Source organism: Protopterus annectens, chromosome 2.part1, assembly GCF_019279795.1.
Source record: "Protopterus annectens isolate FY-2018-M chromosome 2.part1, PAN1.0, whole genome shotgun sequence".
In the NCBI taxonomy this organism is placed as follows: domain Eukaryota; kingdom Metazoa; phylum Chordata; order Ceratodontiformes; family Protopteridae; genus Protopterus; species Protopterus annectens.
In genome coordinates this window covers 1,730,729,167-1,730,801,255 of record NC_056729.1, presented here as the reverse complement: position 1 = coordinate 1,730,801,255, position 72,089 = coordinate 1,730,729,167, and positions in this window count along the sequence as shown.

The window sequence follows — 72,089 nt, the reverse complement described above, 5'->3', positions numbered from 1 at the left end:
GTGTGTGTGTGTGTGTGTGTGTGTGTGTGTGTGTGTGTGTGTGTAAAGAAAGGCAAGGCATAGATATAGATAGATATATTTGTGTGTGTGTGTGTGCGTGTGTGTGTTTGTGTGTGTAGAGAGAGAGAGTGAGAGAGAGAGGCATAGATATATATGTGTGTCTTGAGTCCTTACATATACACACATACACACACACTGTTTAGATACATAATTAAAACAAGGCAAAAGAATTAGAAGTGTTATCATATTTCAGTATTTTATATCTTTATCATAACTGTCTCTGGCAAAATGAGGGAAGATACTGCTTATCTGTTTCAAACAGAAGTTCACTGCAAGATATAAAGTCAAAGATAATTTTATTACAAAAAAGTGACAATTTTGGAATTATAACTTCTAAGAAGTTCACTACAAAATATTAGGTGGATGATAATTTTATTGCAGAAAGGTGAATGATTTGAAATTCTCCCCTTTAATGCAATTGAACACTCACTAAAGCTAAGCCATTTAGCATTATATTGTTGGGTTGAGTGACTTTTGGAATAATGTAGCAGTTCACTTTGGTTCAGCAAAGAAAAGTCAGAAATAATGAGAGACAAAATAATGTGTGATCAGTGGAATGGCAATTTTTCAAAATGAAAAAGAAACTCCTTTTGGATTGCAAAAAGTGTCATCTTTCATGTACAAAACAGACTGTTGCTACCCTGGTCACAAAATGTCATGAATAAATCATTTTAAGTTTTCATTGACATATAAAATTGGAAGAGTTGGAAGGCACGTTAAAGTCTATGCGGCAGCCTGTGTTTAACAGTTTTCAGTATTTTTCCACTTTTTCTTTTGCTCCCTACACAAGCTACTCACCTTTGACTATATTCTAGTACCACTTTTCAGTTTCATTATAATTCACCCCTCTCAGGAATTATCTGCGCATCCTCAAACTAGAGTCCCAATTAAATTTTACATGCATTTTTAGGGAGAAGGAATAGAGGAGATATGAGACACTGTTCTAGTATAGCTTCTATGGCAACCAGTTTGACACTGAACAGGCTTGAACCCCACCACTGCCTAGCAAATGTCATGACAGATATGTGAGGGAGAAAGGCTAAGGTCACTCTAGTCCACTGCCTGCAGACAGGCCTGATTGCCACCAAAGTGATGGTCTCCCAAGCCATACCATCACTACCTAGCAAGTACAATGTTGCACACAAACGTAATTCATTGACCAATTCACCTAATGCAATTTAGCCTCGACAGCATACAAGGAATATGCACTACTGCCCTGGGTATGGGCTTCTAAAATCCACATACCTAATGTAGGACTACACATTGACCACTTACTGAAGTGAGTTTTTGGCCCAAAATCCCACTTTCTCACCACTCTGTCCCTTTGACTGTCATTGTCTTCAGTATCTCTTTACCATGGTAACTGGGTAACTGGATTTCAATAAGTTTGCTTTCACAATACTTAAAAATGTATCACACCCTATGGGGGGGGGGTGATTGGGAGTTATTGGTTGAAATGAGAGAGTTCCACTGGCAAATACTATTAAATGCCAGTGCTCCACAAGGAATTAAAGTTTTAATTCCCATTAAGCCTGTTTTAAAAGTTAAATCTGCCTGTTTGTCTTAGTATAGTTTATAATATTTTACCTTTATTTGTATACCTATTTGTATTTTATGGGATTATTGATGTTTTTATGATTTTTCCCATGCTGGTTCATAATTTGTTTGAAGGGTGTATCTATTCAAATGGTTTATGACCTTGCCACCTTTAAGGGTTTTTAAATGAGAGGAAGTGCTTGTTACAATGTTTCTGATGAAGTTCCTTATATGGTGGAACAAAAGCACTTAAACATTGAATAAAATACCAATTTCTTTCATCCGGTGCAGAGTTTCTTATTTATTTATTTTATGTTTTACAGTATGCCCTTTGTAGTCTTTAGTTAAAATATTTTGCTAGCATTATCTCTTACAAATTTCTTATGAACTGAATTAATAAGGAAGAAAAAAGTACAGACATTAGCATTTCATTTCTGCTTCTCTGTTACATCATCACAACTCCATCATGGTAGGGTGTGACCAAGATAGAAGTTTTGCAGCAGATTTTAGCTGATCTGTACTACTAAAAAGTTTTCAACAGGATTTTACATTAAATGTGATCCAATTTACTACTTTTAAATTGCTGTGTATAACTCTACCTGTAAAATATCTATGCTGTCTCGGTCATTCCCTATTTAATGTGCAGCTGTAGGTTTAATTACTTTAAGGAAGTAATGACCTTTCACTATTAAATTTGCTGCATTTTACTATTTACAGTTTGGAAACACACTGTTTTAGCTTGACTTAGTCTGATTTTTTTTTAAAAGCTTACTAGAACACATTGCTGTTACTGCTTTTAAATTGGTATTGAGTGGTCTCATCAGTGTTCGGCCACTGTGCTGTTTCATCCTCCGTTAGATTTTACTACTTAGCTTATTTGAGCGCCTATTCTGTTACTGTTCTTTGTGGAAACGGAGTGACTTTACTATCATTTTATGTCCTGCCACCATGTTGCTCAGTTCAATTGGCATGCATTACTTGTTTGTTTGTTTGCGTCTTTCGGCTTTTCCCGGTTAGGGGTCGCCACAGCGGAACTCCGGTCAGCTAATGATTGGCAGTAGATTTTTACATACTGGCTTGCCGGGCCTAATGCACAACCTTCAACAAAGGAACGCCCATTCACGCATGTCGCTACACAGAAGACGATTTATCTGAGAATCGAATGGGCAACGTCTAACTGTGAGGCGACAACGCTACCGCAGCACCACCACCACAGTAGTTGGCATGCATTACTAAGTAGCAATAAATAGCTGGAAAAGATTTTTGGCAATGAATTACTCTGCATTCTGTGAAATTAAGGTGGTGATAAACTGAATTTCATATTACTGAATAGGGTGACTTTCTGATTAATTATCAGTGCTTGTTCCTTATTTGATTAAGTACTTCTTAGCTAAACTACTTAAATTGTGGTATTTTCTTGTGTGCTTCTTATTCCCACTTTAATCTTTTTTTTTTTTTTTTACTTCAGCTGCCCTGTTTTCTAGCTTCATATTAATATCTCTCTCTCTTTCCTTACAGTCCCTTAACCATGTTCAAAAGTCCAACAAAAAAAAAAAAAATGAAGCAACTGCCTGCATACTAGAGCAAACATAGCAGAACCCAGTACAAACCAGTAAAAAGCTACTGCAAGTCCTGCTTTTATCAACAGACTGTGAGCAGTGTAGATCTATTCTCTTTGTGATACTCCCATCGGTTCTTCTGCTGTGCACACTACTGGACCCCTCCCCTTTTCCTCCCATTTATTGTAACAAAAATATACAATTTTTCAAAGTTTTGTATTTATTTTATATTATACCACCCCGATGCTCTACTAAACCTGCTTTTGAGTTCACATAGATAAAAAGACACCTTTAGGTACTGACCTGGCCTGGCTGGTTGATTGATTTTCTCATCTCACAGCTTTCTCCAAGTCCTGGTTTAACCTGGTTTGCTTGGGATCACTCCACTCTCCTACCCTACCCCCATTCCCACACATCCCCACTTTCCTCAAACTTGTACACTCACTTTAATTAACCACATCCCCACAACCACTCAATTTCCTCCTTCCAGCCAATCCTAGCTATCCAATCACTCAAAACTACCTCCTCCACCTTATTACTCTAATTAACTCTTAACTACCCTCACTTCTTTTACTCAACATACAATATGCTACTCATCCTACTTAACTCCCTTCTTTTACTCATTCTTTTGTACTCCACTTCCTATCACTCCCACTACCACTAGTTCCACTCATCTCCTACTATCACCCTCAATCACTACAAATCACTGACCTCTATAAACTTCTCAATAGCTCACTCACTGTTTACTCACTCTCAAACTCTCTTACATAAGTTTAAAAAACTTCTCCCTCCCTCTCCCCCAGAAAAAATAAACCCAAACTTCTCTTCTACAGCCCCCTTACCACAGCATACAAACCCTCCTCTCCAAGCCTCCTGCTGGCCAGTGATATTCACCCCCAGCCCTGGCTCACCCTCCAACCCAACCAGAGGTACCCATACTCACCCCTCTAACACCTTCACTACATTACCTGACCATTTTCCTTCCTCGCCCCTATCCAAACAACTCAGCCTCACACCCCAAAACCTTGAAAATACTCTTCCTCAATATTCAAAGCATCGCTAACAAAGTTACTTCTTTCCATGCCCTTAACTCTCTCTCTACAACCCTGACCTTCTCACCCTCTCAGAAACATGATTACAACCCCATATTATAGACTCTGAAATCCTCCCCCCGGTTACATCCTCTGCCTGATCGACACAAGAAACATGGTAATGGTGTAGCTATCGTATACACTGACAAACTTTCTCTGTATCCCCTGCCTACATCTGCTCCCAATTTCCATCCAGCTGACATTGTTATTGCTAACTGTAAATTAAATAATCACAAAATCTAGCCATAGTAGCAATTTATATCCCACCTGCCAACATCACTACCCTCGAACATGTTCTCTCCTGGGCATCTCAAAGCATCTCTTATGAGACTATCATCCCAGGTGTTGTCAATATTGGGTCTATATTACAACATCGAACTCAAAGGAGTCCAAAAGTTGTAATATCAAACCCAAATGTTCGAAATACGAAAATAGCGAAGCAATAGCATACTGATTTTTTTCCCAGGAAAAAAAAAATCGGTGGGACATTTTTGGGGCTTTGCTATTTCCTCCACTGTGGTGTGATCTTGGAGTTGGTATATTTAAGAGGGGGTGGGGGCTTTTGTAAGTGTAAGTTTTTTTTTTTTTTGTACCGGAACAGTGATTTTTTTCTTGGGTTTTGAACTTCATGGTTTGATATTACATCGTTCGAACTTCTGTGAGTTCAAACGATGTAATATAGACCCGTCAGTATTAACTGGAACTCCCTTCATTCCTACTCTCCCAATACTAGCATCAATCTCTTTGGATTCTCTCAACTCATCACTTCTCCCACCCATATCAATAAACACACAAATAACAGCACTACCCATGACTGTATCCTCACCCCTAACCTAAATCTGTATCACAATGCCACCACTGTACCTGACTCCCTTAGTGACCATCTCCCTACCCACATGTTACGATACTCACCTCATCTGCTAAAATCTCACCAATACAAAGACAGCTGTAATCTCTCTAATTTCTGCCCAGATACCTTCAATACTCTTCTCTCCTCTATTAACTGGTCCTTTCTCTATGCCCTCCCTCTCAATGAGGTTGTCTCCAAATTTAATAACACCTTCCTGAATATCCTAAACTCCTTAGCCCCCACTAGAAAAATAGGAACAAAAACAAACTTTGCTCCATGGTTAACCTAATCCAGATGTAAACTATTGCTTAAACTGGACAGTACATGGTAAACTTGTAAAAAAGCAAACTCCCATTGTCATCTCTAAACCTATAGAGAACTAAGGAACCTAACCAAGAAACAAGTCGATCTGGACAAAAACAATACTATCAAAAACCACTAGATAACCCCAACTCCAACATGAAAAAGTTTTAGATTAGAATCAACAAACTCTTACATCCAGGCAACCCCTCTACCCCCAGCCCCTGTCTTAACTGCTCATCAACAGACAATGCCTCCTTTCTTAATTCCTTCTTCATCGACTGTATAAAAAAGTTAACTAAACCTGACAACACCTCCCTCTCCCCTTCTGATCCCCTTCTCTCTAGCAATTCCACCCAGGTTTGTCTTAAACCTGTCCCTACTGCATACATCAAATTTCTTCTTACCAAACTGAAAATCTGCTCCCCCTCTGCTGACAACTTACCTCCTCTGTTCATTAAACTTTCAGCTAATGCTGTTGCACATCCAGTCTCCATATTAGCAAACAGGTCAATTCAAGAAAACACAGTCCCTGACATCTGAAAAAAATCCTATGTTATAGCCCTCCACAAAGGTGGCAATTCAATTGAACCAACCAACTACAGACCTATCACCATACTATCCCCCTTTTCCAAAATTCTAGAAAAATGTATTCCTAACCAGCTTCTCAAACACATTATACAAGACAAGCTGTTAACTCCCACCCAACACAGTTTCCATCCTCACCACAGCACCTCTACAGCTCTCATTTCATTTACACGGAATATTGGAATATCACCAAAGCACGAGACAATAACAAACTAGTCTCACACCTCTTCCTTGACCTAGGTAAAGCCTTTGACACCATTTCTCATACATTACTGCTCTCAAAACTTTCTTCCCTTATCCTCTCATCTTTTACTATACTATGGTTCTCCAGTTACCTCTCCAACAGATTCCAATCCATCAAATGGATTTCTGCCTCCTCCCCCTTCGTCCCAATCCAAAAAAAGTGTCCTCCAAGGGTCAATCCTTGGACCTCTAACCTATGCACGTTCTGTCCAAACTCCACTATTATCTTGTGCTCTGACGCCCTTCCCCACCTCCATGCTCTTACTGAAGATTTCCTCCTTTCAGTCAAAAAATGGCTGACCAATAATCAGCTACTTCTCAATCCTAAAAAAAAAAAAAAAAAAAAAAAAACTTCTACTCTTCATCCCTAAGTCACTACTGCAACACAAAAATACCCTCACACTGTCTTCTTTTAATAATACACTTACCTCTGAACCACATACTTCTGGATGTAATCATAGATGACCAATTAAAGTTTGACATACATATTCAGCAAGTCATCAAAAAGGCCCACCAAAAAATTGGTCTGTTATACAAACATGAAAAATACCTCACTATTAACATAAAATGTTCTCTAGCATTGACTTTCCTTCTTTATGCAGCCCCTATTCTCACCAATATTCAAGCCAATCAATTAGCTAAACTTGAAACCACTTACAACAAAATAGCCAAATTCGCTGCCAACCTTTTCTGTCACTCTCACCACCTCATAGCTTTAAAAAGCCTACAATGGTTTGAGCTCCATAACCAACTCCTTTTTCCCTAACTCCACCTCACACACACTATCTTAAATCAATCCTCCCACTGTCCTGCCCTCACGGACCTTATCACTCCCTACTCTCTTAAACATAACCTACACCTCTTAGACATGAACAAACACAATAAAAATATTGGCAAACTTTTATACAGCCATTCCTTTGCCAATGCCTGGAACAGGCTTCTCCTTTCTCTAAGAACAAACAGCAACTTCCTTAAATTCAAAAAACTTCTAAAAGACTTATTTACTAATTCCTGGACCTGTCCTAGTCCCACTCACACCTAAACTACTCTCTCTCCTCTTCTCCTCCCCTTCTCAGCTCTCACACGTTACCACAACTACTCATTTAAGGTCTTTATGATATTCTAACAACCTTGAATTTCTCTCTGATTGTAATTGTTAGATAGAATCTAACTTTTTATATTATATTTTATATACTTAATATGTACCATGGCTGTTAAAACCCTCAGTATTACTCTTGTATTCTAACATGTTCAGTTATAAGTTATATTCTGTTTCTCCTGTGTATATACACTTGTATGTTAATGTTGTATTTGTTTTGTTTTTGTATTTACCTGTGGAGCTTTTGTCCTCGGGTCTTCACCGAAAAAGGGCTCTGCAGTCCAGTCAGACCAACCTGGTTAACAAATGTCAAATAAAATAAATAATTTCGTACTTGAAATGAAAGAAAATTTGCATTTTGTCTAATGATGAAGTTATATCGGTCAAAAATTATTCATAAATTCAAAAATTCATGTCAGAATATTTATCAGTAGACTAATTGAAGGATGCCAGCTTCCAAAACTACTAGCAGGAAACCATCTCTACAAAGAACAATTTCCAGAAGATATCATAATCCATACAAGAATTTTCATTAGAAATAGATATGGATAGCAAGAAAATGGAAGGTTTGGACATCTAAAAACTATAATACAGCAACAAAATGCTCATATAGCTAGCACAGAAATAAATTAAAATGATATCAAGGGAATACTGGATGAGCAAGAAAAGGGAGGGTGGCTTAATGGCTAATGTGTTTGCCTTACAAACACAAGGTACAGGGTTTGAATCTTACAAGGGATAATTGGCTAGGCTTAAAATGGCTTGCAAGGGCAGTTAGCTTACTACTAAATTATGACCCTATGAACCTAGGAAAACCCCTCTGAATTGTTGGGAAAACAAATTGCTGGCTGCTGGATAAGGTAAATGAGTTAGAAAGCTAGGAGAGAGAAAAAAAATGCTGTGAGAATATCTGATGTGCCTGAGAACATAGACAGAGAAATATGATTAATTTCTTCACCAGCAGGATTCCAAAAGTGTTAAAACCTCAGGAAGGCTTGCTACATGATATACCGAGTGTCCATATATCTCTCCCAAAACGTCAGCTAAGGAAGGAGTCCCTCCAAGGTCTGTAATTATCAAACTCCTTTCATATCTAGATAAAGAACTTATTAGAACTGCTTGGGAAAATTAAATCTCCCCCTGAAAATTGGTGATTCTGCCATCACATTTGGTGAAGGCTATTCACAGAATGTAAGAGGAAAAGGAAGCTATTCTTACCACTGGTAAAGTCCCTAAAGATGTGGTATTAAGTATCTTATTTAACTTCCAACAAAATTAAGAATATGTCATTCACAGGGGACAAGTACTTTCGACTCTTTTTAGATGTACTTTCCTTCTTCACGATGAAATGGACTGGAGCCATAAAAGCTTAAAGTGGCAGGCATAGAAACTTAGATGGAAAACTGTTCTTAAAAAAAAAAGACAAATGTAAATGAAACATTAATTAAGTAATTAAATTATTTATTTATTTAATATTTCTTTACCAAGAAAGTCTGACTGGGACAGAGCCCATTTTCAGTGGAGGCCCAGGAAGAAATGCTGCAGACACGTCTTTAGAATGTGGGAGGAAACTGGAGCATCTGGAGCAAACCCACTTGAACACAGGGAGGGCATGCAGACTCTGCACAAAAGGTACCCCAGCCATGAAATCAACTGGTGAACTTCTTGCTGTGAGCCAATAACACTAACCGCTGCACCACTGCATCGCCAAAATAATATTAGTAATAATTAATGCAATGAACTAGTGTGTTTATCTAAATAAAGTAAACTTTTTGTCTGTGCAGTGGAAAAAATGGTTTACTATCATTCGTTCGAACGGCAAAACATTTGCCATTTGAAACAACAAAAAGCAATACTGAAAACAAACATTCCGAACGGCCACAATGTCAACCCAAATGATCGACACATTTGAGTTGGCATTGTTATAGAAACCATCATGTGATAGCTGTATAGGAGCTGATGTAAATCAGACTCCTATATGACATATCACGTTTTTGCAGGGGGGCAGGCCCCCCTGCGCCTCCCCCCTGCTACTAATATAGCTACTAATATATTCTAACGCTGTGATCGTACTACAGTGGAGATATGGATGAATATCCAATCCCCACTGTACCGCGATCTCCATGCAGATAGTAGAATACACTTATGCGAATGCACTACTGCATTCGCATAAGTGTGTTTCACTATCCCATCCATTTAAATTTTGTGCACGGCATTCGCACAAATGATAGTAAACCAGAAAAAATATATACACACATATGTATAAACTTTAGGCAAGACTATCCCAGGGATTTATTAAAGGGCCTAGCAACTCATGCTAAAAGGCCCTTGTCCCATAAAGTGCCACTCCACAATTCAAAGACATGTTATCTTGGAGAAGGTTTGTTTGCTTGTTTGTGTCCTTCGGCTTTTCTCGGCTAGGGGTCGCCACAGCGGAACTCCAGTCCGCTAATGATTGGTAGTTGATTTTTACATGCCGAGTTACCAGCCCTGATGCACAAACTTCAACGAAGGTATGCCCATTCATGCATGTCTCCACGCAGAAGACGCTCTAGCTGAGAATCGAACCAGACAGCGTCTTACTTTGAGGCAACAACGCTACCACAGCACCACCACCGCGTTAGTTTTGAGAAGGTAAGATCTCATTATTAGCTAATTTGCATGTTCTGAATCACATTTACCACCATAATGTGTACATTATTGCTGATCTGTACATTGTGCAATAAAATGCTGCTTATGTATGCAGTGGCATTCTCTCCCACACGCACAAGTACACACAGGATGAACACACACTCACACACACTTACACACACACACACACACACTCACACAAACTCACACACATTCACACACACTAACACACACACACACACACACACACACACACACACACACACACACACACACTCACACAAACTCACACACATTCACACACACTAACACACACACAACACACATGCACACACCCACACAGACACAAACGCATGCAAACACACACACACACACACACACTAACACCCACACAGACACAAACGCATGCAACCACACACAAACTCACACACATTCACACACACTAACACCCACACAGACACAAACGCATGCAAACACACACACACACACACACACACACACACACACACACACACACACCACAGTCCCCATACCTGTCCCTAACCTGTCTACTCTGCCCCCCCAACCCATAGTAGCTGAAGTGCTGTGATGAAATATATCTGCTATGCCCTGGTGTCTAGTGTGTGTCCCATCACCCCCAATCCCATACTGCTGTTTGTGCTGTTATGGCCCTTCCGTTTAAGAACAGTCCTTTGAGTCTAGTGAAGCCCTCTCCCCAGTTCCCATAATGCAGTTGGTGCCATTACTTTACTTTCATTTAAAACTAATCCAGTGTGTCTAGTGAATCTCTCCATCCCTGATCCCCATTGTGCTTTTGGTGCTATTATGGCACCTTCATTTAAAAATAATTTCTGGTGTCACATAAATCCCCCCATCTCTGATCCCCACAGTGCTGTTGTTGGCACTGGTAAATTCCATAAAAATGTGGTCATATATTTCCTGATGGTCTAGTGTATCCCCCACCCACAATCCCAGTGTGCTGTTGGTGCCAGTATGGCTCTTGCTTGAAATATTCCCTCATATCTAGTGATTCCCCTCACTGCCAATCCCCATACCATGCTAATGAGAGGTGGGTGAACATGGCCTGTTGGTACTTTTCAATACTCAACATTGTGGGGATGGCAGTGTTGCTCTAAATGGTCAAGTGATTTCTTGAATTCTTTGGTCATGTAGATGTCTTGCTGGAGGTGGTTCTGCAGCTTATGACTAATTAACGTATGCCTATCCCCTTACAGAATGCCTCATTAGTGCTCAGTATGGTGTGAGGCCAGCCTTACGTAGTGTTGCACATTTTTGTCATACCATGCAACACAAAGTTAACGTAGTTGTTGAATTAGGAAAAGGTGCCACTATGTCTACATGAAGATATCCCTTATATATTTTTGGATTTCAGTGTAATAATATTATTATTAATTTTACGTGAGGATTTATATACAGGTCTTGAGAATAAGTATTACTCCATCAATTGTTCAGGTTATATATAATACAGGTTTTCATTCAGTGTTAGAACAAGGACTGTACACAGCGCATATTATTTGATAAAAAGCTATGCCCTTGGCAACCATTCTGCTCTGTGTTAACATATTTTATTAACAAGCATAAGTTTAGTCTACAGGTATATGTCACTTAATATATTTAATTGGCATTTTCATCATATTTTAGCATAGTAAAGTACCATTTCACAGTAATTTGCAGTGTTTTTTTTTCAAAAATACATTACTGCTGTCACAAAACTGTTGTTTTAAGCGAGTTGTCTGTTTATTTATTTTATTTTAAATTCTTTTACCAGGAAATTCTGACTGGGCATAGATTGCCTATTTTCAGCAGAAGTCTGGGAAGAAAAGCTTCACATAGTACATCACTCTACAATAATTTTCATGAACATTCAATACAGAAAGACAACATAACATAATCACAGTACAAGTAATTTTCAAAAACTCTATACAAAAAATATACAACATAGTCCTTTTGAAAAAAAATTAAGAATACAGTGAAAGTGCTATACCAATGGTTAACCTGAGAAAGTGAAACACTTTGAAGTATCATGCAAACTTTATCATTTAAACTATCATTTGCAGTTAATAATTCGAAAAAATCTTGGTATTTATTAGGTTAGTGTGGGTCTTGACAGTTACATATTCAGGAATTGGATAGATAGGACTTAAATTTAACTTCAAAAGTCAGCTTATTTTGCATTCTGATTTTGTTGGGGAGGGAGTTCCAGACTTTGACAACTGCTCTTGAGTAAAGGGAGTCACCAGGCATATATTTGCTTTTAGATATTTCTTCTAGCATTTTGTTTGTGGATCTTAGGTGGCAGTTGTTGTCGACATTGAGTAACCCTGTTAGAGCTGGTACTTTACTGGGGTGGTAGATTATTTGGTGCACCATGGTAAGTTGGTTAAAGTTTAATAAGGTAGGTAATTCTAGCCAGCCTGATTGCTTAAGGGCTTGACAGTGATGGGATCAGTAGGAGGAGATGGTAGCAAATTTTACTATTTTGTTCTAGCAAGTGGTTAATTTGTTTAAGTTACCTTTGTTTAGGTTGGTTAGAACAGGGTAAATTTAGTAATTTGGAGAGTAGGTGAATTCTAGCTATGATGGCTTCACTGTCAGTGGTCAGGTAGTTTTTGCATCGATAAATTTATTTATTTATTTTTTTATTTTACATTTGTTGACCGGGATAATCTGAGTGGATATATGTCCATTTTCAGTGGAGGCCCGGGGAGAAAAGCTCCACATACCAAAAAAGAGACAGTACATACATCACTGAGTGTTAAACTCAGTCAGAAATGTTTAGAAAAATATAGACAAAGAATACAGGCAGATACCAATATACACAATGTGCAGACTTACATCTGATTGGCAGAGACATATCAGAAAATGTGAACACAGGGGGACGTGGACAAGATGTACACTGACTAGCAGCTGCTTCTTCAAGTGCTGCCAACTTGTTATATTTCTGACAGGATTTATACTTCAAAAATAATCCATCTGGACTTAGTTCAACAATTTTAATATCTTCAAACCTACTTGTGGATTATTATAAAAAATATCTTTAATTCTGCTGAAACTTTCCTGTCAAAATCTTAAGGCAACACTTCATAGCACTTCTGCCTGAAGGATGTTATTCCAATAACAATTCATCAGATTCCTCTCTGAAGAAAGAACTTTTATCCCTGACAACAACCTTGCATGAGATGTCTTTGAAACTAGACAAAATGGATACAAAAATAGTTGTCTTTAAACAGAAATGTTCAAAACAGAAGGGTCTTATACACAAGGAACTGCAGCTTCAAAAATCTCAAATCTCTGACAGAACAATCCCTCAGTGATGGAGATGGAAAGCTTCAGGAAGGAGAAAACAACACTGAATTTCTCTTAAAACAGAATACTGTTCTAAAAAAATAAGTTGGAATATCTGGAAAACAGGTCAAGAAGAAATAATTTACGAATCTTCGGTCTTCCAGTCAACATAGACGGAAATAATATGGTGAGTTTTTTAACTACTTGGTTACCTACTGTTCTCAATCTCCCTGAAGCCCTTTCATTCGGAATCGAAAGGGATCATAGATCCAGTTTCATCTCCTAATAAAAATACTCCTAAATCTGCTATTGTTAAATTTATTTCAACACAAGATAAGGAACTGGTACTGAAAACTGCATGGTCCAAGTCCCCTATAAAAATAAATGACAGTACCATCCGTTTTGACAATGATTATTCTTCTACAGTTATACCTAAAAGAAAGCTTGTTTTACCCATTATTAATGAACTAAACAATAATCAAATAAAAGTGCACCTTTTGTTTCCAGCTAGACTAAAACAATTTCTGATAGATGGAATAAAATTTTTTGATGATTTAGTCTCTGCTGTTAACTATATTAAAGCAAGTAAAATAATTGACAAAATGGAAGCTATGGAATGGACAAATCCTACATTAAAAACAAATACAGAGAATAGCTCCTGGTAATCTATGGGGGAAAAAAAGAAGAAGCTGAAAGACAAATACCAGTTTGCTCTATACTACGTTTTCTTTATTTGTTTCACTCTTTTAATAACATCTTGAAATCTACCATATATTTACTGTGGTCCTTGAAATTTACAGGTTTGTACCATCGCATTTATAACATGTTCCAGTTGAAAAAATGCATTTGTAAATGTCTATGTATGTGTGTATATATGTATGTATGTATGTATATGCATATACATGTATGTAGGTAAGTGTATGTGTATGTATGTATGTACATATCTTTATATATTATATATGTATATATATATATATATATATATATATATATATATATATATATATATATATATGCATATATACATATATATAATATATGATAGTTTATATATTCTTGATAAAAGTTTGAAGCTATTAATAAATATGTACTTGTGGGTGGGGGAAACTTGGCAGTATAAACTTATTGGAAAGTCAAACATATGTATAGTATAGCAGAGATCCGATTTCTATATTGTGATGCAGTCATACGGGGTGAAAAGGAAAGTATGATACCAGCATGTTTTCAATGCTTTCCCTATTGTGCTTTGTTGCTTCGTTTTCCTTCACTGTGCTTTCCTGGCGTTAGTTTTTTTTTTTTAGATTGCAGATGATAGAGACACTTATGCAGCAAGTGGTTTGGTTTTGGTGCATACGAGGTGACGGAAAACTGATTTTAATGTATAAATGGTTCTTAATGTGAATGCGAGCTGTTTGAAGGCTCGGATAAATTTGTTTTGTTTAAATTTGCAATTCCCGCTAAAATGGCAAAGAAAGAAGCAATTCACAATTCAAAAAGCTTCAGTTGATTGTCAGAACTCTTTCATGAGCCTTAAGCTCTTAAGCAGATAGTCTTTGTTAAATCATCTGTTCGTAAAGCCGTGGATCCGAAATGAAAGAGATGAACTTTGAACTCTTTAAACAGGAAGTAGATATAATGCTAGAACAATAAATATGGCACCAGATTAAACAACTATGAATCTTCAGAAATGAAGAGAAAAGGAAAAGACTTACAAATCCAAAATATATATTAATTTAGTTATCTAACTGTAATATGAAATAACTTCATTTCTGATAATGCAGTTCAGGAATACTTTCTCCATTAACATGTTTATGAAAGAAATAGAACCTTTGTATAGTGAAAAAAACAGTGTCGACTCAGTGAATTATTTAATATTCGATGTAATTATCAAAAAATTAAAATGTTTAATGGTCCTTTCTCCTTTCATTAACAAAAGTCAACAATATTAGGCATTTATTTAATGTTTCTGTCCCTGTAACAGTAAAAATGTTGCTCTAATGTTCTGATTATATCTATATGCTGAGTTAAGAATATGTAGTATTACAGCATAAGGACTGTTACTTTCAAATTGAAAATAATAATACTGAAAAGGTTTGTTTATTTCTCATTACAATATATTACTACAAGGATACAGACCATTATAATAACAAAAGATCTTAGTTGATTACCATAAACTGAGTTAGTGGTTAATTTAAGAATTGATAATGAAGGGATGTTAATAGATGTTTGTTCTCATTACCAAGCTATTCACTTAATATAGAGTGATGTAGATTATTACTAATTAATGCCAGTATGCTTGATGTCGATATAAATATCTTATGAGATACTGAAGAGTTCCGTTTCTATACTTTTATTACTGCTACACATTATCATTTTCTTTGAATTGGCTAATCAGAAAGTCGATGCCATTCTAAACTATTGCAAAATTGTATGAATTCAGATGCTCTTAGTTTATTACAGACAATGTTAGACTATGAACATGTTATTCAATGTTTACTCATGTTCTGATTTTAAGTATTGAGGCTATTCAAATCTATGCTTCTCACTTTAAGAATGTTATAAATTATTCGATTAAGATACATTAATAAGTCTTATGCCTTGAATGAAAATAACAATGGCAATAAGCGACAAGTTGTCTGTTGATACTACAAGTTTAGAACCTGAATTATTACTATGTTTTTATTTATAGGAATATCCTTTTCTTATTTAGTACATAACAAATATGCTTAATACTATAGCATACATTTAATTGGTTAATTGTAAATAACACACATCTTTAAATTTACATCAGACATATAAAAAAGTATGTATCATAGATCAAAATAAATATTTATTTTGGTAATATATCAATAAATTCATTAATAATTTGATTCACCTATACTACATCTAAACAAATTCCAACACAAAACACTTAATATCAGTATACTTAACAAGAAGCAGACATACATTTTGAATCTCAAATATTAATACATCAATTTTGAATTACATATAAAACATCAGTATTTACACATTTTGTCATAAATCAATGCTGTGTTAAATCACAGATTTGGTGGAGGGAAGTTATCTGTTGCTAGTAAGAGGATGGCTGATTCAAACAGTCTTTGTTTGAATCAGAAGTCTTTGAACTCCATGAAGTGGGTAAGGATGTATATAAAACTTGATTATTTGTACATAATTATCATTTATTTTACAGTGTCTAAATCAGCTAGAAATTTAATTTACATATTAACACTTTTTTTCATTTGGATCACAATTTTTACACAAATACAGTAATAATAAACAGATGCATGAATATTGCTGGTTATTTAGGAATTATAATTCTAATGTTAGTTACAGCACTTATTACTATAAATGCCAACATTAAAATGTATCTCCAGTAATGTTAATGGATTAAATAATAGCTGCAAAAGAGGAAATCTATATAAATACCTAAATCTTTTTAATCCATGTATAGTCCTTTTACAAGAAACACATCTATGAAAATAAGATATAAATAGACTTATTAATAAAAAATATACAGTACTTTCAAGTTCACATCATCAACAAAAAAAGAGAGGTGTTGCTATTCTGTGGAATAATTCACTTCCAATCTCTAAAATACTAAATACTTATAATGATGATAAAGGTATGTTAAGTGCTATCACACTAGAACTTAATAAAAAAATATATAAGTTCATTAATGTATATTGGATACCCAGAATAGGTACACATACAGTTAAACAACAACTAGATCAAATAGTACACTTTTCTAAAGGAAACATCATACTTACAAGAGACTTTAATTGTATAATAAATGAAAAAGATTGTACTGCAGTAAGAAAAAGAATGATTACATCATCAGCATAAAAGTTGATTGAATTTGTTGAATCATATAATATGAGAGATATTAATGATTTTGAAGAACCTAACTCACTTTTTTATACATATTACTCTCCAAGACATGGAACCTAATCTAGAAATGACAGAATTTATATATTGAATCAATTCATTAATAATCTAAAGGGGGTTAGAGTTCAAACATGCCCATTAACTGATCATAAAGCAATAACATTTGAGTTGCTTATGCATTCTGATTGTTACCCTCAAATTAAAAGAATACCAGCATATCTAACCACTCTATCTGACATTAAAGATTTAGTTAACTCTGAAACCAAAACATTTATTGAAATTAACTGTACCAAAAGTACTTCAGTCATTTATATATGGGACATTTTAAAAGCTTACCTATATGGGAGAATAATTAATTGGTATTTTAACAAAAATAAAAATCTGGGATAAAGAACTAAAATCTCTTCAAGAAAAAATTGACTAAGCTAAATTACAAAACCAAACATCTAAATTCAATAAGACTCTGGAAATCAATACCTTAAATAATAAATACTTAGAAATCCTAAATCATAAGACTAAGTTTAATTTAGAAAATTTTAAGTTCATAAATTTTTCTCCCAATCCTAAATCATTAATGAAACTAGCTATTAAAACTAAGAAGTTAAATAAAATGTATCATATCAAAGAGATTTATTCTGAAAAAAAGAAGATGGTAACAAACCTAGGAGATATACTTATGGAATTTAAAAATTACTTCATTAAGATTAATCAAAATTTAGACATTCTAGATTCAAAAATTAAAATAAGCTCCTTTATTAAGAAATACACTAAAAATAAACTAAATGAACAACAAATTATTGCATTAGATAAACCAATTTCATTATCGGAAATTAAAAATCAAATTAACAAGTTAAAACAGAATAAAGCACCAGGCAATGATGGGATAATTTCTGAAATATATAACTTATTCTCCAATGAACCACTTGTACTATGACATCATGTTTTTTCTAAATGTCAAGAATCCTTTAATATTCTTCCCTCTTGGAAATATACCCTTATCTCACCTATCCTGAAAACTGATAAAGAACCCTCTAAATGTTCTTCATATAGGCCAATATCATTTTTAAATGTTGACTATAAATAGTCTATGTACATTTATACCAACTGACTTAAAAATTCCTTCCTGGCCTAATTAATGAGGATCAGACAGGTTTTATTTTAAATAGAAACACATTTGATAGCATTAAAAGCCTATTAACTATTATTGATCATGCTAATGAATCTAGGAAGAATTTAACTTTATTAAGCTTAGACATAAACTGTGCTTTTGATTCGGTTAATTGGGATTATTTATTTCTTACCTTAGAAGCATATAATTTTCTGACAAATTCATCAATTTAATATCTCAGTTAAATAAAGGCAGTCATGCATATATAAAAATGCATTCATATCTATCTGTTAATATAACGATACATAAAGGAACCAAACAGGGTTGTCCCCTTTCACCTTTATTGTTCACTATTATAATGGAACCCCTGGCCAATTACATAAGAATGAATAAAAATATTGGTGGGATTAATCTGAATGCAGAGACAACATCCAAAATACAATTATTCGCTGATGATATTCTGCTAACAGTTGATGGAATGAATAAAACTTTTGAGGCTATATTTGATTTTATAGAAAATTATAAGAAGATCTCAGGCTTAGTTTTTAATGATAATAAAATGAGATTATTCTCCATCACGTCAAACACTAACTTTTGGAACCAGAACTATACAAGATATTTAGTTAATGTGGAAGGATTAAAATACTTGGGCATTAAGTTAACAGATAATATAGAAGATATATCTAAATTAAACTACACTGATTGTATCTCTTCTATCAATAATTTAATAAATAATTTCAAATCCATTACATTTACAATGGATCAAAAATGATCAATTATTAAAATGATAATTTTGCCTAAGATTCTTCACATTATTCACTCTACTTCATTAACTCATTCAAAAAAAACAAATCAAAGAATGTAATACATTAATCTTGAAATTTCTGTGGCAACCTAATAAACCTATGATAACAATTACAAATCACATGAGAGACTGGTCCCTTTGTGGTATAAACCTTCCAGATTTGGAACTATATTATATTTCTTCAGTGATTAAGACCCTATAATTATTATTATTAAATGAAAATTATACAGCTAGATGGAAGAAGTTTCTAGAAGTTCTTTGTTTTGACATAAATGAAAACACTAATTCCAATGCATTTCTAATTTGAAATAATCCTTTTAGCTGGATTATGGGGAGCTATATATCTTTTAAAAAAATTCCCAATAAAATAACTCATTATATGAAACATTTACTAAAGGATTTTCGAAACTATATATATAAAAAAATAAATTATAAAAATTGGATATTCATCTTGTTTCCTATTGTATACACTAAAAATGTTATAACCTCTTCTAATTTGAATAGTATCCTCTCAATAAAAGAAAAAAGCATCTTATTTTCTGGTTCCAGTTTATTCAAGAAGACAAGCTAATTACATTAGAGCAACTGATAATAACATATGGGTTAGATAGAACTATGTGGCTTCAACTTCAGTCCTATATAAAATTTATGTCTGACAAAACTTATCTAATTCCACAAAATGAAAGATCATCAATACCTAACTTAATAAAATTCTTTACTTCTTTTAAACATCAAAATTCAACTATAGAATGTAAGATATCAACTTTTTACATAATAATTAATAAAGAAGCAAAAAATAGATCAGAAAACTACTGGAATTACTTTACCTCGATAAATAATATGACACCCACTGAATTAGATAAAAAAAAATTTTGGAATCACCTAAACACACTACATCATCTCTTAGATGGAGAATTTATACATGGATATTTATAAATAGAGTATTTTACACACCTCATAAATTAGAATTGATTAGTAAAGATAAAGTCTTATGTTGGAGATGTAAAACAGATTCTAAGCCTGATTAGTCACACATGTTTTATGACTGTATAGTCTTAAAGAATTATTGGGGAAATATCAATAATCTTCCCCAAACACTTTTCACAGACAGATTTGAATTGACTAAATCCTTAATTCTGTTTAATACTCCATTTCCCAGATATATCAGGAAAAGCAAATACCCTCTTTTATGGTCTGTTTTGGCAGCAGCTAGAAAGACAATAACCAGGAAATGGAAGTCTGAATATGCTCCCACATATCATGAATTCTTACTGAAATGTGTTTGATGGAAATGATGACTATTAAGCCAAGATCAGGTAGAATACCCTTTTCCTTTAATATGTGGTCCAATTAAAACATATTCTAGATAAAGATACTAGTATGGCTCAATGACATTTTTATAATGTTCTATTATATTGTTCTAACTAGACACTGTTGTAAATACTTTAGTTGACATTTCTGTTGTTCATTTTGTTTTGAATTGCAAGTAATTTCTTTTATGAATATTTGTAAACAACTCTTATTATTACATACATTTTAATAACAATTATGTCTGGGATAAAAGTTCTTTCTTCAGAGAGGAATCTGATGAATTGTTATTGGAATAACATCCTTCAGGCTACCCAACCTGCTGTTTAGCCAAGTATCTATGCCTCATAGCATTTGAATGTCTAAGCATTGTGAATTATGAAATCTGATTGTATTCTGTGTTCACATTTTCTTTTTTTTTAATTTATTTCAACACAAGATGAAGAACTGGTACTGAAAACTGCATGTTCCAAGTCCCCTATAAAAATAAATGACTGCACCATCTGTTTTGACAATGATTATTCTTCTACAGTTATACCTAAAAGAAAGCTCTTTTTACCCATTATTAATGATCAAAAAAATAATCAAATAAAAGTGCACCTTTTGTTTCCAGCTAGACTAAAACAATTTCTGATAGATTGAATACAGTTTTTTTTGATGATTTAGACTCTGCTGTTAACTATATTCAAGCAAGTAAAATAACTGACAAAATGGAAGCTATGGAATGGACAAATCCTACATTAAAAAGAAATACAGATAATAGCTCCTGGAAATCTATGGAAAAAAAAGAAGAAGCTGAAAGACAAATAACAGTTTGCTCTATACTACATGTTTTCTTTATTTTTTTTCACTTTTTTAATAACATCTTGAAATCTACCATATATTTACAGTGGTCCTTGAAATTTACAGGTTTTTACCATCGCATTTATAACATGTTCCAGTTGAAAAAATGTATATGTAAATGTCTATGTATGTGTGTGTATATATGTATGTAAATGTATGTATTTAAGTGTATGAATGTATGTATGCACATATCTATATATCTATATATCTATATATATATATATATATATATATATATATATATATATATATACATATATATAATATATGATTGTTTATATATTCTTGATAAAAGTTTGAAGCTATTAACAAATATGTACTTGTGGGTGGAGGAAACTTGGCAGTATAAACTTATTGAAAAGTCAAACATATGTATAGTATAGCAGAGATCCGATTTTTATACCGTGATGCAGTCACATGAGGTGGAAAGCAAAGTATGATGCCAGGCATATTTTCACTGCTTTCCCCTATTGTGCTTTGTTGCTTCGTTTTCCTTCACTGTGCTGTCCTGGCATTAGTTTTTTTTATAGATTGCACATGATAGAGACACCTATGCAGCAAGTGGTTTTGTTCTGGCGCATACAAGGTGACAGAAAACTGATTTTAATGTATAAATGGTTCTTAATGTGAATGCGAGCTGTTTGAAGGCTCAGATATATTCGTTTTGTTTAAATTTGCGATTCCTGCTAAAATGGCAAAGAAAGAAGCAATTCACAATTCAAAAAGCTTCAGTTGATTGTCAGAACTCTTTCATGAGCCTTAAGCTCTTAAGCAGATAGTCTTCATTAAATCATCTGTTTTCAAAGCCGTGGATCCGAAATGAAAGAGATGACCTTTGAACTCTTTAAACAGGAAGTAGATAGAATGTTAGAATGATAAATATGGCACCAGATTAAACAACTATGAATCTTCAGAAATGAAGAGAAAAGGAAAAGACTTACAAATCCAAAATATATATTCATTTAGTTACCTAACTGTAATATGAAATAACTTTATTTCTGATAATTCAGTTCAGGAATACTTTCTCCATTAACATGTTTATGAAAGAAATGGAACGTTAGTATAGTGAAGAAAATAGTGTCTACTCAGTGAATTATTTAATATTCGAAGTAATAATCAAAAAATTAAAATGTTTAATGGTCCTTTCTCCTTTCATTAACAAAAGTCAACAATATTAGGAATTTATTTAATGTCTCTGTCCCTGTAACAGTAAAAATGTTGCTCTAATATTCTGATTATATCTATATGCTGAGTTAAGAATATATAGTATTACAGCATAAAGACTGTTACTTTCAAATTGAAAATAATAATACTGAAAAGGTTTGTTTATTTCTCATTACAATATATTACTACAAGGATACAGACCACTATAATAACAAAAGATCTTATCAGTTGATTACCATAAACTCAGTTAGTGGTTAATTTAAGAATTGATAATGAAGGGATGTTAATAGATGTTTGTTCTCATTACCAAGCTATTCATTTAATATAGAGTGATGTAGATTATTTCTAATTAATGCCAGTATGCTTGTTGGTGATTTAAATATCTTATGAGATACTTAAGAGTTCCGTTTCTATACTTTTATTACTGCTATACATTATCATTTTCTTTGAATTGGCTAATCAGAAAGTTGATGCCATTCTAAACTATTGTAAAATTGTATGAATTCAGATGCTCTTAGTTTATTACAGACAATGTTAGACTATGAAAATGTTATTCAATGTTTACTCATGTTCTGTTTTTAAGTACTGAGGCCATTCAAACCTATGCTTCTCACTTTAAGAATGTTATAAATTATTCGATTAAGATACATTAATAAGTCTTATGCCTTGAATGAAAATAACAATGGCAATAAGCGACAAGTTGTCTGTTGATACTACAAGTTTAGAACCTGAATTATTACTATGTTTTTATTTATAGGAATATCCTTTTCTTATTTAGTACATAGCAAATATGCTTAATACTATAGCATACATTTAATTGGTTAATTGTAAATAACACACAGCTTTAAACTTACATCAGACATATAAAAAGTATGTATCATAGATCAAAATAAATATCTATTTTGGTAATATATCCATAAATTCATTAATAATTTGATTTGCCTATACTACATCTAAATAAATTCTAACACAAAACACTTAATATCAGTATTCTTAACAAGAAGCAGACATACATTTTGAATCTGAAATGTTAATACTTCAATTTTGAATTACATATAAAGCATCAGTATTTACACATTTTGTAAATCAATGTTGTTAAATCTCAGATTTGGTGGAGGGAAGTTATCTGTTGTTAGTAAGAGGGTGGCTGATTTCAAATGGTCTTTGTTTGAATCAGGAGTCTTTGAACTCCATGAAGTGGGTAAGGATGTATATAAAACTTGATTATTTGTACATAATTATCATTTATTTTACAGTGTCTAAATCAGCTAGAAATTTAATTTACATATTAACACTTTTTTCAATTGGATCACAATTTTTACACAAATACAGTAAGAATAAACAGATGCATGAATATTGCTGGTTATTTAGGAATTCTAATTCTAATTCCAGTTCCAGCACTTATTACTATAAATGCCAACATTAAAATGTATCTCCAGTAATGTTAATGGATTAAACAATAGCTGCAAAAGAGGAAATCTATATAAATATCTAAATCTTTTTAATCCACGTATAGTCCTTTTACAAGAAACACATCTATTAAAAGAAGATATAAATAGACTTAATAATAAAAAATATACATTACTTTCAAGTTCACATCATCAACAAAAAAGAGAGGTGTTGCTATTCTATGGAATAATTCACTTCCAATCTCTAAAATACTAAATACTTATAATGATGATAAAGGTGTGTTAAGTGCTATCACATTAGAACATAATAAAAAAATATATAAGTTCATTAATGTATATTGGATACCCAGAATAGGTACACATACAGTTAAACAACAACTAGATCAAATAGTACACTTTTCTAAAGGAAACATCATACTTACAGGAGACTTTAATTGTATAATAAATGAAAAAGATTCTACTGCAGTACGGAAAAGAATGATTACATCATCAGCAAAAAATGTGATTATTTGATTGAATTTGTTGAATCATATAATATGAGAGATATTAATGATTTTGAAGAACCTAACTCACCTTTTTATACATATCACTCTCCAAGACATGGAACCTAATCTAGAATTGGCAGAATTTATATATTGAATCAATTAATTAATAATCTAAATGGGGTTAGAGTTCAAACACGCCCATTAACTGATCATAATGCAATAACATTCAAATTGATTATGCATTCTGATTGTTACCCTCAAATTAAAAGAATACCAGCATATCTAACCACTTTATCTGACTTTAAAGATTTTGTTAACTCTAAAACAAAAACATTTATTGAAATTAACTGTACCAAAAGTACTTCAGCCATTTATATATGGGACGTTTTAAAAGCTTACCTATATGGGAGAATAATTATTTGGTATTTTAACAAAAAAAATTCTGGGATAAAGAACTAAAATCTCTTCAAGAAAAAATTGACAAAGCTAAATTACAAAACCAAACATCTAAATTCAATAAGACTCTGGAAATCAATACCTTAAATAATAAATACTTAGAAATCCTAAATCATAAGACTAAGATTAATTTAGAAAATTTTAAGTTCATAAATGTTTCTACCAATCCTAAATCATTAAAGAAACTAGCTATTAAAACTAAGAAGTTAAATAAAATGTATCATATCAAAGAGAGTTATTCTGAAAAAAAGAAGATGGTAACAAACTTAGGAGATATACTAATGGAATTTAAAAATTACTTCATTAAGATTAATCAAAATTTAGACATTCTAGACTCAAACATTAAATAAGCACCTTTATTAAGAAATCCACTAAAAACAAACTAAATGAACAACAAATTATTGCATTAGATAAACCAATTTCATTATCAGAAATTAAAAATCAAATTAACAAGTTAAAACAGAATAAAGCACCAGGCAATGATGGGATCATTTCTGAAATATATAACTTATTCTCCAATGAACCACGTGTACTATTACATCATGTTTTTCTAAATGTCAAGAATCCTTTAATATTCCTCCCTCTTGGAAATATACCCTTATCTCACCTATCCTGAAAACTGATAAAGAACCCTCTAAATGTTCTTCATATAGACCAATATCACTTTTAAATGTTGACTATAAATTGTTTATGTCCATTTATACAAACAGACTTAAAAAATCCTTTCTGGACTAATTAGTGAGGATTAAACAGGTTTTATTTTAAATAGAAACACATTTGATAGTATTAAAAGGATATTAACTATTATTGATCATGCTAATGAATCTAGGAAGAATTTAACTTTATTAAGCTTAGACATAAACTGTGCTTTTGATTCGGTTAATTGGGATTATTTATTTCATACCTTAGAAGCATATAATTTCTCTGACAAATTCATCAATTTAATATCTCAGTTATATAAAGGCAGTCATGCATATATATAAATTGGTTCATATCTATCTGATAATATACCAGTACATAAAGGAACCAAACAGGGTTGTCCCCTTTCACCTTTATTGTTCACTATTATAATGGAACCGCTGGCCAATTACATAAGAATGAATAAAAATATTGGGGGGGATTAATCTGAATGCAGAGACAACATCCAAAATACAATTATTCACTGATGATATTCTGCTAACAGTTGATGGAAAGAATAAAACTTTTGAGGCTATATTTGATTTTGTAGAACATTTTAAGAAGATCTCAGGCTTAGTTTTTATTGATAATAAAATGAGATTACTCCCCATCATGTCAAACACTAACTTTTGGAACCAGAAATATACAAGATATTTAGTTAATGTGAAAGGATTAAAATACTTAGGCATTAAGTTAACAGATAATAAAGAAGATATATCTAAATTAAACTACACTGATTGTATCTCTTCTATCAATAATTTAATAAATAATTTGAAATTTGTTACATTTACGATGGATCAAAAATGATCAAATATTAAAATAATCATTTTCCCTAAGATTCTTTACATTATTCACTCTACTTCATTAACTCATTCAAAAAACTAATGAAATAATGTAATACATTAATCTTGAAATTTCTGTGGCAACATAATAAACCTAGGATATCAATTACAAATCACATGAGAGACTTGTCCCTTGGTGGTATAAATCTTCCAGATTTAGAACTATATTATATTTCCTCAGTGATTAAGACCTTGTTATTATTATTAAATGAAAATTATACCGCTAGATGGAAGAAGTTTCTAGAAGTTCTTTGTTTTAACATAAATGAAAACACTAATTCCAGTGCATTTCTAATTTTAAATAATCCTTTTAGCTGGATTATGTGGAGCAATATATCTTTAAACAAATTTCCCAATAAAATAACACATTATATGAAACATTTACTAAAGGATTTTCGAAACTATATATATAAAAATTGGATATTCATCTTGTTTCCTATTGTATACACTAAAAATGTTATAACCTCTTCTAATTTGAATAGTATCCTCTCAATAAAAGAAAAACAATCTTATTTTCTGGTTCCAATTTATTCAAGAAGACAAGCTAATTACATTAGAGCAACTGATAATAACATATGGGTTAGATAGAACTATGTGGCTTCAACTTCAGTCTTATATAAAATTTATGTCTGACAAAATTTATCTAATTCCACAAAATGAAAGATCATCAATACCTAACTTAATAAAATTCTTTACTTCTTTTATACATCAAAATTCAACTATAGAATGTAAGATATCAACTATTTACATAATAATTAATAAATAAGCAAAAAATATATCAGAAAACTACTGGAATTACTTTGTCTTGATAAATAATATGACACCCACTGAATTAGATAAAAAAAATATTTTGGAATCACCTAAACACACTACATCATCTCTTAGATGGAGAATTTATACATGGATATTTATAAATAGAGTATTTTACACACCTCACAAATTAGAATTGATTAGTAAAGATAAAGTCTTATGTTGGAGATGTAAAACAAATTCTAAGCCTGATTGGTCACACATGTTTTATGACTGTATAGTCTTAAAGAATTATTGGGGAAATATCAATAATCTTCTCCAAACACTTTTCACAGACAGATTTGAATTGACTAAATCCTTAATTCTGTTTAATACTCCATTTCCCAGATATATCAGGAAAAGCAAATACCCTCTTTTATGGTCTGTTTTGGCAGCAGCTAGAAAGACAATAACCAGGAAATGGAAGTCTGACTATGCTCCTACATATGATGAATTCAAAAGCATTCTTACTGAAATGTGTTTGATGGAAATGATGACTATTAAGTCAAGATCACATAAAATACCCTTTTCTTTTAATATGTGGTCCAATTAAAAACATATTCTAGATAAAGATACTAGTATGGCTCAATGAAATGTTTATAATTTTTATAATGTTCTATTATATTGTTCTAACTAGACACTGATGTAAATACTTTAGTTGACATTTCTGTTGTTCATTTTGTTTTGAATTGCAAGTAATTTCTTTTATGTATATTTGTAAACAACTCTTATTATTACATACATTTTAATAAAAATTATTTGAAAAAAGAAAATGTGAACACAGAATACAATCAGATTTCATAATTCACAGTGCTTAGATATTCAAATGCTATGAGGCATAGATACTTGGCTAAACAGCAGGTTGGGTAGAAGGACATGTATTAGTGAAGATGTTAGTCAGGTTTAGAACAAGAGCACAGCCAATGAGATGTGAGGTATTTTTGAGTTTTCTTTTAAATAGGGGTAATGAGGTTTTCTTTGTAATGGTAGTATGGTGTAAATTCCAGATTTTACTGGTTGAGTTGGCAAATATAGCATTGCCTGCAGAGTTATTGTATTTTTGGGTCAGTATCAATAGTTTATCAGCTGAGCATAATGGCCTGGGGGCACTATGAGGGGTGAGAATATTTTTGAGGGGCAGGGGTTTTATCAGGTTGATGGACTAGTTTATGCACTACTATAAGCTGGTTGAACTGTAGAAGGGTAGGATACTCTAGCCATCCCAGTGCTTTGAGGTTCTGACAATGGTAGGTCCTAAAAGCCATGCCAGTAGCGAATCTGGCTATATGATTGTAACATCCTGATAATGTGTTGAGATCAGTTTTGGATAGGTTAGTGAGTACAGGGGAGGCATACATAAGGGTAGAGTGGAGGTGTGATCTTGCAATAGCTACCCTAGCTAGGGGGTGAGGAAAGGTTTGGCTCTGTACAGGAAGCCAGGTTTTTTGTTGATGGGACTTAATAGTGTGATTTACATGTTTATCAAATTTAAGGTTGTTGTCTATTATTACACCTAGAAGCTTTGTATGGTCATCAGGGGAGATAATGGTGTCATTGCTAGATTTGATGTTGAAGGAAGGAGGAGAAATTCGACAGTTAGGGGAGAAAAGTAGTAGCTTGGTTTTGTTAGGATTTAGAAGCAGGCGGTGATTAGCTAGCCATGTTTATACCATGCTGAAAGTGGTCTGGGTGAGGGTTAGAAGTTGTGTAGGAGAGGAGGTGGAGCATATTAGCATTGAATCCTCTGCATATTGGATGCAGGTGGCTCCTGGGATGGTGGTGTGCAGATCATTGATAAAGATAAAGAAAAGAAGGGGACCTAGTATGGATCCTTGTGGGACACCTAGGGTTAGAGGAAGTTGGGATGACAGCTTGCTCTGCCATAAGACAGCCTGCTGTCTACCATTTAGGTAGGAGTGAAACCATTGTATTGCGTGTTGGTCTAAACCGATGGTTTGTAGGGTACTGAGCAGTAGATAAAATAAATAAATAAATAAAAGTCAATTTTGAATATCTTAAAGGTTGAAGATGTAAAAAAAAAACACAGTAAGTTGTGGAATCCCTCTTTGACTTTTGACTGCACAATAGGAGGAACTTCCAGGTTTGAGTTTCTTGTTTGGTGGATATTCAAGCAGTGACTTTACTTGCTTTATATAATTTTTATTTAAGTGAAGCTCATAAAATAACATATAATATTTCTATAATTACTTATTTACTTCTAGAGATTAGTTCCTCACTAGAACAGTGAACAGAGCACAGAGTGAGGTGAAAGAAAGGCGTGCAGATATATACAACAAAATATTGAAGACATTATCTGCTTATTTTTTCTTTATGAAGCAAAATCTGCACACTGATAGTCTTGTATGAATTGCAGAATACTCTGATTGGATTATAATGACTAAAGAAGTATCTAAGTGATCTTTTAAGGTATAGTTTTTTAAATATATGTATGTGCAGCTGTTTGTGCTGATGCATACGTTCATAGGTTGTTACGAGGCTAACAAACACTAAGGCCCTTGCAAGCCTAGCTGCACACCTCAAACCCATTTGCATCCCGGTATCATGGGTGTCTATTTGTAAGGGGGCATGTTCATAGGTTAATAAGTACGTACTAGACTTAAAAATGGAGTCCTATGCCCTCTAACCAATAAACAACCATAATTTGAGACTCAGAGAGACCATGTAAGCACCTTCAGCCACAAGATGGATGACCTTGGAATTTTGTAATGTAAAACATCAAATGTAGCTCTCAAGTACAGATTAAACAACAGACATCTGAGTCCCTGGCTAAGTCACACTTCTGTAAGGCTATCTGGGGACAAAGAGAAGTAGAAAAGGCCAACAAACTGAGAAATGATTATTTTTGCCACAAAATTCGATAAATACTTCAAAATGCTCTAAAACAGTCGCGATCGCTGTATAAACAAGTACAAGTGCAATAAATCAAGAAAATGTTCTTGTCATAGGCTGGATGGTTCTGGATGCAGGTGAAAAGCACTGCAGAGCAATGTGGAAGTGAGCACAGGCCATTTATATTCACTTCTCTTTTCTCTCCCTCTTTCACAAAGTTAAATTCTGTATTTCAAACTGATTTTACTAAGAGTGTATATACATATATAAATATATAGATATAGATATAAATATAGATATATTTGCCAGTTGTCAAACTGTTTTCTTGTCAGCCTTATTTGCACTTTAATTGTGATGTCACTATAGTTTTTTTGTTTGCTTAAACTGACAACCTGGGTGGTTTGAAATGTGACCATTAGTAGACACTTAGGATGATCAAGAATATTATCCAGTTTCTGCTGGTTCACATGGCAGCAACCCTAATATTTTAACTCCAGATTACTTATTTAGACTTTACATTTTACTAATATGTTTTGAAGGGGAGATTGTACAATATTGGTAGTACGTAGTCAATGCAAGACCTTATACGTTTTAAGCATTCAGATGTGGTTATTAATATAATGTGATTGAAATCTCTCATTATTCTAATAGATTTTCTATGGCTATTTTCTATGCATTCAGGAATTGATAGGGTATATATTTCAAATGAATTGTATTCTAAAGTAGAAAAGGTAAATGTGATAGCATGTCCTTTATCAGGTCACAATGCAATTACCTATACAGTAATTATAAATCCAAGAAAACTGGCTTTTTTAAAAAATATTTCAAATATTGTTTTTAACAGAAATACAACACTTCTTAGACTTCAGTAATAATGTTTCTGATGTGATCCTATGGGACTTAATGAATGCATATTTGTATGCCAAAGCCTGCACTTGATATAGCAACAAGAGAAAGCAATGAAAGAAAGACATTTGAAACTACAGTGAAAGGTAAGCAAGCTAAAGTTACAAATACAAAACGGTGAAATGGTCCTATTATAAGAAAGGGAAAAAATTAACTCAGAGCGTCAGAAGATCCTACAGCATAAAGTATACATTAGTTTAGAAAAAAAGTCAAATTGCAGTCTTATTGTTGTAATTCCTAAAGACTTACATAAGCAAGTTCTTTAACACAAAATGATAGCAAAAACTAATCACTTCAAAGGTATATCCTCCCCTGGTAGTAATAGGAAATACACTGATATGGAAGAAATCCTGGACTTTTAATAAAAGCATTATCAGAAAATTAATGCATCGAATATTAATGCAAAAAATGAAAAAGTAATCAATTCATTTCAACTAAGAATATTCAAAAATTATTTTAAGAGCAAATAAGAAAATCAGAGAAAAAAAAACTGTTTCTATAGCAGAAATAAAGGAGCAAACTGAAAGGTTGATGGAAAATAAAGCTCCAGGTAAATGATTGCATCATTACTGAAATACAGTATATTATATCAGAATAATATATCTCATTTACAGAGGAAGTACAGGTGAGTATACAGAGAAAGAGGGTGGCGAAGAAGAAGTGGGATTGTCAGAAAGATGAAGAAGGAGATGAGCTGTACGGCAAAGAGGGAGGTGACAATGGCTAAGGATAAGGCACATGGAGAGTTATACAAAAGGTTGGCCACTAAAGAGGGAGAAAAACACCTGTGCCGAATGGCTAGACAGAGTGACCGAGCTGGGAAAGATGTGCAGCAGGAAAGGGTGATAAAGGATAATGAGGGAAACATACTCAGAAGTAAGGATAGTGTGTTGAGCAGATGAAAAGAGTACTTTGAGGGGCAGATGAATGAAGAGAATGAGAGGGAGAGAAGGTTGGATGATGTGGGGATAGTGAATCATGAAGTGGAATGAATTAGCAAGGAGGATATAAGGACAGCTATGAAGAGGATGAAGAATGAAAAGGCTGTTGGTCCAGATGACATACCTGTGGAAGCACGGAGGTGTTTAGGAAAGGTGGCAGTAGGGTTTTTACCAGATTGTTTAATGAAATCTTGGAAAGTGAGAGGATGCCTGAGGAGTGGAGAAGAAGTGTTTTGGTACCAATTTTTAAGAATAAGGGTGATGTGCAGAGTTGTAGTAAATACAGAGGGATAAAACTGATCAGTCACAGCATGAAGTTATGGGAAATGGTAGTGGAAGCTAGGTTAAGAAGGGACGTGATGATTAGTGAGCAGCAGTAGGGTTTCATGTTGGAAATGAGCACTACAGATGCGATGATTGCTCTGAGAGTGTTGATGGAGAAGTTTAGAGAAGGTCAGAAGTGTCTTTGTAGACTTAGAGAAAGCATATGACAGGGTGTCTAGAGATGAGTTGTGGTATTGTATGAGGAAGTTGGGAGTGGCAGAGAAGTATGTAAGAGTGGTACAGTATATGTACAAGGGTAGTGTGACAGTGGTGAGGTCTGCAGTAGGAATGACAGATGCATTTATGTTGGAGGTGGGATTACATTAAGGATCAGCTCTGAGCCCTTTCTTTTTGCAATAGTGATGGACAGGTTGACAGATGAGATTAGACAGGAGTCCCGTGTGGACCATGATGTTTGCGGATGACATTGTGATCTGTAGTGAGAGTAGGGAACAGGTTGAGGAGACCCTGGAGAGGTGGAGATATACTCTAGAGAGGAGAGGAATGAAGGTCAGCAGGACTAAGACAGAATATATGTGTGTGAGTGAGAGGGAGGATAGAGGAGTGGTGAGGATGCAGGGAGTAGAGTTGGTGAATGTGGATGAGTTTAAATACTTGGGATCAATAATTCAGAGTAACGGTGAGTGTGGAAGAGAGGTGAAGAAGAGAGTACAAGCAGGGTGGAGTGGGTGGAGAAGAGTGTCAGGAGTGATTTGTGACAGACGGATAAGAGTAAGAGTGAAAGGGAAGGTCTACAAGAGGGTAGTGAGACCAGCTGTGTTATATGGGTTGGAGACACTGACATTGACAAAAAGGCAGGAGTCAGAGCTGGAGGTGGCAAAATTAAAGCTGTTAAGATTTGCATTGGGTGTGACGAGGATGAACAGGATTAGGAATCAGCATATCAGAGGGTCAGCTCAGGTTGGACAGTTTGGAGACAAAGCCAAAGAGGCGAGATTGTATTGGCTTGGACATGTGCTGAGGAGGCATGTTGGGTATATTGGGAAAGATGCTAAGGATGGAGCTCCCAGGCAAGAGGAAAAGAGGAAGGCCTATGATAAGGTTTATGGATGTGGTGAGAGAGGACATGCACGTTGTTGGTGTGACATAGCAAGATGCAGAGGACAGGAAGAAATGGAAACAGATGATCCACTGTGGCAACCCATAATGGGAGAAGCCAAAATAAAAAGAAGAAGAAGAAGAGGAGGAGTTACAGAAAATATTCAGAGAAATTATAACTACATTTGATATACCTCCATCATGGAAATGTACAGTAAATTCTCTTTTACTAAAACAGGAAAAAGATCCATCTCTATGTTCTTATTGTAGACCTATTTCATTACTAAAGTTGATTGCAATCCTAGATAGTAGATTAAAATGTATACCACTTACATTATTTATTTATTTAACATTTGTTTACCAGGAAAGTCCGACTTGAAATGAGCCAATTTTCAGCAGATGCCCGGAGAAAAATGCTCCAAACACGTCTTTGTAATGTGGGTGGAAAGCAGAGCACCCAGAGGAACCCACACGAAAACAGGTAGGACATGCAGACTCCACACAAAAAGCACCTCAGCCAAGAATCAAACCAGAGAACCTCCTGCTGTGAGGTGACAATGCAAACCACTGGACCACTGCGCCATCCAAATTCAAAAAGAAGATCAAAATGTTTTATTTATTATTCAGTGTATTTTATTTTTTTTTAATGCGGTTTGTCCAACTGGGTTTAGTGAAAACTCCATTTTCACCAGAGGACCGGGGAGAAAATTTCTATTATATCACAAACATTTTTAAACAGACATTCAGTAGTAAAAATGAACAGATATTAAGTAATATACACTAACAATTACACAAACATATGATAATTAGAACACATTCACATTTTATATTAAATAAGCAAACAAGGGATAACACGAAAAGAATGTAATATAAATATATATATATATATATATATATATATATATATATATATATATATTTATCATTATTCTACATCTAGATAAAGCCTTCAGTTCAGTAAACTGACCTATTTAGACAAAGTATTAGAAATGTACAGACTTCCAAATAATTCTATATTACTTATTAATCATCTGTATCAAAATGTTAAATCACGTATTAAACTAGGATCTTTCATTTATCAATCAATAAAGATAAGAATGGGCTCAAAACAATGTTGCCCCTATCTTCTTTATTATTTTCTTGGACTGTTCATAAGGTTTATCTTACCGGTTAGAAGTCTGATACAACAGGATTTAAAAGAAATAATCACTATGCTTCCAAAATTCATTTTATTTTTTTTTTTTGCTGACGTATACTGTTAATAATAGGTAATATTAATTTTACACCGATACATATAAAACAAATCACTGAGATAGAGGACAGGAAGAAATGGAAACAGATGATCCGCTGTGGTGACCCCAAACGGGAACAGCGGAAAGAAGAAGAGGATCAGGTCTAGAATTTAATTATAATAAAACTGACACCTTATTAATTAAGAAAGAGATGACTGTTTGATGGAAACATACTGAATTTAAATGGGATAGAAAAGAGATTACAATTTAATGTAAGAATAACCACTAAATATTTAAAGAAATAATAAATTATATTTTTTTAGACAATATTAAAACAGTGATGAATAAATGGAATGTTATTCTTTTCTATGGACAATAGGTTGCTTTTGATTAACTTGTTTATTTTACCCAAAACACCATACATTATGCAGATAATGTATTTAGTTCCTTCTGAAGAACACATTAAAAATGTAATAATATTCTTTTGCTGTTCTTTCAGCATCCCATCAAACTTAGAATAGCTTTGAGACATTGTATAAGAGAATGGAACAGTGGAACAGGATTTCCTGGAGTCTAAACATTTGATATAGCCTCAGTTATTAAAACAAATGCTTTATTGTTAAATTCTGATTATTCAGCCAGCTGGAAAACTGCATGAAACCATTTGGTTAAATAAAGGAAAAATACTTTTATATAACATATAAGGATCATCATCAGAAATGCATAATTGTACCTTTTGAGAAGTCAACCATCCCCACTAATTACCATGCTGATAGTACGCCCCTAAGAATTAACCCAGTGGCCAGGGATGTGGGTAAACACGTAGACAGTAGCCTTACATTTGACCACCAGTGGTGAGGAAATTATTTTATGTTGCACAACTTATAAGTAAGGACATGGCATCTAGGTCCATAGTGGTCATTATTCCACTGTACTTCAACCTTTATGGACCAGTCATAGAGTACAGTGATCCCTTTCGGTATGTACCTGACCAGGAGTACACAGCAACTAAAGTGACCTCAGAAGTTCCTTACAAAAAAATACAAAGCATAATAAATATGCCTTATGCACAGCACTTTAAAGCCCTTTATCTACTCAGCCTGCTATAGATTGCTGATGAGTGATCTATACTTGATTTATAAGGCATCCAAAACATGCACACTTATGAATCTACTGCATATTCATAAGATAAACCATACCAGAAATACAAAGCCTTGGACCTAACTTTTGTATATGACTTAAACAGAACATGCTGGAGAGACAGATATGTGTCACAGAGACTGCATCTCCTAAGGAACAGGCTTCCTATCCATGTGAAGCTGATTTTGGCTAGTATCCAATTTAAAAGCAACCTAGACCAGTGGATGGGGAATAGGAAATTTACACTGGGCCTGGCACCCATGTCCCTTATGGACAGAGATAGCTTATAAATGCCTGGTCCTCAATGTCCTATTTGGATGCAGGGCATCATTATTCTTTTGGGAAAACTTGGATAGGCTTAGAAAGGTCCCCTGGGTAATTAGCCTAGTAACAATCTATAAATATTCATCAGCCCCCCGTTTTCCCATTCTTTAAATGGGGTCAGGGCGTCATGTCACGTCACCATCTCTCCCTATTCAGTCCTACTCTCCTACCTTCAGCAACACTCATATCTGACATTTACATGTCTTCTCTCAAACAATCTATCTCTTTGCCAGACACCCTTGTTTCTTCTTGCCTTCTTCCTGTTTGTCCCAAGTCTTCTTCGCCAGATTGTCTTCTGCTTTTCTACACATGTGCCTAAACCACTGTAATCTGTTCTCTTTGACCTTTTCTGCAATGGGAGCTACGTTGGCTTTGGTTCTTATGCCCTCAGTTCTTCATCTGTCCCACAGTCTGCACCCTACCACCTATCTCAAGCACTTCATCTCCATCACCTCTAGCTTTCTCAATGGCTCTTCCTTTACTGCCCAGGTTTCCATACCATACAGTAGTACTGGTCATACCACTGTTTTGTACACCTTACTTTTCAGCTTCTTTGACACTCTTTTGTCATACACTACCCCTGCCAGTTGGCTGCAGTCCCTTTGATTCAAGCTTTGACCTTCTCATTCAGACTTACCTTCTCATCTACCACCCCACCAGATACTTGAAAGTTGTTAACCTGTTCCACTATCTTCACTTCTACGTCAGTTTTCAGTTTCTTCTGATTTCCCCATTTATTATTATTCCACAATATAAAAAGCAGCAACGCTAGGTAGGCAAAGTTCCAACGGCAATAAAGGCCCATCCAAAATCCAATGATAAAAATACAAATTAATTAACTGGATTTTATAAAAAAGATTTTTTATAAGATGGATTTAGCGCTTTCGTCCACAACCCGTGGACTTCCTCAGAATCATTTAAGTGCACCGTTAATCCCATTTTAATAAGCACAACCTACCAATCACAGTATTCTAATAATTAATTCAAAAACAATAACAATGATAACATCGCTTAAACGGATATACATCTTTCAATAGCCTTAAAGCAACATGTAGAATATTATAAAAATTAAAATATTAAAAGGTAAGCAAACATGCAAAAATGTAAAACCACACTAAAAAGAAAACACATACATACAAAAAAAGATAAAAGGATTTGCTGTTAACATCTTTGAGCATGAAATACAATCCTAGAGTGTAACAAACCAGAACAGGAGTAGTCCAGTAATAAATACCAATAACCAAAGAAGATAACCAGACAAAAGGAAGGGCACCACGCTAGGGATTGACACTTTACTATATCACCAAGGAAAATCAAGTAATTGCAATATTAACACCACACACTCAATAAAAAAGTGTTTTCATCCAGGAAACACCTATGACTTCATCAGATACAAAGTTAAGACCAAGAACACACCTTTTATACATTCTAAATCAGTTAGACTTCATCTTCTTTCATCTATTCCCATTAGGGGTCGCCACAGTGGATCATCTGTTTCCATTTCTTCCTGTCCTCTGCATCTTGCTCTGTCACACCAACCATCTGCATGTCCTCTCTCACCACATCCATAATCCTTATTTTAGGTCTTCCTCTTTTCCTGTTACCTGGTAGCTTCATCCTTAGCATCTTTTTCCAAATGTACTCAGCATCCCTCCTCAGCACATTTCCAAACCAGCGTAATCTTGCCTCTCTGGCTTTGTCTCCATATCTTCCAACCTGGGCTGACACTCTAATATACTTATTCCTAATCCTGTCCACCCTCATCACACCCAGTGAAAATCTTAACATCTTTAACTCTGCCACGTCAAGCTCTGACTCCTGCCTTTTTATCAGTGCCACTGTCTCCAACCCATATAATATAGCTGGTCTTACTACCCTCTTTTAGACCTTCCTTTTCACTCTTACTGGTACCCGTCTGTCACAAATCACGCCTGACACTCTTCTCCACCCACTCCATCCTGCCTGTACTCTCTTCTTCACCTCTCTTCCACACTCACCATTACTCTGAACTATTGATCCCAAGTATTTAAACTCATCCACCTTTGCCACCTCTACTCCTTGCATCCTCCATTCCTCTATCCTCCCATTCATTCACACACATATATTCTGTCTTAGTCCTGCTGACCTTCATTCCTCTTCTCTCGAGCATATCTCCATCTCTCCAGGGTCTCCTCCACCTGTTCCCTACTCTCACTACAGATCACAATGTCATCTGCAAACATCATAGTCCACCCGGGACTCCTGTCTGATCTCATCTGTCAACCTGTCCATCACCATTGCAAATAAGAAAGGGCTCAGAGCTGATCCTTGATGTAATTCCACCTCCACCTTAAACGCATCCTTCACTCCCACCGCAGACCTCACCGCTGTCACACTACCCTCGTACATATCTTGTACCACTCTTACATACTTCTCTGACACTCCCGACTTCCTCATATAATACCACAACTCCTCTCTAGGCACCCCATCATATGCTTTCTCTAAGTCTACAAAAACACAATGCAACTCCTTCTGACCTTCTCTGTACTTCTCCATCAACACTCTCAGAGCAAACATCGCATCTGTAGTGCTCTTTCCCAGCATGAAACCATACTGCTGATCACTAATCATCACCTCCCGTCTTAACCTAGCTTCCACTACTCTTTCCCATAACTTCATGCTGTGACTGATCAATTTAATCTCTCTGTCATTACTACAGCTCTGCACATCACCCTTATTCTTAAAAATCGGTACCAGAACACGTTTTCTCCATTCCTCAGGCATCCTCTCACTTTCCAAGATTTCATTAAACAATCTGGTTAAAAACTCCACTGCCATTTCACCTAAACACCTCCATGCTTTCACAGGTATGTCATCTGGGCCAACAGCCTTTCCATTCTTCATTCTCTTCATAGCTATCCTTACTTCCTCCTTGCTAATCTGCTTCGCTTCCTGATTCACTATCCCCACATCATCCAACCTTCTCTCCCTCTCATTCTCTTCATTCATCAACCCCTCAAAGTACTCTTTCCATCTGCTCAACACACTCTCCTCACTTAATTAAGATAATTAGATTATTTTTAAAGAAACATGCTCATAAAATATCTCTAGGACATAAAAACAAATATAAATTAGGACATAAAACCAAATATAAATAAGTAAACACTAACAGGCTTGACTCAAATAAAGCCCAAGTGGAAAAATGTATAAAAAGATAATATAGATGTACATGCATACCTCACTGTTTGTAATTTTAAAATGTTATAAAAATGTATTTAAAGCTTACCAGATCTAAGCTTCAGAAGAGGCAGTAAGGAAATATTATCATTTAGTCCAGGGGGGTTATTGGCCCCCAGCACTACTTGCCAAAAGGTCTCCATGTATTCTAGTCTTGTTTCCCAGGGACCCCCCCTCTGACATCCTTAAAAACTGTTTCTATAACATAAAACGAAAAGCTAGCATGAACACAATCTAAAGTATGCATGTATAGTGCATTACTGTTGTTCTTCTTAATATCATTAAGGTGTTCATAAGGTGCTCTAGGGACCAAAATCTTGTCATCACAATAAACAGAACATGCTGGAGGGGTAGATTCCTGTCCCAGAGACGTCCCATACTCTGGAACAAGCTACCCATCTATGTCAAGCAAAGTTCCTCATTAACACTCTTCAAGAAAAGTCTTGATGATTGGATGGGAGATAGGAAATTCACCCCTTCGCATGGCAGATACCAGATACTTAGCGTGTGTGATTTGGAAATGGATATTAATTTCTTTACTGTATTTGTTGGGACATGGCTTTAGTTTGGTAGCTGATCAGCCGTGCATCCCTGCAGAAGTTGTGCAAGCGAGAAGATATAAACACCAAACTGTGTCCATAGAGCTTGTTGCTACAGTCTTTTCATTTCACCGTTATACACAGGTTAATCAACAACCACTTGGATGCAGAGGTTATCCTGGTCCTATAACCCATCCCACTCAGTGCTGAGCAAGGAGTTCTCTGCTGGGAAGAGGGTCATTGTCACGCAGTATATTTGATATGTCAGAAATGCTGTTTTGATGTGCTATAAGCTATATATATATATATATATATATATATATATATATATATATATATATATATATAGGGTGTGTGTGTGTGTGTGTATGTGTGTATATATATATATATATATATATATATATATATATATATATATATATAATGTTTCTAAACTTCGAATGACAGTTTTTTCTCAAATTCATTCATTCATTCTATAAATTTATATATATATATATATATATATATATATATATATATATAAATATAACTATATAGATATATATAGTGGTACAAACCTTGAAAAACATAGCCTAATGCGAATCACCTAAGAATGGTTCTTAAAAGAAAGGCTGGAAATCCACAATATTAGAAATTTTGCCTCTCACAGAGAGAGATTTCAAGTTCAAGAGTAAAGACTACTGGGGATTCTGTCTGAGCAGAGGAATATGTGGAAAATACCAATGGAAGCCATGTGAATCTAATCAAGGAATACCGGGAACCTAAATATGGATTTACCGGGGAAGTGCTAGTATTCAGGATTGCAAGACAACTCAATCAGTGATGCAGTACCTGTGAACCGAAAGGAATAGCGCATTTCAGTAAGAGGCTTTAAAAGCCTAAGAAGCATCTAACTGAACTGTAATAACCGGAATTCTGTAAAGTAAAAGTGTGATTGCTTTTTTTAAGTTGAAAATAAACTCTAATTTGAGCTTTTCCCTGAAATAAACTGTACCTAACCTAGAGAGACTCTCTCCAATATTATATCTGCTAACAGTGTGTGTGTGTGTGTGTGTGTGTGTGTGTGTGTGTGTGTGTGTGTGTGTGTGTGTGTGTGTGTGTGTGTGTCTGACAGATGCCCCAGTTAAGGATGGCAGGTTAGTTAACTTATTCAAGCTCAAACCCTGTAACTTGCTTACAGAGTACTAGAGTCTGACTCAAGGACTATTGAGTTTCAGTACTTTTTCAAAAAAACTTGAGTTTCTGTGCACTTTCAAGGAATGGTGAGTTTCAATGGAAGAGAAGTTTACTGCTGCTTATGCTAAGTCTGCTTACAATATGCAATTATTTTGTTTAGCAATTGGCCATCATCAGTTTGTATGCTATTAAATTTGAAAGCAGTGGTACAACAGGTAGCATACTTGCCTTTAGTATGGAAGGCTGTGGGTTCTACTCCCATACCCTGTAGATGGAGTGCTGATATTACCTTACCTTTCTAACCTCTCTCATAGACCTAGACTATTAATTGGAACCTATATCTGCACCCAGTCTCATACTCTATGTCTCTCATCCTGCCTGGATAATTTTTCTTTAATATCTTAGTTACTTAGTGAATGATGCCTATTCATCTGCTATTCTACCTGCTGTGTTTTGTAAGAATACACATCGACTATAATGCAAATTATTTTTCTTTGTTATTTTAATATGTAATGTAACTTTGTATTGTGGTAATTCAATATGTGATGTAACTTTATAGAGCTTTTCTCCCTGGGCCTCCACTGAAAACGGGCTCTCAAGCCCAGTGGACCTCCCTGGTCACCAAACTGGAATAAATAAATACATAATAAATATTGCAGTTCCCTTTAAGGGGAATAGGGGCGCTGCACCATACCTCTCAACCTCTTAGAGCAAGAAATCTGTACAAGGCCATAAATAAAAGTGGTCCAAAGACCCAAAAATAGGGACAATTTTTAAATATTGCTCTTGTAAACTTAGAAAATTGATAGAATAATAGGTTTTGCATTAGCATGAATTTTCTGAAGAGTATGAAGTCTGGAACTCAAATGTCTGTCATTATTTTCTAAGTTCAGTCTTTAATGATTTGCCACTAATTTGCCAGAAAACCACAATTTTATGAAAAATGGACCAAAAATGTGAGGCAAAAATCTGGACATTCTGCAAAAATCTGTACAGATGAGAGGTATGTGCTGCACTCCTGGATGTGTTCTCCTTTAGATAAGATGCCTATTAACTATGAATCTATTGCCATTTTGACAGCCATTCCCTACTGCAATATTATAGCTTACCAATTTTTTTTTAAATATAACGTGGATATTCTTTCAGAGCAGCAGGCACTGAATTTGTACATGAAACACTGAAATGTAAAGTTGCTTGCCAGCAGCAACCTCTTCGTTAGTTGTAGATCTCTTTTAATGTGAAATTATTCAGATGATTTTACTTCTGCAGAGCTTGTGTATATTCACTGATATTGGTGGATTATAATGACAGAAGTTTGAGTGATCATCTGTGATTGAAATGTTCTCTAATGGGTAGTTTTGTCATTATTGGTTCATACGTTTTGTTTCATTGCTTACTGGAAAAATGTTCAAACCTACAAATTTAAAACACGCTGAAACAAATGGTGCTGTATTATACAAGGAATATAATTTAACACAATCAGGATGGTGCACCAAAGAACACATGCATGTATGCATGGACCGAAAAAGGTGGACAAGTAGCCTAAAGGTAAATTTAATCGGCCACTGGGTAGATGCATGTTCTTTGTGGGTTTCACTGCTGTTTCAGTGAATGTGGGTTTCAAGGGCAAAGAAGCTTACTGCTCATTCTAAATCTGTTTTCATTGTGAGACTACATTGTTTAGTTTAGCAACTGTTCGCCAGTATTTGTGCTATAAAATTTGAAATTAAAGTTTTAAATTAAATTAAATCCAAATATCTGTAATCATTGTAGAAGTATGGAAGAAAATAGTATGTACAGGTATGGACCGTGTTTATGGTAACTGGGGAGAAATAGCCAGGTAATGGGACAGTGTTTCAGCTAAATGGCAGTTCTGAATGTCCAAGACTTTGTCTTTTACTTTAATTTTCAAGCCTATTTATGGACAATTTCAGGCCAATAAAGCCAAACCCTCTAGGTGTGGCAAATGTTGCCATTTAGCTGAAACACTTGATATCTTTAAAGGGTAATTTTCATATATCCCATGTTGCCTCTGATATAAGAGGCTTAAGGTATCATGCGGTGGAAAGTCTAGCTTTGCTAATTTTTTCTTTTTGTGTTTTTATCAGTTGGTTTTCCTGTGTGATCACCAGGGGTCTTTACAAGCCTAGCCTTGCAACCCAACCTGGTTTTGTCCCTGAGTACCTTGGACAGTTATATGGTGGGGTGTATATTAGTAAACTAGTAGCTAAGGGCTATGTGGGAAGATTTGTTAGTTGGGGACTAATTTTCTTATTGTTAACCTCTGCCCATCAGAGACATGATGGCCAGCCCAGAAGTGAATTTGCAATTTCCCATCTAAGGCTTCTTTTGAATAGGGTCATGGATGAACTCTGCTTCACATAGATGGTGAGCTTATTCAATATCAGGGGGATCCTTTGAGACACCTATCAGTCTCTCCAACATGTTCTATTTATGTCACAGACAAAGTTCAGTTCTTCAATCTAGTGTTTCTGTTTATCTTGCAGATATGCAAGAGATCCATCAGAGCTGAATATGAGTGTGCCTTATCTGCTAGGCATAGATCACCTCTCAGTAACCTGTAGGAGACTGAGTACACAGATAGGGCCTTAAGGCACTTTGTGCAGGACAGGATATTCCTAGCCTGGATTCTCCTGGTAAGTAACCTTTGAGGCGTTCCAACTGTTGCAGTTCCCTGGTCATGTACATGCCAAAGGGGGCATTGTACACAATGATGGGTCTGATAAGGGCTGAGTAGAGTGGTACTATAACTTCCTTGGACCTGGATGCACAACCACCTACCTTTTTCATATGTCCTCCATGTCCTTCACAACATTTCTTACCTCATTATACTTTTTGCTGACCACTCAGGTTTATCCTTGTATCTTTGCATAATGCAACACATGGCAAAATTAATTATGCCATAGTATTTATAGGTTAATAGGTGTGAACTAGGCTAATGACCACAAGGGCCTTGTTAAGCCTAGATATGTATCCCAAATCTTTCACAAGTTCTGGTCCCCTTAATAACTGTAAACAGGGGCTTGAGAAGTGAAACATTTAGAAGCAGGAATCTGAGTGATGAACCATTTACAGGCTTCCTGGGGAGGAACTCTGCATTACATAGATGGGGAACCTGTTCCAGGGAAGTGGTACTCTGTAGGGTACATACCATTCATAATAATTAAGGCCTTTATTAAGTTAAATCTGTGTATCTGGGATGTGCTGAGGATGTAGGATGAAAGTATCCTGTTTGACAGTATCTTTCTTTACAAAACCAGTGGCTCAACAAACATCTGCACTGGAGACTTAAATCTACACAAATGAATAAACAAGATTTGCTGGAGGGATAGGTTCCTACCTGAATATATTTCCAGCCTCTGGAATATGTTACTACTACTACAGCTCATAGAAATCACTACTTCCACTACCTTTCAGGATAGTCTTGATGTTTGGATGGATAGAAAAAATTCTACATCAGGATTGCCATGTACAGCCCTGCTCAGTTTGTGGATGGGTAGACATGTGCAGCCCTGCTCAGTTTGTGGATGGGTAGACATGTACACCCCTGCTCAGTTTGTGGATGGGTAGACATGTGGAGCCCTACTCAATTTGTGGATGGGTAGACATGTATAGCCATGCTCAGTTTGTGGATGGGTAGACATGTACAGCCCTGCTCAGTTTGTGGATGGGTAGACATGTACAGCCCTGCTCAGTTTGTGGATGGGTAGACATGTGGAGCCCTACTCAGTTTGTGGATGGGTAGACATGTGCAGCCCTGCTCAGTTTGTGGATGGGTAGACATGTACAGCCCTGCTCAGTTTGTGGATGGGTAGACATGTGCAGCCCTGCTCAGTTTGTGGATGGGTAGACATGTACACCCCTGCTCAGTTTGTGGATGGGTAGACATGTGGAGCCCTACTCAATTTGTGGATGGGTAGACATGTATAGCCATGCTCAGTTTGTGGATGGGTAGACATGTACAGCCCTGCTCAGTTTGTGGATGGGTAGACATGTACAGCCCTGCTCAGTTTGTGGATGGGTAGACATGTGGAGCCCTACTCAGTTTGTGGATGGGTAGACATGTGCAGCCCTGCTCAGTTTGTGGATGGGTAGACATGTACAGCCCTGCTCAGTTTGTGGATGGGTAGACATGTGCAGCCCTGCTCAGTTTGTGGATGGGTAGACATGTGGAGCCCTGCTCAGTTTGTGGATGGGTAGACATGTACAGCCCTGCTCAGTTTGTGGATGGGTAGACATGTGCAGCCCTGCTCAGTTTGTGGATGGGTAGACATGTACAACCTTGCTCAGTTTGTGGATGGGTAGACATGTACAGCCCTGCTCAGTTTGTGGATGGGTAGACATGTACACGCCTGCTCAGTTTGTAGATGGGTAGACATGTACAGCCCTGCTCAGTTTCTAGATGGGTAGACATGTACTGCCCTGCTCAGTCTGTGGATGGGTAGACATGTACAGCCCTGCTCAGTTTGTGGATGGGTAGACATGTACACCCCTGCTCAGTTTGTGGATGGGTAGACATGTATAGCCATGCTCAGTTTGTGGATGGGTAGACATGTACAGCCCTGCTCAGTTTGTGGATGGGTAGACATGTACAGCCCTGCTCAGTTTGTGGATGGGTAGACATGTGGAGCCCTACTCAGTTTGTGGATGGGTAGACATGTGCAGCCCTGCTCAGTTTGTGGATGGGTAGACATGTACAGCCCTGCTCAGTTTGTGGATGGGTAGACATGTGCAGCCCTGCTCAGTTTGTGGATGGGTAGACATGTGGAGCCCTGCTCAGTTTGTGGATGGGTAGACATGTACAGCACTGCTCAGTTTGTGGATGGGTAGACATGTGCAGCCCTGCTCAGTTTGTGGATGGGTAGACATGTACAACCTTGCTCAGTTTGTGGATGGGTAGACATGTAGAGCCCTGCTCAGTTTGTGTATGAGTAGACATGTAGAGCCCTGCTCAGTTTGTGGATGGGTAGACATGTACACCCCTGCTCAGTTTGTGGATGGGTAGACATGTACACCCCTGCTCAGTTTGTGGAGGGGTAGACATGTGCAGCCCTGATCAGTTTGTGGATGGGTAGACATGTACAGCCCTGCTCAGTTTGTGGACGGGTAGACATGTACAGCCCTACTCAGTTTGTGGATGGGTAGACGTGCAGCCCTGCTCAGTTTGTGGATGCGTAGACATGTACAGCCCTGCTCAGTTTGTGGATGGGTAGACATGTGCACCCCTGCTCAGTTTGTGGATGGGTAGACATGTATAGCCATGCTCAGTTTGTGGATGGGTAGACATGTACAGCCCTGCTCAGTTTGTGGATGGGTAGACATGTACAGCCTGCTCAGTTTGTGGATGAGTAGACATGTGGAGCCCTACTCAGTTTGTGGATGGGTAGACATGTGCAGCCCTGCTCAGTTTGTGGATGGGTAGACATGTACAGCCCTGCTCAGTTTGTGGATGGGTAGACATGTGCAGCCCTGCTCAGTTTGTGGATGGGTAGACATGTGCAACCCTGCTCAGTTTGTGGATGGGTAGACATGTACAGCCCTGCTCAGTTTGTGGATGGGTAGACATGTGCAGCCCTGCTCAGTTTGTGGATGGGTAGACATGTACAACCTTGCTCAGTTTGTGGATGGGTAGACATGTACAGCCCTGCTCAGTTTGTGGATGGGTAGACATGTACACCCCTGCTCAGTTTGTGGATGGGTAGACATGTACACCCCTGCTCAGTTTGTGGAGGGGTAGACATGTGCAGCCCTGATCAGTTTGTGGATGGGTAGACATGTACAGCCCTGCTCAGTTTGTGGACGGGTAGACATGTACAGCCCTACTCAGTTTGTGGATGGGTAGACGTGCAGCCCTGCTCAGTTTGTGGATGCGTAGACATGTACAGCCCTGCTCAGTTTGTGGATGGGTAGACATGTGGAGCCCTGCTCAGTTTGCATGGGTAGACATGTACAGCCCTGCTCAGTTTGTAGATGGGTAGACATGTACAACCCTGCTCAGTTTGTGGATGGGTAGACATGTACTGCCCTGCTCCATTTGTGGATGGGTAAACATGTGCAGCCGTGCTCAGTTTGTGGATGGGTAGATATGTACAGCCCTACTCAGTTTGTGGATGGGTAGACATGTACAGCCCTGCTCAGTTTGTGGATGGGTAGACATGAGGAGCCCTGCTCAGTTTGTGGATGGGTAGACATGTACAGCCCTGCTCAGTTTGTGGATGGGTAGACATGTACAGCCCTGATGAGTTTGTGGATTGGTAGACATGTACACCCCTGCTCAGTTTGTGGATGGGTAGACATGTACAGCCCTGCTCAGTTTGTGCATGGGTAGACATGTAGAGCCCTGCTCAGTTTGTGGATTGGTAGACATGTACACCCCTGCTCAGTTTGTGGATGGGTAGACATGTACAGCCCTGCTCAGTTTGTGCATGGGTAGACATGTACAGCCCTGCTCAGCTTGTGGATTGGTAGACATGTACACCCATGCTCAGTTTGTGGATGGGTAGACATGTACAGCCCTGCTCAGTTTGTGGATGGGTAGACATGTGCAGCCCTGCTCAGTTTGTGGATGGTTAGACATGTGCAGCCCTGCTCAGTTTGTGGATGGGTAGACATGTAGAGCCCTGCTCCATTTGTGGATGGGTAGACAAGTGCAGCCCTGCTCAGTTTGTGGATGGGTAGACATGTAGAGCCCTTCTCAATTTGTTGATGGGTAGACATGTAGAGCCTTGCTCAGTTTGTGGATGGGTAGACATATACACCCCTGTTCAGTTTGTGGATGGGTAGACATGTACACCCCTGCTCAGTTTGTGGATGGGTAGACATGTACACCCCTGCTCAGTTTGTGGATGGGTAGACATGTGCAGCCCTGATCAGTTTGTGGATGGGTAGACATGTACAGCCCTGCTCAGTCTGTGGACGGGTAGACATGTACAGCCCTACTCAGTTTGTGGATGGTTAGACATGTGCAGCCCTGCTCAGTTTGTGGATGCGTAGACATGTACAGCCCTTCTCAGTTTGTGGATGGGTAGACATGTACAGCCCTGCTCAGTTTGTGCATTGGTAGACATGTACAGCCCTGCTCAGTTTGTGGATTGGTAGACATGTACACCCCTGCTCAGTTTGTGGATGGGTAGACATGTACAGCCCTGCTCAGGTTGTGGATGGGTAGACATGTGCAGCCCTGCTCAGTTTGTGGATGGTTAGACATGTGCAGCCCTGCTCAGTTTGTGGATGGGTAGAAATGTAGAGCCCTGCTCCATTTGTGGATGGGTAGACATGTGCAGCCCTGCTCAGTTTGTGGATGGGTAGACATGTAGAGCCCTGCTCAATTTGTTGATGGGTAGACATGTAGAGACCTGCTCAGTTTGTGGATGGGTAGACATGTACACCCTTGCTCAGTTTGTGGATGGGTATACATGTACACACCTGCTCAGTTTGTGGATGGGTAGACATGTACACCCCTGCTCAGTTTGTGGATGGGTAGACATGTGCAGCCCTGATCATTTTGTGGATGGGTAGACATGTACAGCCCTGCTCAGTTTGTGGATTTGTAGACATGTATAGCCCTACTCAGTTTGTGGATGTGTAGACATGTACAGCCCTGCTCAGTTTGTGGATTGGTAGACATGTGCAGCCCTGCTCAGTTTGTGGATGGGTAGACATGTGGAGCTCTGCTCAGTTTGCATAAGTAGACATGTACAGCCCTGCTCAGTTTGTGGATGGGTAGACATGTGCAGCCCTGCTCAGTTTGTGGATGGGTAGACATGTGGATCCCTGCTCAGTTTGCATGGGTAGACATATGCAGCCCTGCTCAGTTTGTGGATGGGTAGACATGTGGAGCCCTGCTCAGTTTGCATGGGTAGACATGTACAGCCCTGCTCAGTTTGTGGATGGGTAGACATGTACTGCCCTGCTCAGTTTGTGAATGGGTAGACATGTACAGCCCTACTCAGTTTGTGGATGGGTAGACATGTACACCCCTGCTCAGTTTGTGGATGGGTAGACATGTGGAGCCCTAATCAGTTTGGGAGGAAAGCACTATTAAGTGATTGAAAATAGAGCACAGAATTTAAGTGTGTCTCCTTAAAGGTGCATATGGCTCGGAATCTTATCACCCTCATTATCACCTGCTTATTATTTTAATTTTGTTCCAATGGGTTGAGCAAATAAATGCTCGTTCCACCTAATAAGTTCAAGTTTGAGTAGATTGTAAAAAGAAAGATTATTTGTTTTAATCCTCTGTTGCAATTAACTGAGCAGCCAGTACAAGTCCATGCCACAGCTGTCATTCACTCAGTCACAATGAAGGCTTTAATCTAAATTGTTGATTGTCTTGCACATGTTCAGTAACATCTAAGGGGTTGCATTTAGCATTTGTGGAGGATTCACATTCATTTATTGAGTGACAAAGGCTGAAAGCCTGAAAATAGACTTGTTCCCCAGGGAATATAATGAGAATACATGCCCGCGTGGCCATGTTCCCCAACGTTCTCACCTTGGAAAGGTCAGTTAGGTAATGCCTTGTCATTCCTCTTCCTCCCTTCCTTCCTTTCTGGCTCCTCCACTGTCTGAGTTGATAATCACACTAGGTCATCTGGGAGGTAGTCAAGGGTTCTTCTGTCTATGATGAAGAGATGAATAAACCAGAGATGTAACTGATAAGTCAGAGACTCTGATAATGGTTGGTTTTGCACAGAATGGTTTCATTTAAATGCACATGGGGAAATGCAGTTAGCAGCAATATAAATAGTTAATGATTCTGGAAGTTAGCACAGGGGATTGAGGCTATTTACTGTTAATAAGCCATTTTATGTGGCAGAAGTTTTGAAGCTTTGGAGAGGATTTGTTTACTTTTGTTGAATATCCTATTTATCAACAGTAAAGATAAAACACTGCAGAGGGAAGCAAAATGCAGGCAAAAATTCATTTTTATTGAGCAAGGATTGAGTGCTTTCATACGTTTGTATCAAAACTTGATCAGAATTTGGATTCTGATGAAGTTTTGATACAAACTTACGAAAGCACTCAATCCTTGCTCAATAAAAGTGGATTTTTGCTTGCATTTTTCTTCTCTTTGCAGTCTTTTGTCTTTACTGTTGGTTACTTGTTCATGGTTTCTGGTTTGGAATATCCTAGTTATACTGAGGGTCCACAAGGGTGCTATATTAGTGCTAGTAATCCTAGGTTTTACTTGGGCAGGTACTGCCTCCTATTTGCAGCTATGAATGTGGTTGTACAGCTCAGAGTGGGCTTTAGTGTTATCTGGCATTGGAGGGGCTAGGAAGTTTAATAAGCTGTCGCTTAGTTTGGGGTAACTGGCCTTAGCAAAGCTCTTAGGTTTGGACCTTGATAGGTTTGTTTTAATACTAAAGGAGATCATTTTGTGGTCAGTTAATGCACAGCAGGGAGCCGCATCCCCTCATATTCATGAATACTAGGTCTAAGATATTTGTACCTCTAGATGGGGAGATAAATAGATGCTACAGGATGTTTGCCTTGACGAGGTCCATAAATTCTAAGCAAGTGAATTATGAGTCATAAAAATCTCCCAGTTTATGGAGGGGTAGTTGAAGTCACCCATAAGTATTGTGTTAGGCTGAATGTTAAGAGATTCCAGTAGGTTTAGGTGTGAGGTGTGGTTTTCAGACTCATGTTAGGGGATCTGTAGCTAGCAAGGATATGATAGGGGGTTGCACCTATGATTAGTTGGACATGGAGTAGCTTAAGTGAGTCATGTTGTTGGACCAGTCTAGCAGTGTACTTGTCATTTAGGAATACTGAGACACCGCCTCCCTTTCCATTATCCTGATCAGAGGGGATCAAAATGTATGAAAGGCACTGTAGCCTTTGATAGCCAGGGTGCTTTCCATGGGTCTAAACCATGTTTCCATGACTGCACATATATCTGCATTCTCCACGGTGAAAAGTGCTTCCAGGGAGTGCAGTTTTTTTTAGCAACAATACCTTTAGGTAGTTGTGAGGGATTTTTGTTATGGTGGAGGGTTTAACAACTTGGCATGATCTAAAAAGCCACTATGGGGATATATTAAGTTTTGCCCATATCTGGAAGCCAGTGGTGACAAGTGCAAACCATCTCTAGCAAAGCATCATGGTTTGTCAATCATCGCTCCCCAGACTGGCAGATATTAAATCCCTTTAATGTAACACCAGAAACTAAGCCAATTGTTGAAGTCAATCATTCTTGCTGGTATTGTGGCATCATCATAGGTGAAAGTAGGATGCTACTCAAGGCTAGATTCATACCCACCTGGGACACGTATTCAGAGAGCTTCATCATGTCTCTTCATATAATTCACTGAAGTATGTCTTAGGTTGTTTAGGCCCACATGGACTCTGACTGTCATTTTATTTATTTGATTTATTTTTTGTTATCTGGGTTAGTCCCACTAGGCTATTTATACTTTTGATTTATTTTTAAGATGTCTGGAATTTCAGAAAGGTACTTTCACTTCTATTTTTATCTAGTAAGCTCTGGGAAAAGTTAGCCGGTAGAACAGTGCATCTCTCTGGGGAATTAATTAATTCATTGACAGATTCTTTTTTCTTTTTCTATAAAGAACACCAGCGGAGTCAGAGCTTAGCCTAAGAATGTACAAGAGTAAGGCAGTGAGTACACAACGCATGAGATGCCAGCTTGTGAAATATCTGTTGACATATAATCATTTATTTCTTGAGCTAAAATGTTATCCAAAGGATCCTAATGCCGTTTTACTTTTGTGTGTTCACTGTTCCCCAAGATTTGATCGTAGCTGTATTTATGTGAACAACAATGGTAGCACCTCAAAACAGCATGTGTGAAGACTACAGAACAGATATGCGGCCAAGCCAGGTATGGAAATAACGTACATAAGGAAAGCTTCTTGTGGAATGCACAAGTCCAGGAAGTCATCAAAAGAAAGGAGTGCAGGAAAAAAGGAGAGATAAAAAAGATGGACCAGGCTATAAAGAAATATGGTTGGCTAACAAAGAAGCTAAGAAAGGAGCTGCAATAGTAAAAAACAAGACATTGGAGGCACTCTGCCAGCTTCGAGAAAGCAAGTCAGTAGACAGCACACAAAGAAACTATATCAGGTTGCAAGGCAAAGACAGAAAAACAAAATAGATAGACACCTTTCATAAGACATGTCAGTAACACCCTGCTCACCAGTCCAAAGGACATCAAAGACAGATGGAAGGAATGCTTCCAGCAGCTTCTAAATGAAGAAAACCCCATAGAAGCTGTACTGCCCCAGACACAACCTACAATGAAAGAAGAGGAGGAGCCCACCATAGAAGAAGTGCGAACAGCACTAAAGAAAATGAAGTCAGGGAAAGCAGCAGGGTCAGATGGGGTCACAGCAGATATGATAAAGATGATGGGTGAAACAGGGAAGAAATGTCTTCTAAGGGTACTCACAGCAGTATAGAGAGAAAGGTGTATCCTAGGTAACTGGAAACTAAGCATATTAGTGCCATTGATCAATATCAAAAGGGACATTCACAACTGTGGGCAGTACAGACTCCTGTCACATTGCATGAAAGTTCTAGAAAGTTCTGGAAGGAGTAGTAGAAAGTAAGATAGGAGATGAGCAGTTCAGATTCAGATCAGGATGTAGCACAAATGGCCCAATGTTTGCAGTGAGACAGACAGTTGAGAAGAAGCTAGAGATGAGGAAAGAGTTCAACTGAGCATTCCTAGACTTAGAGAAAGCATATGGCAGTGTCCCAAGAAAGCTGGTTTGGACAGTCCTGCGGTGGTTCAAAGTCCCAGAAGCATTGGTAGAATTAGTGTAGACTATGTAAAAGGTCCCAATGACTCAAATGCAGAATTTGGTCTCACACAGGAGTTCCCAGTGGGAGTGGATGTGCACCAGAGTTCTTCTCTGAACCCACTGTTGTTCATACTTGTGATGGGCTATATTAGCAAACTGGTTGCAGGTGATAGAGCAACAATGTTGCCGTATGCAGAAGATGTGACATTACAGGCAAACTCTGAGCAAGATCTTCAAAAAAGGTATGGGAATGGTATGCAGTATTGAGGGCACATGGTTCATAGGTTCATAGGTGTTTACCAGGCTAACAGCCACAAGGGCCTTTTTAAAACTAGCCACGCATCCCAAATCTCTGACAAGTTCTGATACCCTTGATAAGTGTAAGCAAGGGCCTGGGAGATGAACTATTTACAGGTTACCTGTGTCCATTAGAGACATAGTTCCAAACCAGGAATAAATTTATGGTTTCCCTCCCAATTGTTCAAGTTGCACTTGAATTGGGATAGGGAGGAATTCTGCTTCACGTGGATGAGGAGCCTGTTTCATTGATGGGGTAGTCTCTGAGATACATAACTATCTCTCCAGCAGGTCCCATTTGTATCACAGACAAGGTTTAAGACTTTAGAGTGGGTAATTATGGTGCTGTTTGTTTTATGGATATACAGGAGGTCCATCAGAGTGGGGACTGACAATAACCTGTATGACAGGCATAGATCTCCCCTCAAAAGCCTTTAAGAGACAGAATACAGGGATAGGACCTTGATGCGGTCTGCATAGGACATTTTACTTATGCCCTGTATTCTTTTATTGAGGAACCCCTGTGGACATTCCAGTTGCTGGATATGCCTGGTTAGGTGCATATCAATGGGGGCATTGTACTCTATGATAGCTCTGATGAATGCCAAATACAGTGGAACAATGACTTCCTTGGCCTTAGATGCCATACCTTTGTTTAAAAGTTGCGCAACATAAAATGATTTCCTCACCACTGTAGACACGTGAAGATCAAAGGCTAGATTACTGTCCATGTGTGTCCCTAACTCCCTGACTACTCTAACTCTAAGAGGTGTGTTGTCAATATGATAGTTACCAGGGAAGGATAACTTCCTGGTTGATAAATTCAGCTCCAACTTTACCCCTCTCTCCCCCTCAACCTTCATGCATGGGATGAAACTGAGTACAGATAAGACAGTTTTAATGGCAGCAAATGGTGGAGTCAGACCTCTCAACCAATCAGAGACAAATTTGAACAGAATCAGGGAAAAGTCAAGAAAAAATCTGGGACAGTCAGGGACAATTTTAAAATATTAGTGCTATTAAGTTGAAACATTGAGAGAATCAGAGCATATGAATGAGCATTTTTCTGAAGTAAAAGAAGTGTATAACTCTTAATTATTGTCATTATATATTAAGTGTAATTCACCACCTTTCTGTCCAAAGTCACTAGTTTTAGAAGGGATTCAGAGGGACAGAGCTAAAATTTGAGTCAAAATCAGGGACGTCCCTGAAAACTAGGGACAGTTGAGAGGTATGGGTGGAGTTCAAAAGAAGCTGAGAATTGTGATACAAAGGAAAACAGTAGAACAGGTTAACAACTTCAAATATCTGGGAGGGATGAATGAGGAGAAGGGAAGTCTGAATGAGGTGGTCAAAGCTAGAATCAGAGGGGCTGCAGCCAACTGGCACAGAGTGTCAGGGGTAGTATATGGCAGTAGAATGACAAAGGAGCTGAAATGTAAAGTGCATAAAATAGTGGTGCCACCACTATAACTGTATGGTACTGAAACCTGGGCAGTAAAGGCAGAGTAGATGAGGAAGCTAGAGGTAATGGAGATGAAGTGCCTGAGATGGGTGCTAGGGTGCACACTGTGGGACAGACAAAGAAATGAGGACATAGGAGCAGAAGCCAAAATAGCTGCAATTGCAGAAAAGGTAAAGGAGAAGAGGTTACGGTGGTTTGGGTACATGTGCAGAAAAGCAGAAGACAATCTGGTGAAGAAGATTTGGGATAAACAAGAAGAAGTTAAGAGGAAACAAGGACATCCAGCAAAGAGGTGGATGGACTGTATGAGAGAAAACCTGCAACAATCAGACATGAGTGGCAAAGAAGGCAGGAGAGTGGCACTGAATAGAGTGAGATGGCAACAGTAGAAACAACACCCCAACACCATATAGAAAATAGGAAAAGGGGGGTTGAAGAAGATGCTGAATCATTTATTGTTCAGTCTTCCTTCCATGAGGTTTTTTTTATATATATTATCCAGGATAGTCAGAAAGCAGGAATGCAGATTCACTCCAGTTGACTGTGACAGAAAGATGAATGGGCATATTCACTATTCCGTCAAGGGGTATTTGTATTTATGAAGTGCAGGAATCTCTGTCCCTGTAGATTTTAGGCTCTGTAGGATTCCCAGTCTATAGAGTGCCAATTAAAGTCTCCCACAATTAGTGTGCTAGGTTGTATAGTAAGTGTCTCAAGTAGGTCAGATTTTTCATTGTGACCTTCTTGGGACATGGAGGGTGACCTACAGCTGGGTAGGATATGGTACAGGATTTTGTCTATGGTGATCTGCACATAGAAGAACTCCAGCACATCATCCTGTTTGAGATTCACAAGTGTGAGGAGTCTTGGAGAGAGAGTGTAATCTTTGATCATGATCCTGGAATTGAGCAGTGACCCCCTGAGGTTCAGTTGAGTTGATTTCACTATGTTGGTAGGCTTGTCCATTTGGTATTGCCTAAAAATGGCAGTAAGAGATGGATGAAGTTTTAGCCTGTATTCAAAAGCATAGAGGGGACAGGTGCGGATCATCTTTGGCAAAGCAACGTGGTCTGTTAACCAGGTCCTCCCAAGCTGACAAGTATTGGATCCCTTTAGAAAGACACCAGAAAGGCAACCATTTGTTGAAATCAATCATTTTTTGCTCATATTGTGGCATAATTGTCAGTGATGGTGATCTGCTGCTCAGTGCTAAGCTGATACCAACGTGAGACGCATAGTCTGAGAGCTCCATAATGTCTCTTTTCATATAGTCCAGGGAGTTTTATTTTATTTTATATATTTTATTTGGCATTTGATTACCGGTGGGAAAGTCCAACTGGGCATGAATCTTGTTTTCAGCAGGAGCCTGGGGAGAAAAGCTCTAACATACATAGTTCAATTAGTAAACTACATAATATTATCACATGATGTGCAGTAACAAATAATAGAATCGACATACAGGATAAATAAAGTCAGATCAGTAAATCATACAATGAATATTAAACAACAATCATAGGATAGTGAAAAGCAGATCCCAGCAGCCAGCAGAAGCAAGTCTTGTGGAGAGAATTATGTACTTGGAAGTCCACAAAAGTTAAAAAATACAATTTATTCTGACAGAAAATACGTAAGCGCTTTCACGGTTCTAAAAAGACCACTTCATCAGACAGTTACATTGTTTCAAACAAAGCCCTTTTGAATTCTACACAATACATCACATGACCTTCTGTGCGCTTGCACCTTAAAGGGATATGTCCCTTAACATATCACTCATGATGTTAAAACAGTATTTAGTATTGTATAAAAAACATTTTTTTAATAAATACATCACCCCTATAAAAATGACTCAAATAATAAAATTAATACATCAATGCTGACAATAATAAGTATAGTATAATAAAAAATAATAAAAAATTAGAATAAAAAATTAAATCAAATTAAACATATTAGCAGCAGCCTGTGATGTTCATAAAGCAGCATCTGCAGTTGCAGTAATTCTATAACTAAGAAATATATACATAAAGTATATCAAAGTGCTGCGCCACTCAGCAGGTTTTGATAAAATATATAGATATATATATTGATAAAATATATAGATAAATATATTGATAAAATATATAGAGCATATATTTAAAGCATATATTTAAAGAACATATATTTAGTGGACCCCTAATGCCTCAGTCTGCGTGCCTTCAGCACAGGTTTAAGGGGTACATTATCATTGAGACCCATAGCCTGATGGGCACCCAACCTTAAAATCCACTCTAATTCAGCCACCTCAGTACGGTTTGCAATATCACCACCACGCCTATCGTCATGTATAACATGTAAGACTTCAAACAAAAAAGTGTGATTTTCATCTGTCTGTAAAGTGTGTTTGGCCAAAGCACTATATTCATAGCCTTTGCGAGTGCAATACATAATATTCCCTAATCCTTTCTTTAAGACTTCTGTTAGTTTTCCCTACATAAAATTTAAAACACCTACAACAGTGAGCCAAATAGACAACGTTCGTCATGGAGCAACTGGCACTAGCCCTGATGCTCCATAAGTGACATGTTTCAGGGTGCCGAAAATATCTGGATTCATCAATAAATTGACAAAAATTACAATGATTACACCTTGTTGTCCCACTAGTTCCCAAAATAGATGGAACCTTTACACTCTGATGACACAATCTTTGTTTTAAATTCCTCATATTGCTGTACACAAATCTTGGACCTCTTTCCAAGAATTCTGTGAACCTAGTGTCTGTCTCCAAAATATGCCAGTTGTAATTGTTATTGGCAGAGATCAGGTGTAGCTATGGGCACAAGTTGTGCCAATTCATATGAGAATCTGGTCAAGTCTGAATGGGAACATTTGAATATGATTGGGAAATGGAATGAAAACATCATCATATATCGACATTTTGTCGATGACTTGTTTATGGCATAGAAGGGTGACAAGAAAAGCCTTGAGGATGCTGTTTGTCATCTCAATAATAGTACATTTTTGAAATTTTCCATGACATTTTCCCCATTAGAAATTTGCTATTTGGATGTGAACATCAGAAAGGTTGAAGGAAGTATCAGTACCAGCATGCACAGAAAGAAATGTTATAGACCATCTTACTTACATAGGGATAGTATGCATCCCAAACACATTTTTGGTAACATAGTCACTGGACAAGCACTTAGAACATCAAGGTTGACAAGTGAAGATCATAATTTAGATAGGGGTTTATATGAGCTTAAAGTTGAATTTATTTCTAGGGGCTATAATGAAGTATAACTAGAAGCGGCCTGTCGCAAGGTCCGTAGTGAAAGGGAGGGGAGGGGAGGGGTAGACACTATTTTTCAGAAAATATTTCCACAAACAAAAAACATGTAGATCAAAGAAATATGTGTCCACCCATAGTGTTACCATATGCTAAAGGGGTGAATGATATGAGAAATGTTATCATCAACAACTGGCATATTTTGGTGACAGACACTAGGTTCTCAGAATTCTTGGAAAGAGGTCCAAGATTTTTGTACAGCAATATGATGAATTTAAAACAAAGATTGTGTCATCAGAGTGTAAAGTTCCATCTATTTTGGGAACTAGTGGGACAACAAGGTGTAATCATTGTAATTTTTGTCAATTTATTGATCCAGATATTTTTGGCACCCTGTAACGTGTCAGTTATGAAGCATCAGGGCTAGTGCCAGTTGCTCCATGAGGAACGTTGTCTATTTTGCTCACTGTTGTAGGTGTTTTAAATTTTATCCAGGGAAAACTAATAGAAGTCTTAAAGAAAGGATTAAGGATCCTATTTATTGCACTCGCAAAGGCTATGAATATAGTGCTTTGGCCAAACACACTTTACAGACAGATGAAAATCACACTTATTTGTTTCAAGTCTTACATGTTATACATGATGATAGGCGTGGTGGCGATATTACAAACCGTACTGAGGTGGCTGAATTAGAGTGGATTTTAAGGTTGGGTGCCCATCAGGCTATGGGTCTCAATGAAGTCAGTTGTCAATCTCCCCTCCGGTCCAGCTGGTGAATCTGGGAATCTTGAGGCAATGTTACAACTGCCTCATGTACACAGACAACCCTCTCCTCCTCCCAACAAATTCCAACACATGTGAGAGATGCAACCATATAGCCAAACTAGAGGCTAAGCTCTCTCAACTCAGTACTGGCGTAACCAGTCAGGAGGAGAAGGAAACCACACTCACTACAATTCCAGTCTCACATAGACCTACCACGACAGCAAACCAAACACATAAACACACAAAAACATACTCGGAGGCTCTAAATAAAAATCTGCCTAAGCAGCAGAGACCTCCAAAGCAGACACCCAAGCAACCGCTACCCTAAAATAAAACACGTGCAACACATAGCTCATAAAGCCAGTGTGCCAAACAGTCACAGCCCTTAAGGCTAAACAACACACCTGATACACTTGTAATAGGTGACTCTATCGTCAGGCACACTGACGTCCCACTCACCAGGCTGAACAAGGAGAAGGTCACGGTGAGCTGCCTGTCGGGCGCTAGGATCCGCCACATAATGCAAGCACTCAGGTCACTACAAGGCAAGTACAAATATGACTCAGTCATTGTCCATGCTGGTGTGAATGACCTGAGATGTACCTCCCCAGACTACATGAAAAGAGACATAGAGGAGCTCTCTGAGCATGTAGCCCAGGCCGGTATGACCCTGACCTTGAGTAGCATCTTACCCTCACCAAGAATGATGCCACAATATGAAGACAAGATGATCAATTTCAACAATTGGCTTAAGTATTGGTGTCATTCAAAGGGGATCCAATGCCTGTCAGCCTGGGATGACATGCTCGACAAGCCACGATGCTTCGCTAGGGACGGCTTGCACCTGTCACCCCTGGGCTTTCGGATATTGGCAAAGGCTCTTGCTACCCCCATAGTGGCTTTTTTAGGCAAGGCTCAAAAGACAAACCCACCTCCATAGGTATCACAAGGGATAAGAAACTAAGAGTAATGCTACTCAATGCCAGAAGTCTAAACCTCAAGATGCATGCACTCGAAACTCTCCTTAGCATGGACAACATCGATATCTGTGCAGTAACAGAAACTTGGTTCAAGGCTCCTGAGAGCACCCCAGCACTACCAGGTTATACCTCATACCATGCTTTTCGGCCCCAAAAATTAGACCGAACCACAAAAGAAGGGGGAGTATCATTATTCGTCAAAGATACCCACACCTCCAGGTTGGTGGCACAGCACAAAGCATCAGAGACTATCCATGTGCAACTAACAGTGGGTAAAACTGCCTTCCCGTTTATAGCCTGCTACAGACCACCCTCCCAAACCCAGGAACCCCACTCGGCCTTCCTGAGAACACTGGAAAATATGAAGGTCTCTCCAAACACCATTATATTGGGCGACTTCAACTACTCAAACATAGATTGGGAGCATTACTCTAGCTCCAACACCCTAGCCCAAAGGTTCCTAGAATTTATAAACTCAAATGCTATGGAACAACTTGTTACCACTCCCACAAGAGGGGAAAACATACTGGACCTGATCATCACCAACATGGGGACTCTATGCTCCAGACCAGAAGTGTATCCTTCACTGGTAAGATCAGACCATAAACTAATCTCACTGGATATTCACATCCCGACCCCACCCCCTGCCACAGAAAACCACAGTGAAAAACTTCTCTAAAGCAAATTTCACACTCCTCAAAACCGAGTTGGAATCCTTCAAAGCCCCCGGGCCTGTGGAAAATACGGCCCAGACCGCAGAATCCTTTATAAACGCATTCTATGAACACCTTCAGGAATGCATGGATCATGCAATCCCAAATAAAACCAAGACCCAATACTCCAAAGGCAAACGTCCTGTCTGGTGGACCCCAGCCATAAACAAACTATACAATAGAAGGAGGAATCTACTACATGATAGAGCAAAATCCCAAAAAGGGAAGGCATCTCTGATCAGTATTAGCAAAAAACTATGGGCACTCATAAAATCGTCTAAGGCCAGCTTCGAGAGAAAAATTGCACAGGACACTAAGGATAATCACAGGGCTTTCTTTAGTTGTGTTAGGAACCTGGGTGGGAATTCCCAGATATGCTCAGAATTAGTCCAAAATGACAAAAAATACACTGAACCCACAGACATTGCCAACATCCTAGCTGACAGGTTCAGCGCAAACTTCTCCCCTCCTCCCCACCAAAAGGGCAAATATCTATCCCAGCAGAGTGCTGCCCCCTTGACATCTCAGATGCTCAGGTAAGAGCTGCCTTCTCCAAAGCAAAAAACACAGCATCAATGGGACCAGACGGTGTCCCGGGCTGCGTCCTACATGAACTCCAAGAAGAGCTAAACCCAAACATAAAACTACTATTCAATCTCAGCCTTACTACAGGATATGTACCCAAAGAGTGGTGTACAGCAACAGTGGTCCCTCTCCACAAAGGTGGTGCCTCAATGGATCCTGGAAACTATCGCCCCATAAGCCTGACTAGCTTGGTCTGCAAAGCTATGGAAAGGATCATCATGGACCTCATAAATAAAGATATTGGGGACCTACAGACACTGGATCCTACCCAGTTCGGCTTTGTTAAGGGCAGATCCTGCCTCTTAAACCTGGTTGATTTCTTTTAAACAGTCACCAAGGCCATTGATGAGGGGAAGGTGGTCCACACAGCCTACCTGGACCTCACAAAAGCCTTCGATAGAATACCCCACTCGGGCATTATAGATAAGCTCACCAGCTTAAATATAAACTCCTATGTCACTAGATGGGTTGCAAACTGGCTCAAGGACAGAACCCACATGGTTAGAATTGCTGGAACCATGTCAGACTCCAAACCAGTTACAAGTGGCGTCCCACAGGGCTCAGTCCTGGGACCTCTCTTGTTCGGTATATATTTCTCGGAGGTAAAGGCCAACACGGAAGGACTGTGGCTGACCAAGTTTGCAGATGACTGCAAACTGGACGCCACAATCAACTCTTCAGCTGACACAAGCATCCTCCAAAAGGGCCTCATAGAAACAGACAACTGGTGCCAGAGCCATGGCCTCAAGCTAAACACCAAAAAGTGTATAGTCATCCCCTTTGGCAAAAACAAAGTGCCCACAAATTACCACATAGGTGGTAATCCATTAAGTACAGAAGAAGTAATTAGGGACCTGGGGACCCAAGTTGATAGCAATCTCTCATTTGACAACCACGTGGCCAAAGTGGTTAGAAACACATTTTATATAGCCCACCTAATCATGAAAGGATTCACATCTAGATCAGGGGAGGTCATTGGGCCTCTTTACTCATCCCTCATCAGGCCCATAATTGAATACAATGCCCCTTTTGGGATGTACCTTACCAGACACCTGCAGCAACTGGAAAGACCCCAAAAGTACCTCACCAAGAGGATCAAAGGGCTCAAACAGATGCCATATGCTGCCCGGTTAAAGAAACTCCAGCTCTACTCAGTGGCATACCGCCTGCTCAGAGGCGATCTGTGCCTGACGTATAAAGCCACGTCCAACCCGGAATTAATGGACATGCTGCACCTCAGAAAATCCAAATCCCATCGAGCTACGCGGTCGAGAGACTTGAACCTCAGCACTGAAATAAATAGGACATGCTGGAGGGACAGATTCATAACCCAGAGGCTCCCTTCACTCTGGAATAAAATCCCAGTCCAGGTTAGGCAGAGTCTCTCATTGACTCTCTTCAAGAGGAATCTTGATGAGTGGATGGGGGATCATAGGTTTACCCCGGGTAGCACTTCTCTGTCACTGTTAGACAGAGGCACAGTATACTAACCTCGAAAAAGGGCATAGCAAAATTAATTTAAAATGGGTGGCGAAAGCCAAACACACTCTGGCTAGGCTTATAAATGCCCTAGGGCAGATAGCCTAGTATGAACCTATGAACCTATGAACCTAATGATAATGTACCCCTTAAACCTGTGCTGAAGGCACGGAGACTGAGGCACTAGGAGTCCACTAAATATATGTTTTTTAAATATATGCTTTAAATATATGCTCTATATATTTTATCAAAACCTTCTGAGTGGCGCAGCACTTTGATATAGTTTATGTATATATTTCTTAGTTATAGAATTACTGCAACTGCAGATGCTGCTTTATGAACATCACAGGCTGCTGCTAATATGTTTATTTTGAAGCAGTTGTTTATTTTGATTTAATTTTTTATTCTAATTTTTTATTATTTTTTATTATACTATACTTATTATTGTCAGCATTGATGTATTAATTTTATTATTTGAGTCATTTTTATAGGGGTGATGTATTTATTAAGAAATTTTTTTTTTATACAATACTAAATACTGTTTTAACACCATGAGTGATATGTTAAGGGACATATTCCTTTAAGGTGCAAGCGCACAGAAGGTCATGTGATGTATTGTGTAGAATTCAAAAAGGCTTTGTTTGAAACAATGTAACTTTCTGATGAAGCGGTCTTTTTAGAACCGTGAAAGCGCTTATGTATTTTCTGTCAGAATAAATTGTATTTTTTAACTTTTGTGGACTTCCACGTACTTAATTCTCTCTGCAGGACTTGCTTCTGCTGGCTGCTGGGATCTGGTTTCACTATTACATAGTTGGACTGGTTTTTGTTTTAACAATCATAGGATATTGAACACCTAGTAAAGTACAATCAGTAGTGATAACCAAAGGTAAAGATGGTAAACATCTTAAATATGGGCAAATGACTAAAAGAAAGGAAAGAGATTTTGCAGCTGCTGGAGATTAGGAAATGGAGTTAAAGTAGGGAGCTGTCAGGGAAGTAACTGGTGCTTTGGCTAATAAGAGAAGGGAAGAAACGGGATAAATAAGAGCAAGAGAAATAGAAGGCAGAGAGGGGAGAGAGAGGAAGAGAAGGAAGGAGTAACGGGTAGTGTCAGCCTGGAGTGAGACATGTACAGAGCCAGGAGTAAGAGAAGGAAGAGAGGGGAGAGTGAGGAAGAGAAGGAAGGAGTAACGGGTAGTGTCAGCCTGGTGTAAGGCATGTACAGAGCCAGGAGTAAGGGAAGGAAGAGAGGGGAGAGAAAGGAAAAGCAGGAAGGAGTAACGGATGGTGTCAGCCTGGTGTAAGATGTACAGAGCCAGGAGTAAGAGAAGGAAGAGAGGGGAGAGAAAGGAAGAGAAGGAAGGAGTAATGGGTAGTGTCAGCCTGGTGTAAGATGTACAGAGCCAGGAGTAAGAGAAGGAAGAGAGGAGAGAGAAAGGAAGAGAAGGAAGGAGGAACGGGTAGTGTCAGCCTGGGGTAAGATGTACAGAGCCAGGAGTAAGAGAAGGAAGAGAGGAGAGAGAAAGGAAGAGAAGGAAGGAGGAACGGGTAGTGTCAGCCTGGGGTAAGACATGTAGAGCACCAGGAGTAAGAGAAGGAAGAGGGGAGAGAAATGAAGAGAAGGAAGGATTAACAGATACTGTCAGCCTGGTGTAAGACATGTACAGAGCCAGGCGTAAGAGAAGGAAGAGAGGAGAGAGAAAGGAAGAGAAGGAAGGAGTAACGGATGGTGTCAGCCTGGTGTGAGACATGTACAGAGCCAGGAGTAAGAGAAGAAAGAGAGGGGAGAGAAAGGAAGAGAAGGAAGGAGTAACGGATAGTTTCAGCCTGGTGTGAGACATGTACAGAGCCAGGAGTAAGAGAAGGGAAGAGAAGGAAGGTGTAACAGGTAGTGTCAGCCTGGTGTAAGGCATGTACAGAGCCAGGAGTAAGAGAAGGAAGAGAGGGGAGAGAAAGGAAGAGAAGGAAGGAGTAACGGATAGTGTCAGCCTGGTGTGAGACATGTACAGAGCCAGGAGTAAGAGAAGGAAGAGAGGGGAGAGAAAGGAAGAGAAGGAAGGAGTAATGGGTAGTGTCAGCCTGGTGTAAGACGTGTACATAGCCAGGAGTAAGTGAAGGAAGAGAGGGGAGAGAAAGGAAAGAGTAACAGGTAGTGTTAGCCTGGAGTAAGGCATGTACAGAGCCAGGAGTAAGAGAAGGCAGAGAGGGGAGAGAGAGGAAGAGAAGGAAGGAGTAGCAGGTAGTATCAGCCTGGTGTGAGGCATGTACAGAGCCAGGAGTAAGGGAAGGAAGAGAGAGGAGAGAAAGAAAGAGAGGAAGGAGTAACAGGTAGTGTCAGCCTGGGGTAAGACATGTAGAGCACCAGGAGTAAGAGAAGGAAGAGGGGAGAGAAAGGAAGAGAAGGAAGGAGTAATGGGTAGTGTCAGCCTGTTGTAAGATGTACAGAGCCAGGAGTAAGTGAAGGAAGAGAGGGGAGAGAAAGGAAGAGAAGGAAGGAGTAACGGGTAGTGTCAGCCTGGGGTAAGATGTACAGAGCCAGGAGTAAGGGAAAGAAGGGAGGGGAGAGAAAGGAAGAGAATGAAGGAGTAACGGGTAGTGTCAGTCTGGTGTAAGACGTGTACAGAGCCAGGAGTAAGGGAAAGAAGGGAGGGGAGAGAAAGGAAGAGAAGGAAGGAGTAACGGGTAGTTTCAGCCTGGTGTAAGACATGTACAGAGCCTGAAGTTAAGGAGAAATCCCCTTAGAGATTGTTTGAACATATGACTACATGACATTGCTCTAGGTTAGGTTCATAGGCTGGTACTAGGATATCGGCCCTAGAGCCTATGCAAGCCTAGCCATAACAATGCCTTTGATATTTCTTCTCACAATATTTACTTCTCTGGGCCCCTGTCTAGCAGGGCGACTGACATGATCTCCGGGGTGAAGGTTCCTTTTGAAGAGGGCCAATGAGGCACTCTGCTTGACATGTATGAGCAGTTAATTCCAGAGTATGGGGAGTCTCTGGGTCAGGAACCTATCCCTCCAGCATGTTTTGTTCATTGTGATGACAAGGTTTAGATCCCTGGAGCGTGTGGCTCTGAGGGATTGGGATTTCTTTAAGTGGAGCATGTCCAACAGCTCAGGGTTTAATATGGCCTTGTATGTTAAGCAGAGATCGCCTCTGAGAAGACGATATGCCACAGAGTATAGCTGGAGTTTTTTTAGACAATCAGCATATGGCATCTGCTTTAGGCCTGTGATTCTTTTAATGAGGTATTTCTGTGGCCTTTCCAGCTGTTGCAGATGTCTTGTGAGGTACATACCAAACGGGGCATTATATGCTATAATGGGTCTAATGAGGGATGAGTACAGTGGGACAATGACTTCCTTTTTTCTGGATGAAAAGCCCTTAGTGATGAGGTGTACCACATAGAAGGATTTCCTGACTGTTGTGGTGATGTGGTTATCGAAAATGAGACCACTGCCCACCTGTGTCTCTAAGTTTCTCATCACACTTTCAATCTGTAGGAATACTGTTCCAGACCTTAGGCAGTGATGGATAGATTTTTCCAGGTTATGGATTTCAAGAATGGTTCTCAGATGAATGAAGAGGGCGATCAGGGAGGTGATGATTAAGAACAGTGCTGGTTGCTGGGCAGGATGAATTACTGCTATTTATTATTTTTATATGTGTTTTATATTTGTTATGTCCTTTGTATATATTATTTTAACTTAATATGTCTTTAAATTTGTATGCAAGATTACGTGTTAATTAGTATAAACAGAGATGTTAATACCTTATGTCAGTACACCTGAAGAAGCCTAGATGGTGAAAGCGCTTGTGTTCTGTGTTTTTTGTTCAATAAACGTCTTTAAAGCCTGGAGCCTTACCTCTGTTTTACTTCTGCTATTTTCACAAGTTTTATCATTGTTCTGAGGTACCTGGTTATTGTTGGAACCCTTTTGTTTTTTATCTATTGGTGTTTCTGTTATTCCAACGGAGCCAGGATTATGGCAACAGGAATTAATATTAACACGGAGAATATAGAGTTGGACTACAATCCTAAAGTGATACATGGACAAATAATACTGTGAGCCAGTTTATATTGAAGGTGAGCAAAAGAAATAATCCCTTGTTATGTGGCAGTATATCTCTAGACAATGAAGATACTATTAACGTTGACTTTGTGGCACTGAAAAGTGAGTTATTTGCACTAGAGAAAGTTCTTTTAAAGTTAAAAAGAGCTCACTTTGAAAAGTACCACCTGCAAACCTGCTTAGCAGAAGGCATTATTCCTAGGGGTTTAAGAATCCTTAAAATGCCTGCACAGATGGACTGTGACCCTTCTTTGCTTTCCGCCTGGCAGAAACGTAATATACAAACCAGTCTCGGGTATATGAAGTTATTAATTGAATCAGCTGAGAAATAAGAGCTCAAACTGCTGTCCACAGTTAAATCTAAGTATATAGACATCTGCGTTAAGTATGAATCGCATGTGTTAACTAAACCTATCAATGGCATGTTGGACAATGTGTTTGCCTACAGTCGTAGGCTAACACAAATTAAGTTGAAGAAACTGCAAAGGGACAGATTGGATTTTTCAAACGGACACGTATTTATGTGGCCGAGAGCATTTTCTGTTATTAGTTCCAATAGGAACGCTACTTGCCATGAAGCTGAATTGACATGTCAAACTGTGTTTAATTTAGAAGAGACCAATAGTGCAAGTGATTTAATTGTTACAACGAATCTGGTTGTGGAGGGCACACGAGAAGCAATAGAGTGGAGGAGCCTTGCAACCACTGAGTTAGTCTGTGACCATCCGGTAAATGATACGGGGGTTACTAAGAAAAGAACTTTAGTTACTAAAGCCCAAGTCCATCGTGAAATTAATGGAAGCGTGCAGAAGGGGAATGATGAATTACAACCCACATCACCTACTTTTTTAAGCAGTCCATGTCCCGCAGGACTGCAGTTTCCACTACCAACGAGGAGCAGGTCTGTAAGTCGAGGCAGAGGACGAACAAACCAGACACAGTTAAGGGGAAGAAGTGCAACAAGGAACAAGCAAAAACAAACGGACAGCACGGTGAGTCCGTACAATATAAAGAAAGCCTTTCTCAACATCGAAGGCTAATTGTTAACTTGTCTAAATATGAACTTTCTGCAGCAGAGCATAATGTTTTAGCTAAATGACTTTCATTTACCCCTGCTATGGACTCTAATATTGCTGATAGTGTACTGGACATTAAATTGTTCACTAGAAATTTGATGTTGAAAATGTTACATGATAGCAGTGAAAATAGTAATAGTACTGTCCTTAAGAAACCCAGTGTTTTATGCCTAAATTGAATCCATTATTATCTGCCTTTGAGAAATTGTGCATAGATGATGCTTATAAAGTTTTCCATGAACAAAGCACTAAGAGTAATGTAAAGAAATGGCACAATTCAGATAGAAATGAAAGCTTAGCTTTAAGGAATTTGCAGACCAACCAGACAATTATGATACTCCCTGCCGATAAATGAGGGCCTATTGTAATCTTGGACAAAGAAGATTATGTTAATAAAATATCAATGCCAGTGATAATACATTTTATAAGGTCATAAGTAAAGTGCATGTCTACAAAATGATAGAATGTGTACACAAACAACTAAAAGAGATGGTTAAAATGAGTTTAATAGATGAAAACCCAAACAACTACCACCTCACGACCCAACACATGCAACACATAGACCACACAGTCAGAGTGTCAAACAGTCACAGCCCTTAAGGCCAAACAAAATGCCAGACACACTTGTCATTGGTGATTCCATAGTCAGACACACTGACGTCCCGCTCACCAGACTGAGTAAAGAGAAGGTCACAGTAAGCTGCCTGTCAGGCGCTAGAATCCGCCACATAACGCAAGCACTCAGGTCTCTCAACAGCAGGTACAAGTACGACTCAGTCATTGTCCACGCTGGTGTCAACGACCTGAGACGTACCTCCTTGGACTACATGAAAAGGGACATCGAGGAGCTCTCTGATTATGTAGCCCAGGCAGGTATGACCCTGACCTTGAGCAGTATCCTACCTTCACCTAGAATGATGCCACAATACAGTGATAAGATGATCAGCTTTAATAATTGGCTTAAATTCTGGTGTCATTCAAAGGGGATCCAATGTCTGTCTGCCTGGGATGACATGCTGGACAAGCCACGCTGCTTCAAGGGACGGCTTGCACCTGTCACCCTGGGCTTCGGATATTGGCAAAGGCTCTTGCCACCCCATAGTGCCTTTTTAGGCAAGGCTCAAATTCTAAACCTACCACCCTAGAACACCAAAAGGAAAAAACTAAAGGTAATGCTGCTCAATGCCAGAAGTCTCAATCTCAAGATGCACGCACTCGAGGCCCTTCTCAATATGGAGAACATCGATGTCTGTGCTGTGACAGAAACCTGGTTCAAGGCTCCTGAGAGCACCCCAGCACTAACAGGTTTCACCTCATATCATGCGTTCGGCCCCAAAATCCGGACAACACCAAGAAAGGAGGGGTGTCCATATTCATAAAGGACACCCACACCTCAAGGTTGGTGGCAACGCATGATGCATCGGAGACCATCCAGGTGCAATTAACCATAGGCAAGACTGCTCTGCAATTTGTAGCATGTTACAGGCCACCCTCTCAAACTCAGGAACCTCACATGGCCTTCCTGAAAACATTGGAGGGATAAATGTATCTCCAAACACCATCATACTAGGTGACTTTAACTACCCTAATATAGACTGGGAACACTACTCAAGCCCGAACACTCTAACCCAAAGATTCCTGGAGTTCATAAACTCAAATGCCATGGAACAACTAGTCACCATCCCCACAAGAGGAGAAAACATACTTGATCTCATCATCACGAACATGGGATCAAAATGTTCAACACCGAAGTATACCCCTCACTGGTGAGATCAGATCATAAACTAATCTCGCTGGAGGTCCTCATCCCGCCCCCACCTGAAACAAAAAGACCACAGTGAAAAACTTCTCAAAAGCCGATTTCACACTTCTAAAAACTAGTGTGGTCTCCTTTAAGGCCCCTGAGCCAGTGGTAAACATTACTCAAACCGCTGAATCACTTACAAATGCCTTCTACCAGCACCTACAGGACTGCATGGATCAGGCAATCCCAAACAAAACTAAGACTCTCTGTACCAAAGGCAAGCGTCCAGTCTGGTGGACCCCAGCCATAAACAAGCTCTACAACAAAAGGAGGAAGCTACTACAAGATAGAGCAAAATCCTTGAAAGGTAAGACACCTTTGATCATTATAAGTAAAAAACTAAGAGCTCTCATAAAATCATCCAAGGCAAATTTTGAGAGAAAAATCGCCAAGGACTCTAAAGAGAATCATAAGGCCTTCTTTAGGTATGTTAGAAACCTAGGAGGAAACTCCCAGATATGCTCAGAATTAGTTCAAAATGATGTGAAAATTACTGAACCTACACACATTGCCAACATACTGGCTGACAGGTTCAGTGCAAACTTCTCCCCCCCCAAACGGGAGATATCTATTCCAGAGGATTGTAGCCCCAAACATCTCCAACGCCCAGGTGAGAACTGCCCTCACTAAGGCAAAAACACAGCATCCATGGGACCGGATGGTGTCCCCGGCTGTGTGCTTCATGAACTCAATGAGGAATTAAACCCACAGTTAGGACAGCTGTTTAATCTTAGCCTCACCTCAGGATACGTACCCAAGGAGTGGCGCACGGCGACTGTGGTCCCACTTCATAAGGCCGGTGCCTCCACAGACCCTGGAAATTACCACCCCATTAGCTTGACAAGCCTTATCTGCAAAGCCATGGAGAGGATCATAATGGAACTCATAAATAAAGACATAGGGAACTTGCAGACTTTGGATCCAACTCAGTTTGGCTTTGTCAAAGGCAGATCCTGCCTCTTAAACTTGGTTGACTTTTTCGAGACAGTCACCAAGGCCATTGATGAGGGAAAGGCAGTCCATACAGCCTACCTCGACCTGGCAAAGGCCTTCGACACAATACCCCACTCAGGTATCATCGAAAAACTCATCAGCTTGAATGTAAACCCATACATCACAAGATGGGTTGCAAACTGGCTAAGTGACAGAACCCACAGGGTCAGAGTTGCTGGAGCCATGTCAGACTCAAAGCCTGTCACAAGTGGTGTCCCACAGGGCTCAGTCCTGGGTCCACTCTTGTTCGGCATCTACTTTTCTGAAGTACAAGCAAACACAGGAGGGTTATGGCTGACAAAGTTTGCAGATGACTGCAAACTGGGCGCCATAGTCGAAAACACATCTGACACAGATATCCTCCAGAAGGGCCTCACAGAAATGGATAACTGGTGCCAGAGCCATGGCCTGAAGTTAAACGCCAAAAATGCATAGTCATACCCTTTGGGAAAAACAAGGCTACCCCTAGCTACCATATAGGTGGCAATCCACTGAGCACAGAAAAAGTCATCAGAGATCTGGGGACCCAGGTTGACAGTAGCCTTCGCTTGACACTCATGTTGCTAAAGTAGTTAGGAAAACCTTCTATATCACCCACCTGATCATGAAGGGATTCACATCTAGATCAAGGGAGGTCATCGTCCCCTGTACTCATCACTTATTAGACCTATGATTGAGTACAATGCCCGTTCGGAATGTATCTGACCAGACACCTGCTGCAGCTTGAAAGGCCCCAAAAGTTCCTCACCAAAAGGATAAAGGGTCTCAAAAATATGTCTTATGCTGCCCGACTGAAAGAACTCCAGCTCTATTCAGTCTCATACCGCTTGCTCAGAGGTGACCTGTGCCTGACATATAAGGCCATGTCAAACCCAGATTTGATGAATATGCTTCACCTCAAAAATCTAGATCCCTCAGAACCACAAGGGCGGAGACTTAAACCTTGACACGGTTATAAATAGAACGTGCTGGAGGGACAGATTCATCACCCAGAGACTCCCTATGCTGTGGAACAAAATCCCGGTACATGTGAGGCAGAGCACCTCTCTGGTCTTGTTCAAGAGGAATCTTGACCAATGGATGGGAGATTGCAGATATACCCCAGGGATTACTTCAGCGTCACTGCTTGACAGAGGCACAGCAAAATGATAGGCATAGTTTTTATTCAAACTAAAGGGGTGGCGAAAGCCACATAACTATGGGCTAGGCTTATAAATGCCCTTGGGCAGATAGCCTAGTATGAACCTATGAACCTATGAACCTATAACTATTTTTTGATTTCTCACCCTACTATACCAATAATCCAAGGTCTACCGAAGGTACATAAAAGTTTAATAGATCCCGCTATGAGACCTATTGTAGCTGGTAGAAACTGGTGCACTGGATCTTTTTCCATCTTTCTAGAGAAAATATTAAGGACTCATTAATCAAAGCAGTCATATATTAAGAGACACTGAACAGTTTTTCAAGGATCTGTATACATTTAATTGCGAAAGAGCACGAGTTAATAGTATGCAACTGTTGTTAGTAACACTTGATGTAACTTCTTTGTTCACTGTTGTACCAAATGATTATGGGATCAACAGTGTTACTGAATTGATGGTTGAAAGTGGAAAATATGATAGTAATTTTATACAATCCATATGCTTGCTATTAAGGCTGGTATTGGAAAATAATGTTTTTATTTTTAAAGACAAATTCTATTGGCAATGTCATGGTGTTGCCATGGGAACATCTTGCGCAAACAGCTACACTAATGTTGTGATGTTAGGATGGGAGAAAGTTGTACTAGAAAGACATGAATATAAAGATAACATAAGTTTTTTCCGCAGATTTGTGGATGACCTTTTTTTTGGTTTGGGGGGGGGCACAGTGGATGAACTCAAAACTTTTGTGGAGTATATTAATACTACCACTAGATTTTTGAAGTTCACTGTGAATTACTCTTACAGGGAAATTAATTTTCTAGATGTCACTGTGTTACAAGACTTGAATGGTTGCTTGAATGTTAAGCTGTTTAGGAAGGAGTTTTGTGTCAACAATCTCCTTAGAAGG